We start from the raw sequence: 72,089 nt of genomic DNA on the forward strand, positions 1-72,089 counted from the left end.
GATTTTTTTTTTTTTTCTATGTATACTGTATATACAACATATTGCAGTATGTTCCACATCTGTAAGGGTGTTCTGAGGTGCACATGGATCCCTACACAGTGCTAGTCAGGGTGTGGATTTCCTGCTCAATCACTTCTGATTGATATTGTGAAAAGAGTGAGTGTTTCTGAGACATGGTAGAAGGAAAAAACTTTATGGACTTGTGTTGGGTAGTAAAATTGAAATATCTGTGATGTACTGTGAAAATTTATGGATTGGTGTTTGAATACCATCCAGCATTAAAGATAGGGAATGTTCAACATCGATCCTCCATTCTATTTGGAGCAGCAGCACTTAATTAACTTGTGAAAGTCTAATTGTTTTAGACATTGTGTGCCGTTTTGTAATTTGCAAATGGAAAAAAAAGAAAGAAAAACACAAATGACGGGACGGCACGGTGGTGCAGTAGTGTTGTCTCACAGCAAGAAGGTCCAGGGTTTGAATCTGGCCTGGGCTGTTCTCTGTGGAGTTAGCATGTTCCCCCGTGTCCTCCGGGTACCCCAGTTTCCTCCCACAGTCCAAAGACATGCAGGTAGGCTCACTGGAGACTCTAAATTGCCCATAGGTATGAGTGTGTAAGTGAACGGTGAGTGTGCCCTGTGATAGATTGGCGGCCTGTCCAGGGTGTATTCCTGCCTCTCGCCCAGTGCACACTGGTATAGGCTCCAGCACCTCCCCCAACCCTGCCCAGGGTAAGTGGGTATAGGTGATGGATGGATGGACAAATGACAGGAAAAATTTAACTAATTCGTTAAGGTGAACTACAGTTAAGTTTTGATTTGCATGGACATGGTGTTCAGTAAATGTTACAGAAAAAACAACACAACAAACAAAAACAACAGTAACCTTTCAAGCCTTTGATAATTATGTTAGGAAACCCAGGAAACGCTCATACTGTGCATTTGAAGTAGCGGGACATTCACATAACTGTTGTAGTGGAGAGGTATGTCTAAATTAAACAATGATTAATTAATTAATGTTCCTGCTGCTGTTATGAAATTGAGACTGCGAGATGTATCTGCACTGCAAGTACTACATATTTCACTACAAACCATCAAAGGCTAGTTTCTCAACATGGGAATAGTTTCATATATCACAGGGGCTTCATGATTTTTCAGCAGAAGACTGATAAAATGACCACCCTCTAGGCTGAGGAACCACCTCATTAAAATGGGTGGTGTTTGACAACTTTACACAACACCCACTTGTGCTACAATGATGTGGCTCTTAAATACAACAGTATACGCTTGTACATGGAACCATCTGTGGTCTGTGGACAATATATGATTGTAAACAAAACATTCCTAAAAGCGGAGAATATATATACTGTTTGGGGACCCACTATTACAATAATTCTTAAGAATTCTTAATTGGCATATTGATAATAATATATGCATAAAGGACTATTAATTGGCTGTTTGGTAATTCTTTTGCACATCTCAGGTTACATTTAGATTTTAAAACCAAAGGTCCAGATTAAAAAAAACAGTAGTGCATGGTTCTGATTCACCCACATGTCAGCGTGGTACAGTAGGGGAGAGCTGCTAAAATTGGAACAATTTTTGGGTTTTGTTCATTTACTCAGAACAAATTTACTCAGAACAACTCTGACATGTTATTAGTCATAGCCGTTTCAATTACATTCATAACTTAATTGAGTCGGATACAATTACAAAGTGCTGCAACTGTATGTGTCGTACTTTTGGCTACGGGACTATTTGTGGGCTCTGAAAAAAAACTAAAAACAATTATGATAGGGCTATCTCATCCATAGTCAACGTCGACTTTGATGAAGAAGAGGCAGATAAGATTTTTTTTCACGCCTCATCATTCTCTTTCCCCCTCCAATCGTCTCCTCCCCTACTTTCCTCCACATACTTCCGGGTAGGAGACGAGTGGTAGTGGGGTAGTGGAGGAAAACAGACGAGGAGTGAAAACCAATGGGACGCACCCCTAAAAACTTTTCAAATCTCAAATCGGTCCCATTTCTCTACCCCATTCTGAGAGAAAACTTCAAGTCCCAGCGTACCATGCGTCTCTTACGCTGAATGTGTAATTTGTATTCAAGGCAGCTGCTTTGACTGTTTGTAGGAGGAGAAAAGGCTTCAGTCTATGACTGCGTTACATGGCAGGAGGATCTCGACTGAAAGAAAGAAAAGACGTGAACGAACGGACTAAGAAAGGGAAAAAGGAAGACTGGAATAATTTTGAACCAAGGGGACTAAGCAAACTAATAGGCTACTGGCTGCAAGAAAAAGGTCTGGTAACATCTGCTTTCCATGAAGACTTAGCAAATAGCTATAGATATAGTTCCTGAACCAAAAAATAATATATTCCCGGTTTGTCAACACTGGCAAGAAAAGGGAAATCGAGCATTGATGGGATATAGACTTGAGTATTTCCCACATAAAGTGCAAAAACAAAGCTTCAGTCGGCTATGCTAAATTATTGGAGCAACACGGACTGTGGCTTGTTGGCTAACCGCAGATTGCAACTAATTGCATTTTGTAGAAATGCGTGTAAATAGTTGAGACCCAAGCTAGCCAACCAGTTTGCCAATGTTATATGCAACCACATAGCAAGCGAGCAAGCAAGCTAAGTACAAATGGGTGAGGTTTTGTCATACAAAAATGTTCTCGTGCAGATTTTACAATGTATTGCGGCTTTCGCAGTATTGTGTTCAGTTTGCTAGCTCGCTGTGTGTTCTGCGTTTACGACTATTTAACAACAACGTTTATTATCGTTAAATCGATACGGCACAATCCTGTCATCTTCATTTAAAAAATCTTAACGTCAAAGAACAATACATATTACATTTCTGATTGAGCATTTGAGGAATCGGAGCTAGCTTGCTATAACCTAATATACCTAGCTAATAACCAAATATGAGTGATTTATGGAGAATTCAACACCATCTGAATTATGACGAGCTGTGGATGTATTCGTTGCAAATGACCTTATCGCTCCAGGCTTTACAGGAAGATAACATTTTCATCATACGCATCCATTCATGAGCTGGCTAGTGTAGTATCTGAAGGGGAACATGAGCGAGGCAGTGTTGTAGGCGGGGAAGGAGACCCTTTCTTTTTCAGGTTATGGCTTTTTCCCGTGCAGGACGGATGTGAATTGTTTGCCACATAGGGAGGGAGAGAGATCAGTGAAGAGAGGCAGAAAGGGGACGGAAGCCATGGCAAGAAAGAGCTCACGATCGCGTGTGTGTTTGTATGTGTGTGTGGGGTGGGGTGTGGTGAATAATCAGGATGAATAACCCATGGAAGTAGCCTACTTGAGGTTGTCTTCCAAATAGGCGGCGGCGAGTGTCCACCGCACGGCTGTTTCCTTGCTTGCTAGCAGAGAGAATCGCAACCGGCCTGCCTATTCTTCTATACCATGTATATACAATTTATGCCAGGGCATTCTCCGAAAACAATAATTTAGCGAGACTTTCGCCTGAATTCGGTATATTTTGACGATACATTATCTTTGTTTCTTACAGAGAAGCGGGCATTTTCTGACATCGGTTCCTGGTGTTGAAGTTCACCATTGCAATATGAGCATTCGGCTACGGAGAAACCGGCGTAAAGGGGGCTCCGAAAACTGCGGTCTGTACCAGTGCTAAAATCGCCAATGCACTCGCCGAATCGGACATCAAGCCATTTGAAGCCGTCACACCACACATTGCATGGTCTCGAGAATATGACAGCAGCACCACAACTATCTGGCTTTCCCGCAGCCGTGACCCATCTCCGGAAATAAAGATCTTAACTTCCGATGATAAGATCCCTGACTGTTTTAGCTAAGTGCTATAGTGTTGGGTTTGTCGCCAAGGGAACTTTTTCAGCATTTGGATTTGGGTGTCCGCTACAGAGCAGGTGGCCACCAGGGCACAGGTTATGGAATTAAAATCAATAAAAAGTGATTAAACTAACGGAACACGTGTACCAGCGAGTTCCCTGCGCATTGGACACCGTCGTCTTCAAAAAATAAAAAATAAAAATACTGCAATGACTGAAGGCAGTCTCGCTCCATTAATCTGACACGGAGGGGGACCCTAGCTGCATCCTGGCATAGACAGCGTATTACGCACCAGGACGCGTCGGACCTACAACCAGCAACCTTGAATGAATGTCTGCAGCCAGCGTGAGAGGCGGCTGCGGGTCCGTGGTTTGAAATAAGAGCCAGGGCCTGCGCTTGAGAGGTTTAGGGCCCAGGCGGAGGAATGAGGCGAGCCTTATGAGGGATCTCCAGAACGGCAGGTCTTCACTATGGCGCAAACCAGTTTGCTGCAGGGGAAACGGTTTTACTGCAGGGAGTGGGTCTTCCACAAGCTTCAACACTGCTTGCTGGAGAAGACCAACGGCCTCACCGCCCTGAGCAGCAGTGGCGGCACCCCCGGTGCGGCCCCGCCCCCAGGCCCCGGAGCCTCGGGCAAGGGGGCGGCGACCTGGGGTGTGCTTTTGGTGGGGGGGCCCGGCAGCGGCAAGACGGCACTCTGCACAGAGCTGCTTTGGCCCAGTTCCCCCCAGGGAGCCCACAGGGGCCTGCACCGCCAGAGCCTGGCCTTCCACTTCTGCCGGGCCGACGACTCGGACACCCTCTGCGTCAGTGGCTTCGTCCGGGGGCTGGTGGCCCAGCTGTGTCGCAGTGGGCTGGTGCCCGGGTACGAGGAGAAGGTGCGGGACCCTGCCGTGCAGAGCGCCCTGCAGCCTGGGGAGTGTGAAAGGGACCCTGCCGAGGCTTTCAAGAGGTACGTTTAGACCCCCCCTTGCTTATTTTGTTTTTAATTTTTTTTTACTGTCCACACACTTCCCTGCACCCCCTCTTTCCCCTGGGGATGCTCTGCTCATTGATGTGATGTTTTTGTTGTTGTATTCCCCGCTGTGAGGTGTGTTTATGATCCCCCCCCATTCCCTGAGTAGGGCTTGTGGTTGGAGAACTGCCTCTTGCTGTAAAATTCAGGTTCCAGCAGGTTTCAGGCTTTGAAGTTGTCCGCCACGCCCTTTTTTGACCTTTATTCATTTTCACACATCTCATATGCCCTGTTTCACATGTGTCTGATGTGACGTGCAGTTGTGATGTAGCCCCCCACCTCCCTTTGAGTGTAACATGCCCGAGCCCAACATTTTAAGATGTAAGTGCATTCCGGTCAGTTTCAACTGGGGGATGAATCTAAATTTGGTTCATGAGTTGAAAAGAAATTGCCCTTTTACATTCAGTGAGGATTTCTTTTGAACAGATGGATTGCCTTTCAGTTCATTTCCTCAGCTGGCCGAATCGAAATGGAATGATCGTCCACAGTGTTGCACGCAGAGTTCTAGAGAGTGAGGAGATTAAGGGGCTGAGGCACAGTGGTGACATCATCACCTCTCACAAGACCCCAGATCTGTTTCGGTATGCAGAGATGACCTTAAGAGAGAGGTCTGGCCCTAGGGTCTCAAACTCCAGTCCTGCAGGGCTCTTGCATCTGCTGGTTTTTCGGTGCCTTTCAGCACTTGAGTGCTTCACTTAAGTAATTGATTGGCTTGAGAGGTCCACAAATCTTGTTTTCCAAGGCCTAAATTGGCTGCTGATTGAAAGGAAGACTCAGAAACTTGCAGATGCTGCAGCCCTTCAGTATTGGAGTTAAACCTGCAGACACTGTGGTCCTCCTGGCCTGGAGTTAAACCTGCAGACACTGTGGTCCTCCTGGCCTGGAGTTAAACCTGCAGACACTGTGGTCCTCCTGGCCTGGAGTTAAATCTGCAGACACTGTGGTCCTCCTGGCCTGGAGTTAAATCTGCAGACACTGCGGCCCTCCTGGCCTGGAGTTAAATCTGCAGACACTGCGGCCCTCCTAGTCTGGAGTTAAACCCGCAGTCCCGGTGGCCCTCCAGGAACGGAGTCAAATCTGCAGACACTGCGGCCCCCCAGGATGGGATTTGCACCCGTTGTTGCCTTTTTAATTTTAGTTGTATAGCACTTTTTACCGACTCCATCACTAAAACACTTTACAAAGAAAAAGTAAATTTAGCCAATAACCAGGCCCAACCCCCCCCCCCCCCCCCCCGGTAGGCTTGGTTTAGTAGATGTGTAGGGAGGCTCATGATGGAACGATTTAGACTCTCACTGCTACTTGTTGGCGTGTCGTTCTGCACATAACACAATCAAGACTGTGACTTGCTCCTCTTCCTGGGCGGCTGCCTCCATAGAAGTTGTGGTCCTGCTGTGTGTGGGGGAGGGGGGGGGGGTGCACGAATGGGTAGCAGTTTCTCACGTGGTGTGTTCTGGCTTTGATCGTGAGTGTGTGGAATGCAACATGGAACATGGGATGCCTCAGTGTTTGGTCGCCACCCGCTGCTTAATGTGCCGTTTCAACTTTTTTTTCCTTTTTTATTTTATTATTACTCGAGGGAGAAAGTAATGTCAAATATCCCCGCGCAGTTAGTCTTTTGTAAAGCCGTCAGCCCCTGAGCCCCATTGATTTTATTGTTATTCTTTATGTTTTCCAAAGGAGCATGAGGGTCATTCAGAAAGCCAGCAAAGTGAATAATGTTTCTCAGAACCTGTCTGTAGACCCGCACAGGTAAACGGCAGTGTTCAGTTTTCAGGTGCAGACAATAGCAGTTGTGGCAGCAATGTATTGGACACAATGCACACAGCCAAGGGAGTGTAGAGTTCCACTTTTGAATTCACCATCGGAAGTATTGAAGGACCAGCTGTTAGGTTGACCTAACTAATGCTACTTATTAGTTCTCTAACCCTTAATATGCCTTACCCTTTGGCTCTGCTGTCCTCTCAAGTCTCCCCGTGAAGATCACACACCTCCATGTCTGCTCTCCACAACACAAGGAGAACAATTTGTCAACACCGGCGGTAACGGCTACTGAGCCTAGGCCAAACAAAAATATTTGCTTTCTCCCCCAAGGCCTGGGTTCACTCTCCATGCGTTAAATGGTGGGAGATCCCTGTGAGACAAGAGGCAGACGGTTGGCTTATCAGCAGACGATCAGGGCTTCTGTTCTTGAGGAAAATATTTGTGTTTGACGGAATCCTTTATCGCTATCTCAGGTGTTAAGTCCTCGTGGGCGCCGCGTTGCGCATTATCTTCGTGCCGATGTTGGTATTCTCTGAGATTGCAAAGTTTTGATGGAGATTGGGAACGCGGGATGGAAAGGGGTCTGTTAACCGGCCCCTTGAATACAAAAACGCGATTCTAACAAGTCTCCTTTGCCAAAGTCTTGTTTATGGCATTAAGAATTGCCTCCAGCCCGTGAGAAGTTTAGCTTGCTCTTTTTACAGATGCAATTGTCAAACTGTCAATTTTGTAAAACAGGGTTGATCAGTCAGGTCCAGGTATGGGCGGGCTTTACATTTTTACAGGAAGTGTCCACCAAAACCATGAATGCGGTGTATTGCAGGTCATCCAGGGGCCAGACACAGTCCACCGGACATAGCCTACTTTTTTCCCCTCATCAAACCAAAAAAAGTATTGTTCACATCAGAAAATTGGACCAGGTTTGCACCTGCACACCTCCTTCTAGTGAAAGAATGAATAAGCAATAGCTGTGCACTTTTAAGAAGCCTTCTACTTTGTTTGCACAGTATGAAATGCATATTATTCATGAAGTGTTTTATTAACGGTACATTGAAAAGGAACAACCATGCTTCAGACTTCTCTGCAGAGATTTTCTCTGTCCTTCTAGCTGTGGAACCTGGTCACGTTCTGGGGACAGGACAGATGTACCGTCACATAGCAACCAGTGGAGCTCAACCAATCACAAGAATGCTGGTTGTATCCAGTGAAACAATACAATGGTAATTGGTAAATACTTTCTGACTATACTTAAAATATGCAGGTAGTAGCTATAGTCAGAAGATGTCCACTAATTGTGTTCTATTTGTTATTACCAAAATATTCTGTTATTTGTTGAGCTTATTTCTGGTTGCTATGTGAGGACATTTCTCTCCTGGCCTATTATATTATCCCTAGTTACATTGACACAACCACATTTTGTGTCGGGAAGAACAAACAAATGAACTGAAGACAGAAAATGACCTGATATGCTTTGAAAGCCCAGTCCTTGTAGAGCATCAGACTGTGTACTGCGTTCATTTTTTTCCAATCACCACTTGTGCATTTACCTGTCATCCATGACTCGCTACGACTTTGTCATTTTTAAAATGTCGGCCTCATCCAAAACTAGTTTACAGCACCTCTGTTAGTCATTGCTTGTGAAATTGTTAGAGGGGCTTGGAGAACCGCGGCCGTGTCATCTTGTTTCACTGACAGTAAAACAGTGTGGTTTTTGCCACAGCACTACAGAGGGAAAAAGATTATTCACAGTTATGGGCTTCCCTCTGGCATTTCATATAGGCCTAACCAAAACATGCTGCAGGGTCCTTGTGTGTCACCTCTTTTGTATTATACTGAAAGCTTTTACCTACAATAAGGCTGTTAACTGAATTGGAAAAATGGTGAAATAACCTGAGAAAATGTCTGGCTCTCATGATTGCTGCGAGGATGAAGTGCTTTGAACTGTACGATTTTATGTAATGACCTAGCCATCGGTGTTGCGTGACACTGGTTAGGCTATGAAATAAAGGGATTTTTGACTACCTGCGCCTTTCGTCACCAAACATACCTGGACAGAAGGGTGATTTGAGGGGCCTGTGGAAAATTAGTCGGTGAGAATTCAACAGCGGCCCTAAACCCGGTTAGATTGGGCTCCAAGTACAGTTCCCTGTCCCAAGGCTGTTATTCTATCTGAGAGCAGGCCTTGGGGAACTTCTGAAGTAAACACGCATTGTTTGTCCTCAAGTGTCCTTCTGTCAGAACTTAGAAGCTTAAATAAATAACTGAAATACAAATTCAAAAGTACTTCAAGTGTTCAAGTTTCGTCTAGGTAGCGAGAGAACATGGGACCTTGTTTTGTATGCTTGCAGTACAATGCTTGTTGGAGCCGTTTGGAGGGGGAGGTGGGGGGGGTCGTGAGAGTGCACACGAGGCAGATGGAAGTTCAGCCTGGCACAGAACAGCACAGCGTGGCCTTCATCTGGAGCACAGCTGCAGAAGATCAGCAGCCAGATTGAAGCGTCTTTTTAAAACTTTTCCTGTGGCATGTGAGATGCTGAGCGGTTCGGTGACTCTGCGTCGTCACCAGGGCCCGTCTGCGTTGGAAGGGCAATGTGGGGAAAAAAAAAAAATTAATAATACAGAGAGTAGGAGGGAAGGAGAGAACAGTCAAGCGAAGTCCAGGGGTGCCAGGGTGTGGCGGAGGGAGGGTGTGGCGGGGGGGGGGAGTGGTGAGCTGCTAATAATTCGGAGTGGTAATATCAGAGGCTGCGGGTGGGATTTCTGGAGGGGAGGGTGGTCAGGCCTCTCGCTGTGGTGGGTCTGTCCCGTCGGCGGATTTGGGCCCCGTGCGGTCGTCCGCACTCCGGCACAGGCAGGCCGGACGGCCGATACTAAGGCCGTTTGTTTGCGTCGTCGTGGGTGGGCGTCCTGGAGATTCACAGGATTTTTGGCGTTCTGCGCCGCGAGACCCGTGGCCCCTGAATCTTCACCTCTCTGCGCCGCACGACTTCCTGTCTCTTCTAGTTGCCGCACAGATGCAGAAATGGGGTTAGTGCCCCCCCCCCCCCCCCCGCTTACGGGGCACGTGTTCAAGTTCGGGGCGGCCCGGGGTCAGCTTGCAGTGAAACTGAGGAGGGAAGGCAGTCTGCGCGCCGGTGGGGGGGGGGGGGGGGGGGGGGGGGGGGGGTGTTGGGGGGTTTGTCGGAGGGGTGAGATTTCAGATTTATCTAAAAGTAAACACGCCGCTATGTGGCCGGCCAAGGCTGCATACCACAGTGGAGACTGTGAATGTCGCTGCTTTTAAATGGCAGCTTGGAGGCCCGGGGGGTCCAAAGGAGATTTCTCTGCCTGGAATCCTGAACAGTCCCACCGATTTAGCCCCTCTGCTCTTATTCAGCGACATGAAATTAACCTGAAGTTCATTTCTGTTTTATTTGCTGCTTTTGTGAAATATAGGCTGCTTGTCGTTATGTTTCAACTCGGAGTAGACTGATTTATCTGCTGAAAGAAGGAGATTACGAAAGGCGGCGTGTCTTTTCCTTAGTTGTCTAATTCGAATAGTGTAATGGTGTAGGCTAATCCCAGTTTTTACGCTTATGATATTCGGTGGACTTTTCCGTCTGTTTACCAGCCATTTGTAAAATGTAGGCCTATGCAGTGAATACAAGTTTGTGTGTTGTGTGTGGCTTGTATGTCTATACATGTGTATTTATATCTGTCCTCTGTTTTCAAAGATGGAATAGTCTGCTGGCTTGCTTGGTGTACGATGCCAAAGTTCTTACCAGTCTTACCAGGTCACAGTAAATTGAAGTCAGTCTGTTTGCCCCGCTTTCTGAGGGCTGCAGCTGTAATCTGTGCTTTTTTCTAAGTGAAATAATGAGCTTATCGCTGCTCTGTTGGGACCCGCGCCTCCTCTCCCTGGGTCACCGCAGTCTGGCGAGGCTTCGCTTACAGCCCTCAGACTGTGGAGAAAATGCTTTTGTGTCGAGCTGTGAAGTGTGGGCCGAGCAGACTTTGTGCCTGGGAAGATCTTGATTTAAAAATAAATAAATACGTTTGTGCAGTTAGCGAAAAATTCCGCCATGCTAGTGGAGGCATGTGGACTTGGGAAACCATGGTATTTTGAGCGTTAGGACTAACTATTTCAACTTAAACTATCCCCCCCCCCCCCCCCCCCCCGCAGTGATTCAGGGCGACAGTCATTTTCATCATACTTCTGTTTTGATCTTTTAGCAGAAAGATTCAATTCAAAAACTTCTTTAGCACAGTAGATTTTCGTTTACACACCTTAGCACGTCCTAGCCCACAGGCCACATCAGTTTTGTTTTTACGTTGAATGGACTTTGAATGGTGCCGACCATGTGACTCTGATCCCGTATACAAAGCCTTGTGTGTGGCCAGGGCTTCAATTCCTTTCCATGACTCTTTTTCTGTGCTGTGATCCCATCTCTGTCTGTGACCCTCTCTGCATTTCTCCCAGTCTGAATAAGTGGGACAAAATGCATTTTTGAGGACAGACTGTCCACTCTCTTTTAGAAATTGTATAAATTAAAAAAGCATGCGTGTAATATAAAAATAATGCATTGGAATGCAAACTCGCGCCGTGCAAGTGAAATGCATCTACTGCAGCTGCATTGGAATCTGAGCGTTTTCTATGCATGGAAAATAGCACACGGGAATGTTGTTTTAACATCTAGTTTCGTAGCGTCTTGGGTGGGGTGGGGGGGCTGGGCAAGGGGTTGCATTTGACTTACTGGTGGAGGGGAGGGGGGGGAGTGGGTGAAATTGAAACCCTCTGTCTTGTCTGGGCAGTGGGGGGGGGGTGGGGGGGGGGGCAGGTCAGGGGGTTCTGAATTTGAGCGATGAGAGAGAAGTGAATCAGCAGAAATCACCTGCCCCAGCGAGGTGAGGTGGAGATCACTCTTCCCCAAACGGATCTGACTACATAATCCACTGAGCTGCCTCTCTATCAATACCGCGCAGTCCAGGGAGGGGGGGGGGGCAAGTTTGGAGGGGGGCACACTTTTGCTTGTGCTTGCAGAAACATTCTCTATAACGCACCTTTTAACGCCTGAGTTAGACCAGGGGTGCAGTGCGTAGGCTGCGCCCATGCTAGTGGATTAGAGCTGACAGGAAGTGGGTGCCACACAGCGTCCGCTAGGCATCCGCCACGGGTCCACTACGGGTCCGCTACGGGTCCACTACGGGTCCACTACGGGTCCACTACGGGTCCACTACGGGTCCACTACGGATGTTACACTCCTGGTGTAAATGGGGAATCCGCCAGCTCCTCTTGGCTTCATACTAAAAAAACCAGCAAAAGTATTATTTCGCGCTATTCAGATTCAGGTGGGGTAAGGGGAGGGTGGGGGGCGGCAGAGAGTGTTACAGATCTCCTCCTAATGATCCTGCTTCTACCCCATGTCCTAACACCTGTCCCCTTATCATCCCAAATCTATACCCTACCGGGGCCATGCTGCTAATAAACCACTGCCTGAAAACTGCTCTGCTGTAGTTACCAGGGGAGCTCTGCAGCGCAGTGTGGGGCAGCGTATTCAGAAGTGGGGCTAAATAGGAACGAGGACTGTGTGGTGGTGATGCTTTTTAGCAGTGCTTGTGTTGTGGGGCAGAGGACCCAGCAGTGCAATTTAGAGATTTAGCCCAGACACTTTTTAGCTAGAGCCACTTGCAGTAGGTGCATTAATAAAAATAAATAAAATCCACCAGCAGAGCTGAATTCAAGCTGAATTAAAATCAGTGCCAATGCAGAGATACGGACAGTAAACAGAGGGTGGACGGACAGGCATTTGCCAGGCTTGGGTTCTTGCGTGACGGGGCACGAGGGTATCGGGGACGTGGAACCCGTCCCGTGGAACCTGCTCTAAACGCACGGGGCACAGGCATGGCTCCCGGACCTCGCGCGCGGCGTCTTTATGAAGCCTCACGCTGAATAAGCCCCTCTCTCTGCCAGCGTGCGTTCCCCTGAACAGGCCTCCACGGCAGCCTGACAGATGGCCACGCGCTCCATACATTTTAACCTCTTTTTCTAAAGCGCATATGATGATAAAAGATTTTCTGTGTGCCAAGCAAAGACACAGATGCTGCTTGTTCTTTTTTTTTTTTCTCTCTTTCTTTTCCAGGCAAGAAAACAAGTGGCATATCATTGTGTGGGTTTCATCAGTGTTTAACCTTTTAAAACTGACTTAAAGGGTTTTTAGAAGAATTCTCCCTGTTTTAAATAAACACCCATTAACCTCCAAAACTGCATACAGTACAGACATGATTCAACGCTTGAAACAAAGAGCCCATTTGTAACAAAATGGCCAAATACCCTGGTCCTACGGATCACTCAGTTAACATACAGGACATATTTATTCTGAAGTTTTTTTGTGTTTTTTTTTTTTTTTTTTTTAAATTCAGTTTTTTTTTTTAATGTACTTCTGATACTGGACAAAGGCAGATTTCCTCTTCCAGTTGTACCCCAGGATTTCTTCGACACCAGTCAAAAAGTTTGAAGCCGATTGAACGAAACTAGTAAAATTAGAAAGGTTTTACCCAAGGTGGGCCCAAGTGTCCCCAAAGCCTCTCCAAATGACACCAAACCTCCAAATTGGAACACTGTGAAAATCTTTTGATGCCCAGCCATCTTTCTTTTCCAGAATTGAATTCTATCAAGGGAGGTACCCTCTGCAACGGCACAAACCACATTCCCTCTTTTTAGTGTCTTTTTCGACAGATTCTATACACAAAACATATTCCCAAAGGTTGACTATCACTCACACATTAACAGTCAAACTACTTATGTTTTCCCTTTCTGTGCCCTCTGACCTACTTGTGCTCAACTGTCAGGGGTAGGGTAAAGGAGGGGGAACCAGCTGTAAGTAGCCCCCAGGCACTACTAAAGATAGTGACAGGAATTGTTACATATAGGTAACCATTCTTGAAGCACAATATTTAGTAAACGTGCTGCTTCAACAACTTCAAAACTAATCAGTGTTTGCAGAAATGAACGGTAGTGGGTCAAATACACAGGCCTACATTTGCACACACATCATACAACATTAGTTAAAGCACATATTTACGACTGGCACATATGGAAGCCAAATAAACATACTGAGAATAATCGCAATAATAAAATGCCCTACTTTGTGAGCCTAAAACCTGGAAGATAACGGAAATGCTAATACAAATGAAATTGTATAACGTAGTAACACAACTAATGGTAGCATACGTAAACAGCTAATATTAGCGGTTTAGACTCACACGTCCTGAAGAGGATCCAAGCCGTCTTTGTATGCTGCCGTTTCTACTGAGTTAAAACTCTCCTGTCCAGGGTGACGGTCACAATCACTTTCACTAACTGTCACTCTCCAATTCCTTCAGTACTTCATCCAAAGTCTTCCTCTTAAGCATGCTTGCCATGATTTGGCTTCTGCAGACATTTGCCAATGAACAAAGCCCTTCTAAACAATGGTGCGTGCGCAAAGTGGTAGCTACCTAGTGCATTCAGAAAAACTGTCCTCCAAGTGGCTGGTTATGCAGTAGAATATCTGAGCAATTATTTCAGCTAGAATGAAGCCATAACTGATTTTGAAAGCTGCAGAAATGATCCTGAAGAATATTAGAGTGTCAGGTGACTGCAACATATAGCAGGGTTTCCAGCAAAGGCTAGAGTTATGATGGGTTGATTTTTCCAGTAGGAGCGTGCTTTTTCAGCACAAGAATGTCGGATTGCGATCAGTTTTTCACTGATTGTAAGGTTTATTTAGAAAGATGTCACTTTTAACATTTGAAATTGAAAAGGCATTCAGCTCAATGGAAAATAATGAATCGACTTTTCCTAGCCTTCGTTCAAAGAGTGGATTCATTTGTTTTGGCTTCGGGAGGAATTTGTTTACATAAATCTCAGTAGAGGAGGAGTAGCGGCCGTTGTCTTGACGTGGACATTTTTTGGATAATGAAATATCGTAATCATCATCCTGGGGTGTCAATTTCAGCACTCCTTTGTGAGGGGGCACTGCCTTGCTATTTTCTTTTTTCTGTTCGAGACAGGTTTTTTTGCATTAAAGTCTGAAGAATCTAAGCTTTACAACGGTATATGGGTTATAGTGCTGCTCCTTGAATCAATGACCGATAAAAGCAATAATTCAAGACAATGTTATCGTTAGACACCAGCATCTAATTTCATGGCCATTGGGCTTTAAGGGTTCAAGTGATGGAGCAGGCTTTAAAAAGGAAAAAGAAAATGTGTTTTGATGCCTGAAACATCTGTAGAATGCTTATTAGAATGTGCATATCTGAATGTACAGTGTCTGAATCTGTGCCTTTTTAACCAGAAAAAATGACTACCAGCCTATAGACACTGTTGACCAGGCAGGGGGGGGTCCATTTCTTTAGCACTGTGATTTCATGAATGCATCTGTCAATCTGTCACAAAATGCAATAAAACATGTTTTATATTTTGTTTTTTGTTTTTTAAATTTCCTTTTAATGGTCGCTTCATTTGCTCAAATGTTTTCTGAATATCAATGGGCAACGTCAAGGAGAAAATACTGCATAGAATGCATTTTACACGCATTTTCAAACACTGTATCCAGGTTGTATGTAATACTCCTCTGATGCATCAATCACAGCAGTAATTCTTGTTTAACACGTTCCAAAGCATGTACTGTTTGCAGACATTCAAAGAAGCTCCTCATAGCCTGTTAGAGGGTAGTTTGCATAGTTTAAATTCTTTCACTTGATTGCGTTTTTAATGGCATGTATTGATTTAATCAGTCCTGATGGGAGTGCTTTGCTCTGGGGTAGAACAGCACAGGTTTTAAACCTAGCCTCACCTGGCTGGCCACACTACCACCTGTGCTCAAATTAATTTCTCATACTGACAGCTCATCCAGTGTTTGACAGCTGGTTGCATGCTCCCCTGTTGATAGCTGGTGTGGAGGAAGCAGTAGGTATTATTTTGTGATTGTGCAGACGAGGCTGGTGTTGTCAGTCAGTCGTACCTTTGGCCGTCACTGAGGGTCTGTGGGGCTTTGCTGGGACTGTAGCTTTACCAGAAAAAGGGTTTGTTTTCTCTGTAGCAGAGCTCATTTCTCATCCGTTTGGCTCCGCCTGGATGAAGGTAGCTGTGCACAGTCTGCCTGTCAGAATCTGGTGCCTAATGTACGCTTCCCCCAAACCCCCACCCTACCCCCACTGCAACCCCATACCCCCGCTGGTCTTTTCAGCCTGAGACGCTGTAATCTGATTTATTGCTTTTGATTGAACGTAATTTGAATGCGGTCGATTTTCGAGGGGGAAGAATGTGGCTTTTGAGTTTTGTTTTTTTTTCTCTGACAAGGACACAGAGACATATGTTAGCTTCTCTCTTGCCTGCCATTGAGCATGCAATGGAGGGTTACCGTGGCAGCCTGGCAAATGGCACAATGGTTCTCCAGAAACCGCTGTGTTACTGCCTGTAGCTCCACCCCGGACAGCGAGAGAGATGGAGAGTCAGAGAGACAGAGAGACGGAGAGAGAGAGCAGTTGCTGGAACCTTCCCACCAGCTGATCATGCCGCATAATGGTTGAGCACTCAGACTGATGACTTGGCAGAACGTGTGGAGAAAGGCCAGTGTAAGTGCATCCCCTGCATCCCCATGCACTGTCAACCCCCCTATTTCTGGTTGTATCACGATTGTGATGTGTTGAATCCTTGGATATAGTGCTGAAAGGTCAAATTAGGCACTTTAGCTAGCCTAGATAGCAAGCTAACTAATAGTTTGCCTTCTAGCTTGTCTCTAGGTTTTAATGAAAAAAATGCTAGGTTTATGCATTCATCAACCTATCTGGCTAATGTTATCTGTGTAATTCAAGAGTTTCGCTACCAAGTTGAGTCCTTTCTACCAAGCAGAGCTTCTCCACTGAGCAGAGCTTCTCTGTTAAACAGTTTCTCTACTAAGCAAAGTTTCCCAACAAAGCACTGTTTCTCTTACCAGGGCTCCTGGCTAAAATTTTGACTGAGGCGCCAGTGGCTCTTAAACTTTTTCAGGAAATTATTTTGGCCATAATTCTTGACTTGGGTCAAAATCATTTCCTGATAAGGTTTTTGAACAAGTTACAGAATGATTTATTGCTGAATGAAGCTGTCACTGTTGCCATATAGTGTTAAATGCACTAGCATAGCATTGAACACTATACTGAAACAGTGCCAGAAAAGGCATTCAATGGGACTCCCACTCCCATTATGACTATGGCAGAGTCACTCATATTTGGCGGCTAAGCTTAAATATTCAGTAACCAATGGAATCTTTTAGTCACATGTGCAACCATTTTACATGCCATCTGCAGCCCTGCTTAGCAGGTTGTCTACATGCAAAAAATGCAGCTAAACCAAGTATAGATTTATTACTTGCGCTTTAGTGTTCTGATTCAAGGGGAAGAGGGCAGGGGTCTAGCGGGAGGTCACTGGGGTCACGAGTTCAATGCCCTGACATTATGCTGACTGAACCCTGCTGGATTCCAAAGCCGTTTTAGAGGGAGCGCATGCAGTATGTGCGCCTTTTTGAAATTTACCGGTCCTGCATGCTTGTTCGCATTCGTTAATTCATGCATTTATCATTTCTGATCCACATCAAATATCGAACAGGGAACTGCTTGCCAAGTGTGTGTTTGGATTTACTGGATATAGACAGTGGCTGTTGGAAATTGGCACCGTGGTGCATTAGCACTAGTTGCACAGGTGAATTACAAGACTGAGAACATAAACATCTGAGCATTATTGTTTTAATTTATGTGGTTATGTGTTTATTTTTGTGGATTGTTGCCAGTGAGAAACATGGATATCTGAATGGCGGTTAGCTCCTGTGGGATATCTCTGTTATCATTAGAGTCTCTGTGGTCTTCACAGCAGGCCTTGGATCTCTCTCTCTCTCTCTCTCTCTCTCTCTCTCTCTCTCTCACTCTCTCACTCTCTCTCTACACCCCACTCCTCTCTTGTTTACTTCTTGTGATGTCGCGGCTTGCTTTGGGCTAACGTGTAATCTGCTGCAGAGTCCAATGCAGGTGAAAAACCCCTTACTTGTACTTGTACTTCTGAGGATTCTCGTTTTTTGTTTTGGACCATTCTGTAGAATCATTTGCTTGCTTTATGAGGTTTATGAGTGCTTTGTTGTCTTTGCACTGATTTAAGTGCATGGATGTAAAAACACACAATATATTTAAATAGAAAATTTTTGAATGTGACCTGTGCAGCATTTTCTGCAATCACAGCCGCGCAACTTTCCGTAATTGCCAAAGAAACGTGCGATTGGCTCAGCTCTTTTAGCTAGTGCCAGCGATCTCACCCTTTCTCATCAGTGCGTATTAACTTCCCTTTTTGTGCTGTGGTTGGGGAAAAGATCATCCTGGAACCATGGGATGTGACTGTAATTGGAGGGCCACACAGGGACATTAACTCTGCAGTACACTGGGCAAGAGTTTTGCAGTCAGATGTCATAACGCGTGATTAATTTACCTGCGATGGGTTCTCTCACCTGAGTGTGCTGGTTTTTTGGGTAAGTGAGTCCTCGACCACGTGCTAAATGTGCCGTTTTTGGTTCTTGTTTTTTGTTTTTCAGGCGGGTGTGCTTTTGACCCCGTGACCCCAAGCAGTTGTGTCCTTGAGCCCACGCTAAATGTTTTGATCTGTTTTTTTTTTGGGTAGGTGTGTCCTCGTTCCTCTGCTGAACCTGAAGGCTCCGTCCCAGGCCCTCTTCGTCCTGGTGGACTCGATCGACGAGGGCTGCCAGCTGGGCGACGGCGAGCAGCGGTCGGCGGGGTCCTCCAGGAGCATCGCCGAGCTCCTGGCCTCTCACCATGAGTTCCTGCCCCCCTGGCTCCTCCTCATCTGCTCCGCCCGGCGGCAGAACAAGGCCGTCACCAAGCTGTTCACAGGTAAGGACACACACCTGCCCCGACTAGCATGCCCCAACGGTGCTCTCCGCACGCACTCGGACTTGCACTCGCCCTCACCCTCATGGTTTCTAGGACCGTGTCCGCACACTCTGGGAAAAGTCTTTCGGTTTTAGAAGAACATTTAATCCCAGACTTTGATCCCATCTATTGTTGGGAGATTTTTGACCATCATCCAGAACAGTTTTTTTTTACAAGCTGAGACCTCAGGAAACATGAAACATGATCTTGAATCGAATGTTCAACTCATAGTATTAAGGCTTTGATCACAGTTGAATGTGCTGAATTTGGGGCATTTTCAGGTGTACTGAAGCAAGTTAATGTTGCTTTATTAGTCTGTACTACATGAGATATAGCCTACTGTATTAGGCTTTTTCTGTAGACTGTAGTTTATTGTAGTTTTTAGTTAGATGGCAGGAATAGAGTGTAGCATAGTTTAGCATAGCCTAGTGCTCAGGCTTTTTAAAGCCAGAAATGATTGAAATTGATCTTGTGTGTATCATAGTGTAGCTTAGCCTAGCGCTTGTGCTATTTAAAGCTAGTAATGGTGGAAGCTGATCTATGTTGGAGGCAGTGAGAAAGTGTAGCATAGCGTAGCCCAGCGCTCATGCTTTTTAATGCTGGGATTGACTGAGACTGATCTAGGGTGAAGGGGGTATAGTTTGTGACGTAGTGTAGCGTAGCCTAGCGCTCATGCTATTTAAAGCTGGTAATGATGGAGGATGATCTAGACTGAAGGGTTGAATTAGCCTAATTTTTGTTTGTTGCAACGTTCCTACAATCTGCTGCTAGCTGGAGAAAAAAAAAACTACATGCTGTTTACATAATAATAATGTTTACCATAAAAAGATCTCTACATGAAACCGAGAAATATATTCCTTTGTTTCATGTAATGATATTTTTATAGATTAAAGGAGGAATTCATAATTTTCACAGTGGTATTTTGTTTTCCTTTGGGAAAAGATGAATAGAAAAAAGAAAAGATAAAGCAAACGAAGCCGGCAGCCCACTGCATATGTGACGCATGGGAGGGGGCAGGGTAGCTACAGCCACAGTGAGTCAGTCACAGCACTGAGGCTGGAGTCTGCGTCTGAGCCCCAAGTAGGAGTCAAAACCAGCTAACTAGCGCGCTCTGTGTAGCCTCTACCCATCCTGAGTCTTTGAAGATCCAAAGACTACTTGTCGACCTGAAGTTAAAAGTTCAATGCATTTCTCACTACTTGAGCCCCCTTGAGAATGGGTCTGTTTTTGCGTGGGGGTTCTACAGTTTTTTGCACTTCTGCCTGGTGTCCACATCTTTGCGTTGAGCCCCATTGGCATGCACTCATCGGACTGCATGCCACTGTGGTAATGTCCATGAGGGGGAGATTGGGAGGCTTGGCACATTTTTGGATTGGTGTATTGGAATATGTTTGTCACTTTTTGGCAAGTGGGAAATACTGAAGTCTTTCCACAGCAGCCCAACAAATTTTCCGTTTCAAGTCTTCAAGTCCTTTTGTCTCTCAACATCATTGTTCTATTTTCTATCTGATAAATGCTTCAGAATTGCTTTCAGCCCCAGATATTCCATTAGTAGCCTGTGGAGTGATTTCAGTACTGCCTTTTCTCAAGTAGACTATGAAACCAAAGCTCACCCTGTTCATATTTGACCAGTCTACTAGCCTGTAGTTCAGAGGACGTGAGAAACTAGGGCTATTGAGCTTGTTAGTTGTATATGTATGTGATCAGCAGTAGTCTTTTAAGTAAAACATATTTTTTGCAAGATAAGAACTTGCTTGATAATTATGTGTAAATCTGAAAGCCATCAGCTTGTGAATTGGATCGTAAGCTAGTACCCTGTGACTCATAAACACTGTGATGAAATGTAAACTAGCAACACGCCCTATATAAACACTAGGGAGAAAGCAAACGTTATTATTTGAATTTCAGAGTCATTGGTTTATAGCGAGTTTACGCCATCCGCACAAACTGTCGAGTTCTTCGGCCTGGCTTTCTTTCGCTGCTGCGATCCGCGACGACAATTCAGGCAGTTCACGTTGCTGGCAGTCGGTTTTGAGGTCATTGCGGTAAGAGCGATCTTCCTGAGCGCGACAGCGCTGTAAACGGCTGCTGTCTCTTGTGTGTTCTTTGATGGACACTTCTCGTCTCCCCGCCTTTTTTTCCCATGTCCCCTCTCTGATTACAAACCAGCCTTCCTCGTCACTCCTGTCAGCGGTAAATGTCAACCGTCACGAAATGGGGAAATTAATTTCTTCTGTCTGCGGCTTGTAGGAATTTAACATGCTGTGAAGTTGTGTGAGCATCATAGCCGCTCCATCCGTTACTGCTATGCAGCTAAACTAAAAAAAAAAGGAAGGATTTTAGAGTTTTCCACTGCTACAAGACTGCAGGCTGACCCAGATTTTTAACCCTGCAGGTTGTGCTCTCATAAACCGAGGCTAAGAAGTAGAGTTTACTTCATAAACTTGTGTAAATGCATATGTGCATATTCCCGCAGGGACACCAGAGCATTTAACACATAAACAGCTAGCCTATACAGAATTTGGTGGTTGGCATCGTGGTAATATTTATAAAATAAATGTAATTGTCTTGAGTATTTGTAAGTGAAACCTAAAAATATGTATTTCAATAAAAATGAGCTTTGAGTACAAATGCAGTCTCTTTCAGCCTGGTCTAGGACCTGTGGATCTTTAGCCATTTCTGTGCTGCGGGTTCTGTGCTGTGGACTTTTAATGCTTTTTTGTTTTTTGTTTTTTAAGTATAGCTCTTAGCCGTGACAGTATGTTTTATTCCATCATTGGTTTTTACAACATTTTGTTTCAATTATTTTACTGCATCAATTGTTTGTGTTTATGGGCTGCTCAGTGTTCATTAAATCTTACTGCAGATCCCTTCAGCTCTTTCCTGAGGGCCAGATTTGACTTCAGAAACTCTTGTCGGCTACGTTCCACATTTCTAGGTGAACATAAGAAATGTGTGTGTGAGATGAACAGGGTGGACACATCCTTAAAGACCCACCTCATCAGACAGCGTCTTGGCCCCCTTCCTGTTTCTACCCTCTAGCGCTCTTATTGAATGAAATTACTTTGTGATTATTCTAGAGAGCTGTTTATATGGATGTTGGTTGTATGAATCTATAGCTGATGTTATGGTTCTAGTTTGGCATAGGCTAACTTAAACTTTAGGGTTTTAGAGGGGTTGAATATTAATTTGCTGGTCTGATTGGCTGTAACGTCCTTTAGGGAGGGAGGGGGCTCGGGTGTCAGTGGTGACTCTGTTTGATCGGATGCCTGGAGTCTGTCTGTTCCAGCACCAGCCTCTTGTCCAGTGACATCACTGCCTGGTGAACTCAGTAATGGCAGCCTTTTAACCGCCCTCCCATCAGATGTGCCTTGTCATTGGTCAATTTGTTGCTAGGCTTCTATAGACACTGGGTACATTTTTGTGGTCACTTTTAGGGGGGAAAATGTAGCTGGTGGGAGGATAGGAGGCTGGGGGGGTTGGTAAAAAGACTCTAAATTTAGTGACAAAGTGAATTGGCAACATTGGGTGGGTTATGGAGTGAAAGGAAGTTGCTGGATGCACGTCTTGCAAGGATGAGCATGCATGCATCCTTCGGAATGTGCAAAGGGCTACAACAGGTACCCCTACAAAAGGGCAAGCAGGTGTGATGGTTGGCTGTTTGGCATTTTAGAAGGCAGAACTAATGTATTTTTTAATTCCAAGCAAATAACTTAATAAATAACATTTAGATAAGACAACTTTAAGACCATAAACGTGTTGTCATTTTTTAATGCTGAGGTGATGAGATATTGTTGGATCCTATAGCCTAGATATGGAAGAATTACTTCAGCTGAAAATAAAATTCATGATTATAGTCTATCTTTACACATACATAAGCAGTAGCCTACATTGTGTCGGCTGTAGCATAGCAGAATACTTTAATCCTTTTCGTGGCCATTTTATTTTTAATGCTCAGATTAGTTTTTTACACCAGGTCAGTCAGAAACACTAGTCTAATTTTTTAAAAAGTGTTATAAAAAAAAACACTGTGAGAGTTTTTCCCCAGAACGCAGAACTAGACAATCAAATGAGGAAAAACTAAAACAGGGTAATTATCCATCAGAAGGCAGGCGTTAGCCGGAAACACGTTGTGCACAGGCAGCGCTGGTGTTCAGTCACGCTGTGTGAAAAGGCAGACTGCCTCACGTGTCAGTGAACCATCCTGGCCCGGGCCAAGGCGTAAACCACCCCCCCGCCACCCCCGTGTGTAGCTTTCTAACTGCTGAACCACGAGGGCCATAGAGGAGCTCCGTACGGGACACGGGTTCGAGATTCGACCTTTGACCAGGAGGTTATTCAACGGTCACATTCTCAAACTGTGCTAGAAAACGAGAGGGGGGAAAAACTCAAGACCGTTTTATTTGTTTTTCCTGAATATAGGGAGGCTATTGTAAGCACTGTCACGGCTCATTAAAAGTGGATCTACAGTGCAAAAAAATGCAACGATTAAATAAAAGTTCCAAATGAAAAATGGTAAAGGAAAAATTGATGTGTTAATATTCAGTGGTCTGGGTGAAGTTGTGACTCTAGCGGAATAAACGCCGCCCTTGTTGCCGCCTGTTTTGGTTTCTGCAGAGGGGGAACCACTTCGGGAGGTTTCCATGCCCCTGTGCACAGCTTCTGCAGGGGAGGAAAGCGGACTCCTCTATGTTTCCACTAGCCGCTCCGTTGTAGCTGGGTAAATAATCTGCTGGCTGCTTGCGGGGATGGTTCAGTGGGTTTGGAAAGGCTGGGAGAGAACTAGTTTATGAGGTAAAAGCAGTTTGTGTTGGCTGCAGTTCGCCTCTCCGCTACCTCTAACCCCGCTGTGTACATAGAACACAACACCGTTCACCTTTCGACAGAGATTCACACCAGGACATAGATATGTGCTCACTTTTTCTAAAAACATGAATAAAAATTACGGAAACCTGTGAAAAAGGCTGAAGGATTTGTAACACGCGGGGGGGGGACTGCTTACCCACAGCTGCTTCTGTGTGTTTCCGTGGGGTCTCTACACAAGGCATGTGGTTCAAAGGTTGTTTTGTTTTTTTTGGTTGTTGTTTTTTTTCCCCCCCGCCTTTGTGGATTTTCTTTGTGGCCTTTCATGAGGGAAGAGCGAGGGAAAACGCTGAGGCAGCGATCCGAGTTTTCAACAGCCTGAAAGCGGTGCCAATTTGACCGGGCCTCTGGCAGAGTTAGAGGTGGCGAGGAGTGGAGGCGCTAAGGCAAGCAGAGGTTTGCGAACGCGACAAGTCAAACGAAAAGGACTTCTCTCTCTCTCTCTCTCTCTAACATGACGCGGGTTTACTGTGGAACTCTCTGGACATTGTGCTACGCCCCGTTGGCTGCTGCTCTGCTTCCAAAATGTGTTCTCCAGCTGGAGGAAGTGTGTGTGTCCCCCCTCCCCCTTAATGGACTGTGCAAAACCACATCTGTTTACCACCAGCTAATTTACATCCTGGAGCTTAGTAGTTAATGTTTATGAAAAAAAAAAACAATAAAAAAAAAAAAAAAAGTCAGTCATGTATCCTTTTGTAAGTGACTTTGGCAGAAATGTGTATCTGAGCTGTTTGCTGAAAATATCTTGTTAGAAACTTCTATAAATGTCTTTGTGCAGAAAAAGAATGCAGCTGCGATTAGGTAAAACCTAACGACTGACCGAACCTGGAGGAATAGCCTATGCTAATTACACCATTACGAATGCACACCATTGTTTTTACAGCGGCTGCACTTTGTCGTGCAGCAGTAGGTGCGAGCGCTATATTTGCCATTGTGACCTCTTTCACAGACCGAAAAAAGAAAACGCACGGTCGCATGTGAAGTGATGGCTGTTGGGGGTAGCACGGCGTAGGAATCGTTAGCGGCCGTTATTTACTTGCTTAGCAGAAGCCCGTATCCAGGCCTACTCGCTCGCCTTTTACGCAATAAGAATTTTAGCAGCGGGAGAGTTTTACTGGAGCTGCTCAGGTAGCTTTCTGTCTGCTCAAACATGCATCCCTACCCTGGATTTCAACCTGAGACCCCTCAGTTAATAACCTACTTCCATAACCATTATACGACACTGCTGACCTGTTATCCGAGTCCTGTAATTATGTAACCATTAATATTCTCTTGCAGTATCAGGCTGCACTATAGTGCACTGGAGTATTTGTTGTGCACTGGAGTGTTGGCAAACATGATCATTTCTCTTGTGGCAGTGCAAATGTTAATTTTTATTTGTCCTGTTTCTGCAAGCCACTGTTTTCTGGTCAGAACAATTGGGATTATTTTTCTGTAAATATCTTGCCCAGCGGTTTGCTATATGTGAGAAATGGAGATTGCAGGGCTGAAATAGAGGTAAACAGTCACAGCTAATTAGCATAGCTGAACTGAGTCTGGCTACGCCTCTTCTCCAGTAGTGCAGAACCCTGATGGCTGTGAGTAGAAACTGTAATTAAGGCAGAAATATAAAAATTTTTCTGCCAGGATGGGTGTGGCTGGGCTGGGTTGGAAGGATAAAGGCAGCAGCAGGTTACTGCAAATGTGTTGCATTATTTCTCCTCTTCCTTTAAATAAATACCACCCCCCCCCCCCCCCCCCATGTGTATGAACACATGAGCGTTAAGACCCTACTGCTGTTCCACACTGGGCACTGAGACCCCTCTGCTGTTCCACTGTGAGCACTGAGACCCCTCTGCTGTTCCACTGTGAGCACTGAGACCCCTCTGCTGTTCCACTGTGAGCACTGAGACCCCTCTTCTGTTCCACTGTGAGCACTGAGACCCATCTTCTGTTCCACTGTGAGCACTGAGACCCCTCTGCTGTTCCACTGTTAGCACTGAGACCCCTCTGCTGTTCTACTGTGAGCACTGAGACCCCTCTTCTGTTCCACTGTGAGCACTGAGACCCCTCTGCTATTCCACTGTTAGCACTGAAACCCCTCTGCTGTTCCACTGTGAGCACTGAGACCCCTCTGCTGTTCCACTGTGAGCACTGAGACCCCTCTGCTGTTCTACTGTGAGCACTGAGACCCCTCTTCTGTTCCACTGTGAGCACTGAGACCCCTCTTCTGTTCCACTGTGAGCACTGAGACCCCTCTGCTGTTCCAAACTGGGCACTGAGACCCCTCTGCTCTTTTTCAACGAGCACTGAAACCCCTCTGCCTCTCTGGCATGCCTTACACACCCTCTGCCTCTTATTTATGCTGTGTCCATCACCCAGAAGATACCCTAAAAATTCAGAAACAACTTTGGAGTTCCAGGGGTGTGTGTGTGTGCTGGGTCACCCCGTAGCAGCCCCCATCAGGCGCGGTAGCGGGCAGCCCCGTGAATGGGTCCTTTCAGAGAGCCACGGCAGGTGACAGCGCAGATTTAGCACAGCTGATCGCTAACAGACACAGAGGGCTCATTTCAGTGGCGCGCTAGTGGCTCCCAAACGGGGGGGAGGGCACCTCCCAGCCAGCCCCCTGGCCCCTCCCGGCCCCCTGGCCCCCTGGCCCCCAGCCTTTGGCAAAAGGTCAGAGCATTCCTGACATATTCATCTTGACCACTGTTTCTTTTTTCCTTTCTCCCCACTCCCTATTTCCCTTAGTTTTTTTTTTTTTTGCTGTGGGACAGATTTCACCAGCAACTGTAACACCCTGGCTTGCTGTCTGTCAGTATAAACACAGGCCAAACAGTAATGCAAACGTTTATTTCCTCCTGTGCGAAAGGGGGGGGGGGGGATTTTTCTGTCAGCCACCTGTGCCGTCATGAGACGGCCGTCATTATGAAGAGGCCCAGCAGTGACTTCACTTGTGCAGATTCAGAGCTTGAATTGTTTTTATTTTTATTTTGGGGGGGGGGGGGGGGGGGGGGGGGGGGGGGGGGAGGAGGCGGAGGCGGAGGCGGAGGCGGAGGCGGAGGCGGAGGCGGGGGCAGGCATTTTTCCAATAGCGGCCTGGCAGGCTGCTCGGTTTTTTTGTGTGGAGTTAATTCTGGGGTCGTGGGTATAGGAGAGCCTGCCGCTGAGAGAAGGTCACCCTGGGGGATGGAGTTTACTTTCACGTTTCCTGTTTCCTGTGAGAGAAGCCAGGCCTGAGACTAGCACTGTACATTCCGACATTTTCTTCTGCTTGTGTCACATTTCCTGTGTTCTCTACTAAGTTCTTTAAAAATTTTTACTGTTCATAAGTTCGCAGTCAATTTAAATATGACAAATAAAAACAAATTCCAGCCCCCTCCCCCGTTTTTTTTTTTTTTTTTTTTGCACAACCACACCCCGAAATTCAATGGTGTCTGTGTCACACTACATTACAATTACAGTCACTTAGCAGACATTCTTATGCAGAGCTGCGTACAGTAGTGGATAACATACGTGTTAGTCTCAGAATACAAAAATGTATGAACACTTAGGTGTAGGTTTCATTTCAGCTTTGGGGGAGACACACTAATGGATTGCCTAGTCTCCTGCAGTCACATGTCAGGTTTCACAAGCATACTACAGCTAGTCTCGGGACCAATTCGTATGAAAATATTGGGGGTGACACACCTCCCCCTCGAACATACGGGTATGTATGAACATACTGCTGTGCTGAGGGGAATTATCTTGATATCGGTGTATCCTGCCTCTTCCCTGGGGCACATTTGTTCTGTGCCCCCCCCCCCCCCCCCCCCCCCCCCCCCCCCCCCCGCTCGCTGCCCAGTTCGGTCTCTGTCCCCATGGCAACCGGGTTCGAGGACCCGTGTTCTTAATCTGGCATGCCAAAGTTGACTCGTGCCAGTCAACCCGTGTCCGAGCATGATCGTTACGGTTACAGATGACTGGCTTGTTTTTTTTGTCTCTGTCCTAAACACCTGGAGTCCAGAGACAGACCTGTAAACAGGACTGAAGATCAGCACTGAGCGAAGAAACTCACTTTATCTGAAAAACAAGGCAACGTTATAACACTTTCAAGCTTTCACACTATTCCCCCACACAACAAAGGTGTGATTTAGACCTTAATATGTGTAACTATGCATTTTCCTTAAATGGTGGCAGGGGAAGAAGGGATGAAGGAGATATTTGAAATGATGAGTGAAGAAACTCACTTTATATAAGAAATATGCCAACATTGTGTGCTTTAATGGTGTCAAGCTTTCACGCATTTTACCCCTTTGGTCTCTTACAACCGAGGAGTGATTTAGCTCCCAGTATATGTCACTATTTATTTTCCTTAAATGGAGGGAGGGGAAGGAGGGAGGGCAGAGGGGATATTTGTAAAGAAATGAAGCCTGTCACATCTAGTGCTAATTAAAGTGCGTTATATGCAGCGTAGTGTGATTGATGGGAAGAATAAACAGCAGCCGAACCCTTACCTTAGCCTCGGAGCTCGTTTGAGTAATGTCAGAGGGGAGAGAAGGAAAGCGTTTTAACGAGGGGGTGGTGTCAGTGCTGCTCGGAATAACCCACCGCATGCCACAAATAACTTTGCAAGTACCTAACACTGGACCGGAGCTCTGAACACAGAGGGCCAAGGATATATCCTGATTCCACAGAGCTCTGGGAATGCCGTAAATAATGACGGGAGTATGAGGTTTCCCACAAAAGCAAAAATAGGCAGAACTACAATATTCTGTCTCTGATGCACTGATTACACCAATCATCGCGTTTCGCTCGGGAGAGTAAGTCGGCGGTTGGCAACTTGCTGTAGCTCCTCCTCTAACAGGGTTCTTGAAACCTCAATCTCCCATCACTGGTCCGAGGAGGAGAGAACGTTTTAGACCAGTGCCAAATACTAGGGCCCTGCAGAGACAATTATAGGAGAAATTGGTATCGCTGTGGTTGAGGCTGTTAAAATCTCAGATAAACACCATTCTGCAGGTTGGTAGCAGCTGCAGTACATGTTCACTGGGCTTCCTTATTGGCTAATAAAGAGCTGTTGTCGTGACTAGAGCAGGGGCGTGTGTGTGGGTGGGTTGGGAGGGACGTTTACAGCGGTGTTCTAGAACCCCCTTGCGAAAAAAAAAATTCCCTCTCCCTGGCTTTGTTCCCAGGAGCAGATGGGAAAATTCTTTACAAATTGTGTCCAGAGGGGGGGTCGACAGGAGGTCAGAAATACAAAATTTTGCCAAAAATAAATATGTAGAACCTGAGCAAGGGCAGATTCTTTGGAGACTCTTTGGAGATCTTTTGACAGAGTTGGTGCAGGTTATGTGTAGTTTTTACAGGGTTGTTACAGGTAATGTGGGATTTTTTGACAGGAGTGGTGGAGGTTATGGGGAATTTTTGATAGGGTTGGTGTAGGTTATGGGTAGTTTTGACACGGTTGTTACAGGTAATGTGGGATTTTTTGACAGGAGTGGTGGAGGTTATGGGGAATTTTTGATAGGGTTGGTGTAGGTTATGGGTAGTTTTGACACGGTTGTTACAGGTAATGTGGGATTTTTTGACAGGAGTGGTGGAGGTTATGAGGTATGTTTGACAGGGTTGGTTGAGGTTATGAGGCATTTTTGACAGGGCTGGTGCAGGTTATGGGGTAGTTTTTGTGAGGGACGATGCAGCTTATGGGTCCTTTTGACAGGGTTTGTGCGGGTTAGAGGTATTTTTGATAGGGTTGGTGCTGGTTATGGGTATTTGGACAGGGTTGGTGCAGGTTATGGGTATTTGGACAGGGTTGGTGCTGGTTATGGGTATTTGGACAGGATTTGGTGCAGGTTATGGGTATTTGGACAGGATTTGGTGCAGGTTATGGGTATTTGGACAGGGTTGGTGCTGGTTATGGGTATTTCTGACAGGGTTGGTGCAGGTTATTGGTATTTTGACAGGATTGGTGCTGGTTATGGGTATTTGGACAGGATTGGTGCAGGTTATGAGGTATGTTTGACAGGGCTGGTGCTGGTTATGGGTATTTTGACAGGGTTGGTGCTGGTTATTGGTATTTTGACAGGATTGGTGCTGGTTATGGGTATTTGGACAGGATTGGTGCAGGTTATGAGGTATGTTTGACAGGGTTGGTGCAGGTTGTGGGTATTTTTCACTGGGCTGGGGCAGGTTATGGGTGTTTTTGACAGGGTTGGTGCAGGTTATGGGTATTTTTCACTGGGCTGGGGCAGGTTATGGGTATTTTTGACAGGTGTAGCTGTGCATTAGGGAGAAGCCGTGCCACCACCATGATACCCTGCAGTCAGTCACACGGGCTCCTCTGCAGCTCAGGTGTGCGCTGCGGTGATTGAACCTGGCCGGATACCTTACACACAGGTGCAAGTGGGCGGGGGCTTCTCCGAACGAGCGGCCTCTTTCTTCCCGGGCCGACGAACAGCGCCGTTTCGCACGCGTCCTTCCTGATGGATGTGACTTTGCTGGGTGTGATATTTCATACCCGGGGTGAAACACACTGGAGAATGTGGGGGATATTAGACGGTAGACTGAACTTAATATGGTGCATTGTCTGAAATGTATTAAAAGGATTTTTTTTTTTTTTTAAACCAGAACAAGCTCAAGGTTTCATAGTCCTACTCCCACTGAGTACTGATAGTGTGGAGGGGGTGGGGGGGAAAGAGAAGAAAGGGAGATGGATAGATAAAGGGGGGAAGGAGAGAGTTACTATTGCTGTTATCTTAATTGTCATTACAATGCAACCGTTATAACAAATATAGACGCGTTTTCAAAATGTGTTGCAAAATAGTTCATGCAAATAAAACATTTAAATTGAATTGAACTGAATGAGGCAGAGATAGAGGTATGATATAGAAAAATAAAGATATGGCATAGAAATAGAAAAATAAAGATATGGCAAGTGAAAGATCAAAGAGAGAGAGAGATGGAAAGAGAGAGCGAGGGTATTCACGAGTGTTTATCACCACATTGCGCCGAGAGCTTCCTCTGCAGTAGCAGGTATCTGGCTGTGGCGCTGAGGCAGTGTTTGCGCCGAATATAAACATGTCAGCTGATATCGCTCAGGCAGGCCGGAGGTTCCTTCCGCTCCCCGCCGCAGCTGGTATTTAAGAGAGGGGCGAGTCCAGGCATGGCCGCCTGCCTTTACCTCCCGGCCGTCACGCCGCCAGTTCAAAGCGCTCGCAATCGCTTGTCTCCGCGCGAGGAGTCGGGTACGTTGCGCCGCGCGTCGTACGCAATTAATATCGGAAAATAACCGCTCTTTCCCTGAAATGTCTGTGCCTACAGCGCCCTTTTTTAAAAAAGAAAAATGTATATAATATTTTTTTCCTCATACCATTATTTTTTTTTTCTACCATACGTATTCTGCGGCCTGGTTCTGTTCTTGGTTCTAGCACTAGTTAAATCAAGAACAGTGCCGTGACCACACCTCCCACTACTAGACACCTTTACCATATGTAAGACTGGTAACTCAGTCACACCATTAAGCAAATTAAATGATGTTTCTCACCCAAACTATTAGAAAGTGGACAAATGAGTGGAGGGGCAATGGAGTTGGCAAATGAAATGCTTTTTTAAATTAAAATAGCGAGCCAATAGGGGCGGGCAGTGGTCAGTGTAAATCCCGCCTCTGAACATAAAAAAGACACACTGATTAGTTTAAAACTGTTTTTTCCCCCTTCATGTTCACAAATGGTTCTAGCCAACCAAATTGAACACCAAGGTGATGTTGACTGGGACTGGGTCTTAAAATCGCACACCAAGCTTTTCTGTTGCAATTTCGGTTCCCTTTTTAAATGAAAGGTCCAGCAGCTTCACTCGACAGGACATTTACATTTACGTTACATTCATTTGGCAGACGCTTTTATCCAAAGCGACGTACAAAAGTGCATTTTCATGATCGTGGACAACTGCTGAACACGGGTTCAGTAAGGTACAATTACTTATTTTGTACAGCTATTTCTAGCCGAGAACAATGAACACTATCCTGGTCTTAACATCTGCAAAGCCAACTAGGCAGAAGAATAAGCTACAGTATTAGGACAAATACAAATTACCAAGAAGTGCAGGGATGGGGCAACATGTAACAAGTGACAGGAAAAAGGGTATATTTTTTATTTTATTTTTTTCAGGACATATCTCGCGTATCTTGTAATCCCTAAAAAGGGTCGGTTTGCGCAAAGGAGCTGAAAAGCCGCAGGGTTAACCTGGTTAAAAGCAGGTGATTCTGCTTCTTTCCCTACCACAGTGGGTGAGTGGGGGGGGGCAGGGGTCGGTCAGTAAAATACGGCAGGGCACCCCCCCCCCCCCAGTGCCATTAGAGCCCTGTGCATATTAGCTTAGGTGCCTCCATTTTGAGACCGGTAAAATGTGGGCCCGTGCTGTGACAGAATTGAATTTTCGTCTCTTTTTTTCTTAATTTTGTTTTGCGCTCTGGAAAAGCAGATCTGAGCTTTCGAGTTGAAGTGAGCAGGGACTACTGCAGCTGCGGTCGCAGTTCTACTCGCGTTGCCTTCCCGTTCCGCTCACACTTCCCATGGCTTTTTCGCGTGCGGCGCGGCGCCATGCACCCGATGGTAGCTCTTTGTTTTTTGTTTTTTTTTGTTTTTTTTTGTTTTTTTACTTTCTGAAAGGTTGTCCTTAAAGGGGCAGGGGACGTAAACGGAGTGAAGAGCCGGGGGGGGCAGGATTGCACTGTCTCATCGCGCCTGAGGCCGAACTCTTTGTTACTGAGATGAAGGCTCACTTCTGCTGTGATGAAGGTTCGAGAACGTTGGGGAAACCGCCCACTTGCGCTCGGTTCAGTTCGGTTTAAACTTCCGTTAGTCTTGGTGAGTCACTTAGCCTGGCTGCTCAAAGGCACAACATTCCCAGCTTATGAACGACACATTGAACGACATTTAGACAATTGCAACAAATGGACCTAGTTCCAAAAGGCATGCCAGGGACACCCAGCAGGGGAGTTCACATTGCAGAATTTCCAGCCCACGAGTTTCTGGGACCCTATCACCTTTCTTCCTGCGAAAAAAATCTACCACTTTTGTTCAGCCAGCCAATGGGTTAGCACTTTCTTGGCAGCTGAATTCTGTATTTCCTGTGGTACATCTTCATGAATCCTTTATTGTTTTTGATGAAATTGACTGTCGTGATGTTGCACTTGGGTTCTTTCATTCGAAATCAGCAGCACACTTGGGCGCTTTGAAAAAATATGCCGGCCTCACCAGTCCATTCATTCTCGATGGCTTGGTCTGATGCCGTATCTGGTTGAAATGCGTTACATTACATTACATTACATTACAGGCATTTGGCAGACGCTCTTATCCAGAGCGATGTACAACAAAGTGTATAACCATAACCAGGAACAAGTATGACGAAACCCCTAGAGAGAAGTACCGGTCCAAGTACAGGGAACAACCGCATAGTTCAACTTGGACCCTGATGGTTAAACTGATTAACACTAACAACGAGAACGGCAACAACGCAATCTATGGAAAAATAAAAATACATAAAAATGCAAGTAGTCGTTAAGACAGGCGCAGGCGCAGGAGTGCAGTGGCTTTCTTGCGACTTTCAGGTTCCTTGCCGAAAGGTCCAGCCCACCTCACATTTGCTCCTCCCTCTGATGTGGCCTTGAAATTCCCAGCTCACGTCCCATTGGCTCTTCCTGGTTCAGCCTTGAAATGCCCAACCCTCTTCCCATTGGCTGCTCCCTCCGGTTGGACCCTCCCCTCTCCCACAGGCTGAGTGCAGCTGAGATGCTCTGTCTGCGGTATTAAGCGGCACCGGGAGCGTTGGGTCATTGACACTGCAAATTCCTGCACTCTGCCGGGATTAGCCGGAAAAATGTGCTCCGAGGCGAAAGTGCTGACGCAGCCCTGCGCGGCGCCCCGGCTGCAGCGGCTCTCGGGCCGCGGACCCATCAGCCGGCGAGAACCGCGCAGCCCCTGCAGCCGACAGACAACTGGGTCAAACCATTATCTGCAATATCCAGAAAGCGCAACAAACATATAAGAGAAGATACCCCGTTTTCAAAGGAATAACTAGGTTTTTTTTTTTTCCTTTCTTGGTTATGCAGTTTTTCATCAAAAAAACTTTTCTCTTATAATCATATAAAAATACTTTATATTTAATCCTTCAGAGCATGAAGTATAATTTAGTTCTGATTGCTTAAAGTTTCACCAGTATCCAGAAATAGTCTTCTTTCATGTGGCAGTTTTGGCTTCCCTGAAAATTCCCAGGGATCCACAGAAGACTTTGGAATGCATGTTTCATCCAAGTCTGGTAGTGACAACCATTCATTTGTTGTTTTAATAGAATGTAGTTAGTTGCCTCGTTGAGGATTAGGAAGGGATTTTTGTTGTCAGACGGCATTGTGGTCCCATCTGGAAATCTTCTGCCCTGATGTTGTTCGTGACAGATGAAAAACACCTACCTGCGGCAGAATCATCCGAGATATGATCAGATTATCCTCCACACAAGGGAAGATTTAGGCTTGCAAAAAAACCCAAACTGACTGAAGAGAGCTCAAAGCCAAAGGCCCCCAAACAATAGAGATGATTTGAGTTGCACAGAGATAAACACTCATTTTAATCATCAACCATCTCACCAGCATGAGATAATTTGCCCAGAAATAAATGAGCAGCTCCCCGATGAATTGCCTTTTACCTGTTGCTGTTTTGTTTTTGGAAGATGGATTAGATTTGTCCAAAGTCCTCCTGACACATTCACTGTTCCATTCTGAAATATTAACACCGTAAGTTCTCTTCTTTGTAATGTTTCTTAAGTGTTGGTCTTAAATTGTACCACCAAACAAGGGGACACAGAGGGATGGGGGGGAGGCGGCAGCGGGAGTTGTTTATACACTAATTTGTGCCATGGTTGGAGCCAGCACCTGGGTGTTCTGGAAACTACCGCTCTCTAGAAACAAAAAACCACGCGACACAGCTGGGGTTCGCCGCTCAGTAAATAGTTTGAGAGATCTCCCGCTTCCTCTCTTGGTGTCGTTGGCATTGTCCGTCTTTGTGGGCACTGTTGTTTTTAATCAGTAGGAGAAGGAAAGAGCCGCAGGGGGACAGCTCACTTCCTGCCCAGGCCCTGGTTGGGGTTTGAGGAATTACGTGGACAGCGTCTCCACAGGAGGGTGTGGGCGTTTTGTAAATGTGTGCGATGCGTGCGCTGGCCCTGTCCCGGGATCCTGAGGCGCAGGAACAGTTTCCTGTGGAGAATGTGGACAGCAGGCATGGGGGAAGGGGACGGGTAATTCCCAACATCTGGAGCCTAATTGCCTCGGACAGCGCCGGAGGACCCTGTGGTTAATTTGGAGAGCAGAAGTCCGTGTATACACACACACACACACACACAAGCTTTCTCATGCACGTACATACTCACACATATCCTCTTACGTTTGCGCGCACTCAAAGTGCTTTTTACTGTGACGAGGGGAAAAGTGACCTCGGACACCACCTGGGTGTAGCACCCACCTGGGCCATTTTGCACCAGAACGCTCACCACACATCAGCTGGAAATGGTGGAGGTGGAGAGCGAGAGAGCGATTTTGTTTTTTGTTTTTTTTTACAATTAAACCGATTAAACCAACCGCAGGTTGTCAAAGCCAGGTTGGGAATTTGGACAGGACACCGGGAAACCCCCTACTCTTTGCAATGAGTGTCATGGGATGAACTACAATTGCTTAGCTTCAGCCACTCAGCCAGAGCAGGATACACGGTGGTATGACTGGTGGTGGTATGGTAGTATGTCATGTTCTTTGATGAACCTGATCCTGGTCAGTCTTGGGGGAGCGGGGAGGGGGGCTATGCGAGGTTATAGGAGTATCCCCCTCCTGAAACCGCTCAAATCTGGCTGTGCCGTAAAACCATCTTTCTTTGCTCCTGTAAAACCCTAATGTGTCTGCCAATCTGTCTGTCTGCCTGTCTGCCATAAACATTATTTTCCCCTGTACTGTTGGGCCGTAAGAATCTAGCACATGCTAGCCGCTAATATAAAATCTTAACACGCACCCTTACTGTGGCCTGAAAAAGTATTTAATTACCGGTAATGAACTATAGTGTGAACACCTTTTAAGATTGTTTTTAAACATGAGGTGTTCTGGTGGGTTCATATTGCATCAAGGGCATTTGTTGGGTCTGCCTCATTTTTATGTGGGTTACAGCGGTAAGGATAACACTTCCTACTTAGATTATCAAGATGAAAGGATCGCAGCATCGACCGTCATCTCTTAAGACCATCAATTATTCCTCCCCCCCCCATGCCCCCAATGTTTAAGAGAAACATCAATGCGGCCGCTATTGGGGTCACTGGGGACGGCGTCTCAGGCAGTTTAAATCCCTTCAAAGCACCCTCCCTCTGCAAAGGGCTGAACCAGGCCGGCCTCCCGCTCGGGAAAATTAAGGCTTGACCCGATGATGTACTCCAGGGACTTGACTCTTAAAGCCCTTCCCCCTGATAAAAGCGTGAATAATTTTGAAAATGATAGTAGGAGGTGGGGGTAAGGAGAGGTAGCTGGAGAAGGAATATCACTGCTCTCAGCCCTGCTATTGAAACAGGCAGAGAGAATGGGCTGTGTGATCATGGCAAACTTGCAGAGATATCCTTACATGCCCCCCCCCCAAATACCTCTTCATCAGAGGCAAGTAATTCCCCAAATTCACTGCACAAATATATAAAATAAAAACCCTTCTGGGTGAAGAGGTTGCAGTAATGGAGCTGGAGTCTTAGTACGTTTCTGCCTGCCTCTGAGAGGACAGGGCAAGGGCTAACAGTGTCTGCTGTTTGTAATGAGCTCATTGTTAATATTACAAAGTTTCTTAAATTGCTAATGTTCTTTTATTTCATATGATTATTATGTATATGGGAGGGGGTGGAAGGGTTGCTGTCTGTTTTTCCCCCACTTTCTTGATTAGGGACTTGTTCATTTCATTTGTGTGCCTTGATGTTTTTGTAACACAAGCTCACTTCTCATGCAAATTAAATGTATTTGAGTATGTAGAGAAAGATAGAAAGATTCAATACTGGAAGAGATATGCAGAGGGAGGGAGGGCAGAAGAGGGATAGGAAGATAGCCTAAATAGAGACTGAGAGATGGAGTGAGAGATAGACAAAGCTGGAGGGGGGGAGACAGGAGGGAGGGAGAGATGGAGGGGCAGATAGATGTAAAGAGGGAGAGAGGTGTTGGGCGGATCACATTGCTGCAGCGTTAATGAAATGAAACCGTACTTTTTTAATCATTTTTTTCCCCTTGTCCTTCCTCTCACAGGATTTCGCAAGATCAGCCTGGATGACCTGCGGAAAGCCTACATCGTCAAGGACGTCCAGCAGTACATCCTGCATCGCCTGGACCAGGAGGAGGCGCTACGGCAACACCTCACCAAGGAGACGGCCGAGATGCTGAACCAGCTGCACATCAAGAGCAGCGGCTGTTTCCTGTACCTGGAGCGCGTGCTGGACGGTGTGGTGGACAGCTTCATCATGCTGCGCGAAATCCGCGACATCCCCGGCACGCTCAATGGCCTCTACCTCTGGCTCTGCCAGCGCCTCTTCGTCCGCAAGCAGTTCACCAAGGTGCAGCCCATCCTCAACGCCATCTTAGCCGCCCGCCGACCCCTGACCGTCAAAGAGCTGTACCACGCCGTGTGGACCAAGAACATGGCGCTCACCATGGAGGAGTTCCAGAAGAAGATGGACATCCTGTCCAAGCTGCTGGTGGAGGGTCTCGGTGGCACGCGGATCCTGTTCCACTACAGCTTTGCGGAATGGCTGCTGGACGTGAAGCACTGCACGCAGAAGTACCTGTGCAACGCCGCCGAGGGCCACCGCATGATGGCCATGAGCTACACCTGCAGGGCCAAGGAGCTGCAGCCGCGCGAGGTGCAGGAGTTCGCCTTCCACCTCATCAACTCCAACCTGCAGATCGAGCCCTCCAATCTGGCGCTCTGGATGGTGTGGAACGGCACCCCGGCCCAGGACTCCCTCAGCACCTCCATCCCCAAGGAGCAGGAGGTGCTGCAGCTGCTGGTGAAGGCCGGGGCGCACGTGAGCGGCAGCGAGGGGGAGCGGGCCTCCTGCGCCGTCCAGCAGGCCCTGGAGCGGGAGGACTCCATCCGCACCCTGCTGGATAACGGCGCCTCCGTCAACCAGAGCGACTCGGGAGGGCGCACCCTGCTGGCCAACGCTGCGTACAGCGGCAACCTGGACGTGGTCAACCTGCTGGTGTCGCGCTGCGCCGACCTGGAGCTGGAGGACAGCCACGGGCAGACGGCGCTGACGCTAGCGGCCAGGCAGGGCCACACCAAGGTGGTGAACTGCCTGATCGGGCGAGGGGCGGACATCGACCACACCGACCACGACGGCTGGACGGCTCTCCGCTCGGCGGCCTGGGGCGGCCACTCGGAGGTGGTTTCGGCGCTGCTCTACGCCGGCGCCAAGGTGGACTGCGCCGACGCGGACAGTCGGACCGCGCTCAGGGCGGCGGCCTGGGGGGGCCACGAGGACATCGTGCTCAACCTGCTCCAGCACGGCGCCGAGGTCAACAAGGCCGACAACGAGGGGAGGACGGCGCTCATCGCGGCCGCCTACATGGGCCACCGCGAGATCGTGGAGCACCTGCTGGACCACGGCGCCGAGGTCAACCACGAGGACGTGGACGGCCGCACCGCGCTCTCCGTGGCGGCGCTCTGCGTCCCCGCCAGCAAGGGCCACGCCTCGGTGGTCAGCCTCCTGATCGACCGGGGCGCCGAGGTGGACCACTGTGACAAGGACTGCATGACCCCGCTCCTGGTGGCCGCGTACGAGGGCCACGTGGATGTGGTCGACCTGCTTTTGGAGGGCGGGGCCGACGTGGACCACACGGACAACAACGGGCGCACCCCCCTCCTGGCGGCCGCCTCCATGGGCCACGCCTCGACCGTCAACGCCCTGCTGTTCTGGGGCGCGGCGGTGGACAGCATCGACGGGGAGGGCAGGACGGTGCTGAGTATCGCCTCTGCCCAGGGAAACGTGGAGGTGGTGCGCACCCTGCTGGACAGGGGGCTGGATGAGAACCACCGGGACGACGCCGGCTGGACCCCCTTGCACATGGCCGCCTTCGAGGGGCACCGGCTGGTGTGCGACGCGCTCATCGAGCAGGGCGCCCGCTGCACCGAGGTCGACAACGACGGCCGCGTCCCACTCATCCTCGCCGCCCAGGAGGGCCACTACGACTGCGCCCGGATCCTTCTGGAAAACAAGTCCAGCGTGGACCAGCGGGGGTACGACGGGAGGAACTCGTTGCGGGTCGCGGCGCTGGAGGGCCACCGGGACGTGGTGGAGCTTCTTCTCAGCCACGGCGCCGACCTGGACCACAAGGACGCCGACGGCAGGCCCACCCTCTACATCCTGGCGCTGGAGAACCAGCTGGCCATGGCCGAGTACTTCCTGGACAGCGGGGCGGACGCGGAGGCGCGGGATCCCGAGGGGAGGACGGCGCTCCACGTTTCGTGCTGGCAGGGGCACCTGGAGATGGTGCGGCTCCTGGTCGGCCGCCGCGCCGACGTCAACTCCTGCGACAACGAGAGGCGCTCCGCCCTGCAGTCGGCAGCCTGGCAGGGCCACGCCCACGTCGTTCAGCATCTGATCGACAGCGGCGCCCGGGTCGACCACACCTGCAACCAGGGCGCCACAGCGCTGGGCATCGCCGCCCAGGAGGGCCACCTGGACGTAGTGCGGATCCTTCTGGAACACGGCGCCGACCCCAACCACGCCGACCAGTTCGGCCGCACGGCCATGCGGGTGGCCGCCAAGGGGGGGCACGCCCACATCATCAAGCTCCTGGAGAAGTACGGGGCGTCCGTGGTCCTGAACGGGTGCAGCCCGTCCCCCGTCCACACCATGGACGAGCGGCAGCCCGTCGGTGCGGCGGGAAAGCTGCAGTCGCTCGCCGCCAAGTCCAACAGCTCCGGCAGCACCGGCGCCGCCAACAACGGGCCGGCCCACGCTTTCAGCTCGCCCTCTGAGTCGCCCGACTCCACGGTGGACCGCCACAAGTCCTCCCTCTCCAACACCTCCCTCAAGAGCTCAAAGAACTCCTCCCTGCGCACCACCTCCTCCACCGCCACGGCCCAGACCGTGCCCATGGACAGCTTCCACGGCCTCAGCTTCACCGAGCAGATCCAGCAGCACTCCCTCCCACGCAGCAGGAGCCGCCAGTCCGTCGTCTCCCCCACCTCCACCAGCCGCTCCCTCGGCCTGCAGCAGCCGCCCCCTCCTCCCGCCTCCCCGCCCTCTGCCGAATTTGAGTGGGGTCAGATAAAGCCCAGCCTGAGGTCCACCAAAACGGGCAAAACCGGACACGGGGTGTCCAATGGATCCTCCAGCAAGGGAGTAGGAGGAGGAGGAGGCTCCGGGGAGAGGAAGAAGCCCAAAAATGCAGGGTCGTCCTCACAGGGCCAGGTCCTGGAGTATGAGATGACCCAGTTCGACAAGAGGGTCGCGCTGGGCAAGCCGGTGCTGGGACAGGGCATTGGCGTCGGGGGGCTGAAGGACCCTCCCTGCAAGCTGGCGGGCCAGTCCTCAGCAGCCCACCAGCAGTTCCTCATTCAACAGCAAGTGTGCGCCGAGAAGAAAAGGAATGGCATCATGACCAACCCCAACTACCACCTGCAGGGTAACCAGGTGTTCCTGGGGAGAGTGTCTGTGCCCAGAACTGTGCAGGACAGGGGGCACCAGGACGTGCTTGAAGGCTACCCCATTGGCGAGACAGAACTGAGCCTCAAGCAGGCCCTCAAGCTGCAGATTGAAGGATCAGACCCCACCTTTAACTACAAGAAGGAGACGCCATTATAGCTGGTGAGTTCCTTCAGGCAATGTAATGTGATCCCATCCCTCCCGTCCCAACTCATAGCTCCTCCCCCTAGCCACTCCCATCCACCTCTTAACACCTCTCCCACACCCCTAGCTTCTTCCATAGTTCCTCCCCCCAAGCCGCTCCCTCCGCATCTCATAGTACTGCCCCCAAACAACCCCACCTCCCTTTTTGGTCTCATTGTTTTGGGGCGGAGGTTGGAGAGTGAACTTGCAGGGTGCTTTGAGCTGTTTGTAGAAAGCAGTGAGGGATTTTCTTTCGCTCAAAACTCTCGCGTGTCGTGTGGCAAAGCTAATCTACGGGTCAAAGCCCCCCAAACTCTGCCTGTGGTGGGAAAAACAGGCCCTGCATGACCTTTCCATTCAATCTGGAGGAAGTACAGTAAGCCATTTATAAATGCTACGTCTGCAATCACATCAGTCTCAGACTTAACCATTGGCTTTCCAACGCCCTGAGGTGAAAATCATGTTTCACTGTTATGCGTGATTGGAACAAAGCAGGCATCATGTTTCATTTATTATGGCCAGTGGGCGGTGTAGCGAGCGATGTGCCATGCCAGTGCACAGGCAGGCTTTTGTTAGTTCGGCATTGAATGTCTTAATGAAATGTTGTTAATGAAACGTGACACGACCCATGCACGTTTCCAAATTACAAAAGAAGCTTTTGTCAGGAGGGCGGGGAAGAAATTGGTAACAATTTAGGCACTTCAGTTATTATTCAACCCTAAACAAAGACACGTTGAGTGTTAATAAAGGAGTCGTTTTTGACAGTTTAAAACAGGACTTTGTTTTCTGAAGGAAGAAAACGGCAGCGATTGAATCTGATGTGAACGTCACGTAGCTGCACGAAGCGGACGAGGTTAACCTGGCAATACACAAACGCACTAACGCTTGCCTGTCAGGCCGTCGTACCGTCTGTCAGGCACTTCTGTCACCAGGAACTCCGAAGCATTCATTACGCCATAAATCAGCTCCAGCTGAAGAATTTAAATTGTTAAAAACGCAAGGAGACCGATGACTTTATCGCCGGGTGTTGTCTTACGGTCATAAGTCATCCAGAGTTTAATGTTTGAGACTCCCTTTCCCAAGGAAGATGGGGGCAGGGGGGGGGGTCATTTAATGACTCAGAAAAACAATTAAACATTAAGCGCAGTACCAGCTAAATGGCCTGTAATGTCATCCAACAAAGCAAACAGAAAATAGGTCAATACAGTAATGGAGCTGCACAGGATGCATTTGTTTATCCTAAATCGAGTAGTTTAACCATTATAGATTGTACATTTTGGTTTTCTGTTAAATATGGTTGCTGTAGACTACCTCTTCTATAGTTTCACCTTCCTATCTATTTCCGTCCTATTTTACTCTTTACAACCGAGACCAAAAGTAACGTGTATATTTTTATTGTTATAATTTCTATACTTAATTCAGCCTTCTTGGCAGTGGTAGTTTTTTGTTTTTTTATCCTGCTATAACGTGTGTTGTGAGCTGCGTTTCTTTCATGATCAGCTGCTCCTGTGATTTAATGCAGGCATTCTGACCTGAGGGTCCCTTTTGGGTACAAATCCTGCTGCATTCTTTCATTTGACAATAGCACTGTGGTCCAGGTGCAGGAACGCAGGCATAGGGGAGTGACACACACACACCCTTGTCTCGTCCAGGGTGGGTTTTTGTTTTAGGACCTAGGCACTATTGTCACTCTCAATTAGGCCACTGTTGGCAAAAGCTGGAGGCTCTGACCACCTTGTTTCTTTAGGAAAGATTAATGCCATGGCAGTAAGAGCAGTTTACAGTGTGTTCGTTTGGCAGACTGCTTTCTCCAAAGCTACTTGAAAGGCCGTCATGACAACCAACACCCAAGTGCAAAATTAAGAGGCAGCGACAATCCTTAGAAGAGGGTAGACGAAACACTAGATATTTAGCACGTAGCTGAGTACAGACCCTGCCACTGCGGGCATGTGTTACATTGCACTCTTAAGTACTATAGACTTACCAGAGGGTCAACTCTCACATTCTTTCCATGCCCTGTTTTGCTTAACTGCAGGAGGCATTATTTAGTGACCAGTTTTGGAAGCTGTGTAGTAACTTATGACAAGGTGATGAACGTTTTACCTTTAATGGAAGAGAAACAGTACTTTCAATGTTAATAATATCGAGTGCAGGGGCCTCCTGGTGGCTCACGCAGCAAAGACGCTTGTTGCGAAAGCAACATATGAGCGACTGGGAGTCCCAGCGGCCCAGCCCATTGCCGGCTATGGCCAGAGGTGGCAACAGTTGGATGTGTGAACCGAGAATATGCTGACCACCTCCGATGATGTGGGCAGTATGTAATTGGTGGTGCACCTGGAAAAGAAGCGAGAATAGGCGTCACGTGAATCGGAGGAGTCGTGTGTCTGCCCTCTCCTCCTGAAGAGTCGGCAGGAAGGGTTGCAGCGGGAGTTCAGTTGGATTTCGGGTTGGGAATAATCGGGGATAAAATCAGAGGTAAAATATTGATTTTAAAAAAGAATGTGTTGTGCACCATCTGTGCATGTCTGTGATATTATAATAAAACCAGAGGGGGAGCAGCTATATTTTGTGTTGCCAGGAGTCCCTCGCCATCCCAAAACTCCACACCCCAGACTGACCTTCCATATCTTTGTTTCCATTTTCCAGGTGTCCATCATCCAGACATTGGGAAGAAGAATGTGCCAAAGCAAGCTCCTTTTGTCCACGTCATTTAGCGACCCTGTTTCCACACACGTTCCCGCCTGGAACCTTTGGAACGTGCCCGATGCCTGGGGGAAAAATGTGGCCAGCGCACAGGAAGTCCCTCCCCACAGACTGATACTGCAGTGTGCCTACATCTGTGATGGCCTTTTCTCTCTGTCCTGCACGCTACCCTTTTATTTAATAATTCATATTTAATATGCAGAGTATGCACTTTTTTGGGGAATTAAAGTTTTGTTTTCATTTCCTCACATTTTTATTTTGTTTGTTTTCTAACAAACAACTTGTTATTTTATGTAAATGTTACAATGTTTAAGTTTTTTGTTTGCTTTGTTTTTAATGTGTATTAATTGTCCTGCCTGCTCTTGTTTGGGACAATCTATGAAGAGCAACGCCGCCACATCTTCATGTTAAATATCAAGATATTGTATGACATGGGGTACCTCTACCCGCATCGATGCTCTGCCTTCCTCCGACACCCCAAAACTCTGTGTTAAGCTGGAAACACAGATCGTTTCAGTGTTCTGAACATCTCGTGTGTGATATGTTAATTGCAATGCTAAGTTACAATGTGGGTATAATCAAAGCATATTTATTATGGAAAAAGCCACTTTTTTGTTTGTATTCTATGTTAAACCATGGTGCTCATAAGTTGACTGCAGTTCAGTTGGATTCCTCCCATGAGTGTGCTTGCATCATTTGTTTGTTTTGTGCATCTGAGTATGAGTATTACTGGAGTGTTTGAGAGAGAATGGGGCGTGTTAATTCAATGTTGAAAGGTGGCGTGCATTCATTTAGTCCCTTGTGGGACCTTCCTTTATCACATGTATGTGCTAAAGTTTTTTTTTTTGTTGTTGTTGTTTAAATGGCAAAAAAAGAATAACATGGACTGCAGAGTTTGGTGCTAAATGCGAAAGTTCTCAGAGTCGAAAGCGCGATGTTTGTTTCCCCTCCTTCCACAGTACAGGACTTGTGCGCTGCAATTCAAGGAAGGAACTGCTTGCCCCCCTCTTCCCCAGTACTGTCGTCAGACTATGTGGACAGCACATTTTTGTGGCCTATGCCACAAGCTTCTCTCCCTCTTACTTCACCCCCATAAAAAAAGGTTTTAGAATAGCTGATTCTGCCTGACATTGTCTAAATCATTGCTTTAAATGTTTCACATGTTGAGGCAGCTCAGCGGGAAAACATTGGTTTTTCAAGAGCAGCGGTTCCATAGTCCACGGAAGTGGCTCCCCATTGAGGGGGTGAGGTGGGGGTGATTGGGAGGGGTATTCGTTGGAGAAACAGCGCATCTGTTCCTTGCTGGACTGGAGATGGGAATGTGAGCATTTGTGTCCCTTTTTTCCCCCCAAATTCATTGAATTTTTTTTTTTTTTTTTTTTGTTTTAATAAATGTGCTGGCCTTTCATGTTAACACTGTTCCACTGTTGTCCAAAGAGAGAGAGAAGGTAGTCGAGTGGAACAGAGAGATAATGTATGCATAGCTACATTTAATTAAGGCCAAACGAGGCATTCTCTTTGAGAAAGGATGTGAACTGAAGGGATTTTTTAAATTTAGTTTTTTATTCTCTTATGTTTATTCCTCCTTTTTTATTTTATGCACTAGCAAGGAAGCAGAAGTGAAATGGAAAGTGCTAAGGGCTCTTTGAAGACCTGTTCTGGACAGTATTCACCCATCTTAAGACATTTTGTTCACTCAGCTTTTTTTTTTCCCATTTTGCTAAGAAAGTGTCTGTTTTATCCTGTCATGTTTCAGAATTTCAGTTAAACCATTAGTTGTAAATAGCTTACAGTGTACATTGAACTGCTCAATTTAAATTCTTATTTCTTGTATTATACTGAGCTGAAATTCCTGATGTATATTAAAGTGCTTAATAAATATATTTGCTTTACTGCGGGAATAATGACAAATGTTCTTATTCCATTATTGTAGCCCTCTGAGTTTGGATTTTTTTAAATCGCATTGCGCTTACATCAGGTAGATTGCTGCTGTTTTGTGTTAAGATACTGTATATACAACAAATCACTATGAGAGAGAGGGAGAGACATTGAGTATAAAACTCTAAGCATTTCCGGAACTAGATGGTCAAATTTTAAGAGATCTTAAGACTGGGAATCAGCACTTTACTCTAACAGCAGCGGTAGTGCTGCGGGAAATGCCTGGTTACACATTTGGTCCTATAGTCTGAGGAGTTTGTTAAATATGACATTCATAGTTTGTTTGCATGACATTAGACCTTCCTTCACTGAGTCAACACGATTGGTTAGAAAACATAGGTCACTTTCTGAAAAGTGGGCAGGGTTTGTGACTCTGAACTGTACATCTTTTGCCCCACTTATAGAGATTCTGCTTCCAACACGACTAAGTGCATTTACGCTTCCCAGAAAGTGGCATGTGCAGCAGTAGTTGATACGACCTCAGTTCAGCAACCAGCTGTTGAGTTGATAAGATGGCATCTGAAGTCCAAAACCACAGGATGAAAAGAAGTTTTGTGCACTGGAGAGATGATCCCCTTCTCTTTGGTCAAGTCCCATATGTGAGAAGAACAGCAGTTTGTGCACAAGCATAACTGTGTACAGCCTCCATTTCAAGGGAACAACAAGGGAGCAAAAGAACGGTTCAATGACCACCAGCGGAAAAATCTGCACTGTGACTCGTTCCTTTTTAACCACATGCCAAGTGTCAAAGAAGAGGTCCATTTTTAGCATGGAAGCTTCTAGAAGGAAAGGCCTAAAAGGACACAAGGAAGCAAAAATTGGCCAAAAAACCAGATGTCAAAATTGGACTGACTTTCTGAAACTACTGAGCACTAATCATGAGAAGGGAGGGTAAGACTGCCTTCATATGACTGGCAAATAATTCATAGATATTTATTCATATAAAACGGCAACAAAACTAAATGTTTCAGCACAAAGTTGCCTTCATCTGGGTGGGAGTCAACAGTAACCACTTGGGTTTTTTATATAAATGTAGGACTTTAATCTTATCTTGCATTCAGAGGGAATTAAATGGACATAAGCTATCAACAGTGGAACAGTGTGTAGCGATCCGTTTGTTAGAATGTTCTCTTTTCTGCAAATCATTAAATGCACTCACCAATGAATCATGCAAAACAAAAAAAAACATGCAATCCCAAGTAAGGTCGTATTTTGAATGGGTCAGAGAACTGGTACCCGATAAGTGGTATCCTCAACATCAAGGTTACGGTCAATAGCATTTTGATTAACTCAATTCAAGAAATTACTAACTAAATGTTAGTTCATGAATTGGTAAAAATCCTCATGGAATATTATGAGCATTTTTAAAAATAATTCATTTTCAGTTCATTTCAGTTCACTGAGTGGAATTGGCCGCAACTCGAAATGGCTCGAAATAACCACTGCCTGTTCTAATTTTCAGAGAATGTGTACAGGAAAGAAGCTACCCATGAGGTAGGCTGCACATATCAAAACTTTCTGATGACAGGTGGTCGTGTTTATGTTCTTATATAGCCTATGCTGACAGGAGACCTTCCTTTCAAAATGGGCTCAGTTCTGATCTGCATTGCTCATTTTTTTTGCATGGTGGACACTCCTGCTGTCCTTTTAAATAACAGTGAAATTGGAAATCCTCCCCCATAGCTTAATAAAAGGAGGACAGTCATAAAGACCCCCCCCCCCCCCCCCCCCCCCCCCCCCCACTCAACACACTCCAATACATAGGGGGGTGCAAAATAGGACCTCTCCCAATTTGCTGTCACTTTGACAGCACTCAACACCCACAGTTGATTTGTCTGATGCCTTTTTATTAAATGTTGTATTTTATGGCTGTTCTGCAAAAAATGTGAAATTCTGTGTGTTGTGCTGGCAGCACTTCCAAGCTGCTTGTGGTAACTTTTGGCCAAAAAAAAAAAAAGTCTAAAACCAAAACTTGCCAAACTAAATAATACTTTTCTCCCCTCATAAACTTTAAAATTTCCCACAAACTAAATACAGCATTTGTTACATTCACTCAGTACACATGCAGTTGTTTCAATGCACCGAAAAACCTTTTAATGCCATATATTAAAATGTATCAATCAGGTTTGTTTCACAGGAAATTAATAATCTCATTAAGAGGGTTGCGAGATCAGAAAATTTTTACCAGCACTTTTGCTTGGTATATTGAAACAAAATGTTTCTTGCACGGATGTAATGTTCCTTATTTTAGTACAAGTTTTCTCCATGCAAGTGGGCTCTCCTGAAAGTGGAGTTAAAGATTATATTTCTTATTTAAACATTCAGTGGGCCCAGAACTGGCTGCTCGATAGTGCAAACAAGGACATAATCCATATGCTCCTAGCAACCACTGAGCAGCTTTGATCTCTTCCCTTGCCACAGCAGTGATGGGTTCCTACGCCCAGTCCTTCAGCTCTCCAGGACTTCATAGCGATCTATTCCCTGAAATCTATCCCCGGGACATCCAAAGACTCAATGAGATAAATGCACTTCACTACAAACAAGAAACATTAAATATGCTTTCTCAACAAATTCGACTTCTGCTCCTTTGCGCTTCTACTTGTTAATCATGACTGAACACATTGCAATGGGGGGATAAAAAACGTCTCGGCCATTTGAAAGTATGCTAAGGGCTCCTCGGCAGTTCAAGCACTGTTCTAGTGCATGGTCTAGTGTCCCCCTCGGTCTAGTATCTGTTCATGTTAAGGCACTGTTCCAGTGTGTGGATGAGCCCCACGGACTGGTATTATTTAAGGCACTGTTCCAGTGTGTGGATGGGGCCCACAGTCTGCCTGGTATCAAATCTGGACTGTGCCAGTGCCAACTGAGATCAGTAGTCCTGCAGGGTGAATGCGCAACTGGCTCTAGCATTGTCCCATAATGGGAGGGTTTCAGTTGGCCACCCAATCTCCATTCAAATGAATTCCTACAGGGACATGCAACAAGACTGAACTTATACCAGACTCATGAATTTACAGCGCCAACCTGCGAACCCGCTAACCTACCTGCCAGATAAAAACTTTAATTATGTATAATGTAGGTCTTAATTATTTATTAAAATGTATATCTTTACTGTAAAAGTGTTAAGGTTTTTTGCTATTATTAATATTCATTGACATTTGTTTTAATTTTGGCCTTTCTCATTTAATTCAGCTGGTAATAGTAGTAATATCTTTGATTAGTTCTTGGAATAATCCATGTGTAAATGTTAATACTTCTGGGATTCCAAAAATGAAAATTATGAAACTCTCTTTTCTGCATTCTGTACAGATATGACAAATGAAACAATGAGTGATCTCAACAGATATTTCAGTAAAAAAAAATGTAAAGCAATACCCTTTTTTCAAGCCTCTAGCTTTCTGATGGCAAAGGTGGGTCATTTTGGCTTTGTGAAAATGACTCAATGCAGTCCTGTTAATGTGCAAACCTGCTGTCAGCAAGGTCAACTCTTTCTGAAAAAGGACCTGACAGGAATGTCTGTGCTATGCTTCGTCTGCCCTTGCACATTTATGTTTTGTCTTCTTGCTTCAGCTTGGCCACACTAATCTCCAACAATGGCACATTTTAGAAGATTTCTGTTATTTTATTTAGTCTGAGGGACACATGTGGAGGTATTTTTTACCACTATACATACTCTTGCATGGTCTTTGAGACGCGAACATTTTGAAAATGATATTGTCAGTATGATACAACAGAACATGGAGTATATTCTACAGTTAAAATTTTTTTTTAGTTGTAAAAAATGGTAGCATAAATTGCACGTGTATAATGTGTATGTATATTATTTGTGTTAGCTCAGATTAATTCAACCATAGCTAGTGTTGAGTCAGTGAAATTGCCATGGTGCAGAAACTAAACCAATTAATAAATGTAACTGCAAGAGCAATAAGATTTATCATCTTTACTTTTAACAATAAAACCACCATGAGGCCGGACACTTTATCTGTGAGCTGGATGACTCCGAAATGTATGCCATCCTGTCATGCTATGGCTTGGCGGGGTGGCATGTCCTGTACCTATACAGCACAGTTTGGCACTTTTCAGGATTTCCTACGGAAATAACCACAATGGCCATAGACTCTGAGGCCTTAAGAACATTAACATCTGAACCTTCTGACCACAAGTAAACACACATAATTCAGATACAACTTCACATGTCCACACATTAAAGCCCCAAACTTGGGTTATTTAGCAATTTCGCCTTCTTATTCCTGTCAATTACATCACGACAAATGCTCCAGTCCCACAATCAATAATTCTCCTCACTGGACATTAAGCTGTATCTGCTCATAACAATATCTCATCAAAATTATAAGATCAATCTTGGTTTTGTGCAGAAGCTAGATGGCTTGCTAATAAAAAATTGTCCAAAAAATATTAAACGTTGCTTTTGCAGCATTATAATATTTGTGCGAAGCTCATTTATATTTCATTTAAATGCATTCTGTATTGTCACATTCAAACCCTACATATCATCCGTCCATGACTCAGGTAGCTACGTGACTAAAAGGTAGGCCATAAAACTTCGGACTGAATACCAGTTACATAGCTACATTTGTTTCATTCATACAGCTCGCTGGCTACTCAGCTACACACCTTCATTAAACCGGCTGCATGGCTAGCTAGCTTGCTAACTTTAGCTCATGAAACTAACATTACTGGCCGGCAAACTAGTAGCTACCTAGTCATTCTTTGGATGTTTTATCACAACAGCGCACTAGCAGGCAACCTTCTATGCTGATAACATAATTAAAACAGAACAATAGCTAGGTAGCCTATGACATTATCCATAGTTAAAAGTTAACTACAGGAAAGCAGCTAGCTTTTATAAGTGTCCACTCACTACGAATAAGAAAAATGGGGCAATAAAGAGGGGAGAAAAAACATTTTGACTGAGTTTAATGGTAGCTAGCTTGATAACGGTTCAGAGTGAGTATCATGTTAGTGATGAAGATGCCACCGAAATGAACCACTAACATCTGTGTTCGCATTCAGTCCAGTAGTTAGGCTATGGAGCTACCGGGTTTCCTACCCAACCCTATTCATGACTCAGACAGCTACATGACTACAAGCTAAAACATGACTACAAGGGCCTAAAACCTCAGACTACTGTTGCAGGCTGTGCCCAGCCAGGGGCTTGTTCTGTGGGTCAGCGTCTGGGTACTATTGGAGTCCTTTTGTTACACGAAATGATCAAAATCCTCAAGACTGCTGGCAAGAACAATGACAGTCAATTTGACCGTTCATGGCCATTTAAGCAATTAAGTAAGTGTTTAGAACTTTATTTCCTTATTCAATATCCATACTCAAATTATATCAGAATGTTCAATACATGTGTAGCATTTCTACTGTAACTTTTTAACTAGGCTACTGTAGCTACCTTGCAAATGCCACATTTATAAATAACTGTTTGCTATTTACCAACATTCAAACAATTAGTAGGTTTATCATGTATATAGTAACCCATTAAAAACACTTACCGCAATCCATTAAAAAAAAATAAGACACACACTTTCATTTATTTGTAATTCATGTCAAAGGAAACTTCCAAAATCTCTGAAACGACACTGGAGGCAGCTTATGGTGGAGAAATGAACACCCATTACTCTGGCAACAGCTCTACAGGACATTCCTGCAGTCAGCATGACAATTGCATGATCTCTTAACTCTTGAGGCATCTGTGACATTGTGTTGAACAACAAAAAACTCCACATTGTAGGGTGGCCTTTTATTGACCCCATCATAAGGAACACCTGTGTAGTGATCATGGCTTTTAATCAGCATCTTGATATGCCACACCAGTGCAGGAGGTGGATTATCTTGACAAATGAGACATGCTAGCTAACAGTGATATAAACAAATATTTTGGCAAAATTTGAGAGAAATAATATATTTGTGCACATAGAATAAATATTTGAGGTATTATTTAAATGCATTAAAAATGGCTGCAAAAATATAAGTGTTGCGTTTATATTTTTGTTCAGTATAAGTATATGCATGTTTCTCTAGATTTGGTTCAAATTTATATGCATTATTTTTATCCTTTACTCATAACAAACACAGTACAAAAACAACTGATATCTCACCAAAAACACGTTTTCAATGTAAGAAAATTCCAAGTTACCAGGCATACAAAGCACTGTCTATAAGTCATTCATTAAAATAAAACAAAATGTAGGCTTGCCATTAAAAGTCTTGATATCAAAATGAGTTATAAGATACAACTAACAATATTGGCTCTCTTAGCTCACACAAATTAAAGAAGAAATTAAAGAAGCCTATTCCTAAATTATTTAATATTTTTTCATCTTACTATATAAAGAGAATGTCCATCCATCCATTATCATTCTATACTCACTTCTCCTAGTCGGTGCTGGAGCCTATCCCAGCATGCATTTAGAATGCACCCCAGACAGGTAACCAATCTATCACAGGGCACACACACCATTCACTCATCACACACTCAACACACTCATACCTATGGGCAATTTAGAGCCTCCATTTGGCCTGCCTGCATGTGGGAGGAAACCGGAGTACCAGGAGGAAACATGCAAACTCCACACAGAAAGGCCTAAGGATTCAAACCCAGGATCTTCTTGCTGTGAGGTGACAGTGCTACCCACTGCACCACCATGTCGCCCAAAGTGAACAGTTGATAAAAACTTTCACTCCAGAAAGGATGGTAGTTTGCTAATTGTTATTCTTACAAAATGTACAACTTCTTGTATATTTGCAACTTAAAATGAATACTGATTGTACAACAGATACTGAAGATAGATAGATAGATGAATTTATGGATCAAATTTATAGCAGCATATAACATTCACATTTACAAACATTTATACCATTTTAAAAAAATAAAAATATTTAGGCCTATTAAATAAATATTGAACATTACAAACCTATCTACCTAAAGACATATCTTTGTTGATACTTGGCCTCAGGTTGATATCAGGCAGGCCTAAATTTTTGCCAGTTTTAACGAATGACTTATATACAGTGCTGTGTATGTGTGAGTGACTTGGCATTTTGAAGATTGCTTTTGTTGAGCTTAAATATGCAGAGGCTGCTGTTGTAAAACTTAATAATCGTAAAATTGTAGGCAATATTCACAGTTTCACACAATGTACCGAAATAAGACAATGATTTACTGTGGAAAAGGTTAGAATTTGAATGCCCTTGATGGAAAATGCACCTTGTTGCCAACAGAGGTGGCAAATTAACTTCAAATAAGTGTTAAATGCATGCCTTGCTGCATTTCTTATTAGATTGGGAGCTTGCACAGCTCGTCTGAATTACGAGTTGGCAGAGATCATTTATTGTCATGGAGAGCAGCATCAGAATGCAGAAGATCCAGCTGAACCTAACTCAAAAAGAACTAAAGAAAGTAATAGCCTACGTGTTTAGATTCTGTACCCAAACGACATGGTTAAAGCAAAAATAGATTTGTTTTCATAGCTTGAGGAAACTGAGCCGTAAATCAACAGCCCCACATTAACTTAAGTGTTTCAAAAATTGCAAAACCACTTTTCGAAGACGGGCAGTTTTCCCACCAGCTGCCCCCTATTCAAATAACCTTGCTATTTTTATTGAATGCAACAAATGGCTGTACAGTTTGTAATAAGAGTAGAAATGATTTGTTAGTAGTCTACCTGCCATATTTGACCTCAATTTTAAAAAGTTATTATAAAAGGTATGCAATCCAAAAAAGTTGTTTTAAAAGGTATGCAATCCTACATATTTTATACATTACTTTGTTCTTACACCTTTGCTTATGCATTTCAATTTTTCAATTACGGGGCCATTAGCATTAAGTAGCTGCACTCAGGAATGACCCTATCCTCTACAAATCCTCAGCAAAGAACAACGTTTGGAAGATTTTTTTGTCTTAAATCATATAACAATCCCTAAATTCCACACAACTATAATTTAATCCCTTCATTAAATGAAAGTACTTCCAATTATGATAGTAGTGACTACGTTTAATCCCATGGTTAGGCTACCTCATTTAGGCCACCAATTTGTCTCTCCTTGTTTTCAGTCCTCCGTCAACTAGAGGTCAAAATAACTTTTTTGTCAAGCCCCTTCTCAACCAGTTATCCCAGTTACACCACTTCAATAATTTAAGTTTATGAAGTAATTGCCACTAATTAAGCACAGATGATGATTAACAGTTATGTTTGCAAGTGATGTGTTAAATTAAATTTGATTACTTATGACCGTGGACATGCGGCAGTATTTGCAATAATGCAAATAATGTTGTACAGGGGCATGGTAGGTTTTGTTAGAAGCAGTGGGAAATGCCCACATTAAAAATGAGAGCAGTTATATAATATTTGACTTGCAAAAAAAGTGAATTAAAAATATCTTGATTCAACTAATTAACTAATTGTGGTCTTCAATCAAGACTAAGTGGAATCAGATGTCTTATCCCGCATTCACACAGCGAGAAACTCGGTTGACCTGTTGCCGGAAGCCCATTCATTCTCTATGTAGCTGAGTGATAGCCAGCTACCCGAGCAACTGGGCAATTGAGTAACCAAAGTTGCCCAAAAAATGTTGCCCATGGTTTACCTTTTTGCAGGCATTGCGATTTGATACCATTAAGCTAATAAACGTTTAGTGAGGAAAAATGGAGGAACAACTTATCTTTATGGTACAATCACACCCAGTGTTATGCAAAGTTTTTAAAAAATAGTGCAGGGACATGCTTCTAAAAAATTGTGCTTGGACAGCAGTTTCAACTTGCTAACGAGCTAGTTAGCGAGAGAGATAGAGAGATATATAGCTAGAGAGATATCAGTAACAAATAATATTGTCCAATGTCCTGACATAACGATAGAAACTAAAGGAGATGATATGTGGCTATATGGCAAATATACGTCTTGATGAAGTCGTTGTTTCACTTATACAGTAACATGTAGCTGCACAAGACCACTAAGAGGATACATCTTGCCCCTCCTTCAGCCTAGTACACTTAAGCAACCCATGAACTGGGTTAGTGCTGTGCTAAAACAAAAACCTGCAGCCACACTGGCCCTTTTGGGATTCAGACTGGATACCCCTGCTTTATATGGATGCGTTTTTCTTTTTTCTGCAAAGATCCTGGTCCTGGGGAGCCAAAGAGACCAATTATCTGCCCGTCTTCGAAAAGTGGTTTTGTAATTTTTGAAACACTTAAGTTAATGTGGGGCCATTGATTTATATCATTTGTGAAAACGTTTGATTTTGTGTTCCAGTGATGAAAGATATCTGACATATACGATTATTCAGATTAATAATATCACAGTATCTGCAACTCTATCACGGAAAAGTGCACATTTAGCTATTCATTTTAATGACGGTGACTTGTCTGTAGATTGTGACTTGTCTGTAGATCATCAGAAGAATGTAGGAGTTTTACAGTGGAACAGCTGGGTCTCCTTATGATTCCATTTTGCTTAAAAGGACAACGTCCACTTTTGTTCTCCATCTAAAAAAACATTAAAAGAAACAGTAGAAAATGCAATCTTGTTAATTTTTCCAAAATGGCATCACAATTTACAGTTACTAAGACAGATGAGGAAAAAAATAACTTGGAGACATTAAAATTCATAAAGTTACTTGAGCAAGCCTAAATTGTGTTGTAATAAAAACTGTTAGCATTTTTCTTAAAAAAAAAATAAAAAAACATTTTCCATGCCATAGTAGCATTGTAGCAGCTTATCAGCGACAGAAAGTGGAGTTACTAACGTATCTGTTCAGCTGTTAGCATTTGAACTTGATGTGGAGAGCTGTTTTCATTTCAGCCTGTAGGAATGTTGGCACTTAGTCTCCCTCACTCCAAAAAGCTTCAGGGACAGTAACTGCTGGAGGTTGAACTTAGGACTCCCCCACCAAAAACGAGTCCAAGGGCAAGATGAAAACCTCACAACTAAAGTTAATGCGCAACGTAATGTGGTAGTCCAAAAATGTGGCTGCTTATAATTTTGTGAGATTCAAGACAATTTTTTTTTTAAATGCTAAAACAAGTGACAATAATAGTTGACAATGGCAAAAGAGAGTTGAAATTTAAATAATTGGGGATAGCTCTGTATCAGCCTGACATATTGACTGTATCTGTTTATAATGGTTTGCAGTATGTAGTGCCTTTCTTGACAGAATAAAAGCCTTTTTTTACATTTCTGTTCATACACAGCTGTTTCACTGCAAAGCAATAAGCCTATGCTATTGAACAATGCTGTGCATTCACTTTTAGGCTTATGAAAATTGCATACATACAGACTGGAAAAAGAAGCAAATTGGCCTTCCCTGCTCTCTATGTTTAAGTACGTAATAATGATCACGGTCTGTTTTGATGCATCTGAGATTTAGGCTGCTTGAGAGAATTTTTATTGAAATGCACTCCACTGATCTTCTCAGAGAACAGCGCATTTAATATGAAATGAAGCTCATGTAGTAGGGCTGCCCCCTGAAAGTCGACGATTCGAAACATCTGTCAGAGACTCAGTTAACTGGGATTCTTTGAGTCGAGCAGTCGGTTTTTTTTTTTTAGACAGTCAATGTGCATTACAATACTGGAATGCATCATTATAGAATCTCACAAAAATGGACAGTGGTTATATTACAATATTGAATAAAATAAAATAAAGGGAATTATAAATTTAGTCTTGTAACCTGTGCGTTCTAGAAAATTCCATGTGACAACATGCGTGGTAAACTGGAGGGAGAAGCCGAAACCTGAAGAACACTGCATAACTTATAAGAAAATAAGACCACTCCCATTAAATAATTCATTTTATAGGCCTATTATTTATTTTGTTGTGTAGGAAAAGCCTGAATACACATGCTTGCTTCTTCATCTTAAATAATTATAGGCTAATCCTAATTTGTGTTTAATTAGATTATTTATTTAGACTCTTACACTTGTTTAGATTCATTGGTTATTTTTTAGGCCATGTTTAAAAGGAAATAGCCTAATAGAATATTCTTTTTAAGACGAGAGGTCAGTTATTACTTCAAAGCGGACAATGCCGTGAATTTATTTAAACCATTTGCATTTATTTTCATCTAAAAGAAGTCAAATCTTAAATGGTTTAATTTGTTAATTTATTATTTTACACGTTGATTTAATTTATATATTACTTTTTTTGTATTTAAGATAAATAAAAAAGTGTCTCGTTGAAGATGAGACGTCAATTATTTCAAGGCTAACAATACCGTTTATTTAAACTGTTGTTTACAAACGCATTATTTTCAACTAAAATAATTCATCTTAAATTGCTTCATTTGTTAATTTATTCTTTCACATGTTTGTTTAGATGTATAGGCCTATATTAGGCTTCTTATATTTAAAGAGAAATAAAGAAGTAGCCTAGGCCCCTATCCTGTTGAAGAAGATATGTCAGTTATTTCAAAGTGGACAATGCCGTGAATGTATTTAAACTGTTTCATTGTTTGTTCATTTTTAATGTTTAAAGCAAAATAAAGAAGTTATAAGAGCTAGGTTTAACGAGAAATACCTGTGTAGCCTACTGTCTCATTATTCCGACATACGATTCCGACAAATCTGCACGCAGGCTAATGCATTGTCGGCAATTAAAATCAGCCATCTGGTCTCATATGCAGTTTTCTTAACGGATTTATTGATTTTAAATGCTCAAAAAACTGTTCATATGACTCTGTTGCACTTGACTATGTTAACGTGGTCTAAATCAGCACTGAGACGCATGCCAATGTACTATTTTGTCAGAAAGTCTTATAGACCTTTATATATATTAAACGAATCTTCAAATCGTCATATTGAACTGCCGAATCCGATTCAACTAAGAAAATTCTGAGTCAGGCACAGCCCTATCATGTAGTAGGGTGCATTATATTACTCTTAAAAAAAAACAAAGAGAGTCATTTGGTTCAAATATCGAATTATATCAATCGTTTTTTTTTTTCTTAGATTCTGGTTCTAAATTCTGTCCAGTTTTGAACTTGAAGGGATTGCCCAGCTTGCTCCTAGACTACAGAGCTCACTGTAGCAGATGCTTTTTGTTTGTTTTGTGACCGTTCACACGAGACAGAGTGAAGGCCCTTTTTTTGTTTTAGACCTTGCCTTTCAGAAGGCGTGTTCATGGCCATGCTGTAGCATGAGTCTGAAGTACCCACAGCCCTGAGGGAATATAAACCTCCACTGAGGCCTAAATGGTAAGAGGACTGCTTTTAATGCACCGAATAACAAGCTGTGGTCTGAATCGCGACATGGGATTCCACACAGTCATTTTCTATCCTTTATATCATACGTGGGAGAAATATCTGTCTGAAATATATCCTCTAAGACACCAGTAAAATAATGCAGAAATTTGGACTTACTTGCTCTAAAGGAAAAAAATCTTGGTGATCTCTTTTCATCATGATTCTAAGCAAATTTCTTCCTTCATTTCATTGTATTTGTTAGTGACATGTTCTTATTAAAATTCATAGGGATTAATGATGGGTGTTTTCAAATTTTGGTGCCATGTGAAAATATAGTTTTGCTTTTAAACGTAAGATGATAAGGTAGTACTGGAGTTCATGCCCTTTGGAGGTCTAGGTAACCTCTGCTCTGTTTTTATCTGTGTAGCCCTATCTGCTCTGGCAGCACTGTGAATGCACAACAGGAGACCGGGCAGACAGCTGTCCTGATTGGTTGTTAAGATTCAGGCGCAGTGAAATTTGAAGTGACTGATTTCAGAGCCTGGGACTGTCGGAGAGACAGTTTTAGCCATTTTAATTTGTTGGGATGTGAAGGAAATTTAACCAAATATGAACAAAAGTTTTCTTACAACAAACTTAGATACTGCACCTTTAAAGAGTATTTCAAATTTTAAAAATTTGGCATAAATATTACTGAAGCATACTACATATTTTGTCCACCACAAAATTCCTAAAATTAAATCAACTCTTTATAGTGTTTTTGATGGGATTGATGACTTGTGTGAGGTGGTAGTACGAGGCTGAGACAGGTTACTGTGCCAGGGATAGATAGTCAACATCAAAATCAAAACTATTTAAAATAGAGGGTGAACAAAACAGGGCATGACTAAAGCTTTGCTAGCCAATAGTTAGCCACACACACACATGCACACATTCCTTGCTGACCCGTTGTAATCCGGCTGTATGTTAACTACCATCCAAATGACTGACCAGCTTTTTGTCTGAATGACCTTGGGGTGGCTGGGGTCACCTCTATTCAGCACAATCAGTGCATGACATTCTGCCTGAGTGCACCCGAGACCTGTATCTCCACCCCCTCCCAACGCCGAGCTGCCCCCCTGTTCATTAACACTACATATTCCAGGTCGCAGCCTCTACCTCTTTACACAAAACCCCTATCTGTAGCGCTTCGGGCCACCCCATGAATTGCAGTCCATTGAGGGAGGTGGAGTGTGTGTGTGTGTGTGTGGGGGTGGGGGGCTGATGATTTGGTTATTCTCCCAGAGGCCAGACATAAATCTGTGAACAGGGAGCCGGGCTGTGAGCGGGGGTCTCCACTGGTCATGGGGTCGAGGTCAAGCTCCACCCCACACCACCCAACCCCCCTCCTGTCACAGGTTCTTGTTCTAGCCCAACACTAAAAGCACCGAATTTAAACTAATAAAGGTACTGACTAAAGACCTTCAATAGCTGACTACTTTAATCTGATGTTTTGGTGGCAAACTACAACAAAAGCAGTTGAGGCAGAAGGTTATGATACATGTAGCCTCCCACATAGCACTGCTCATTTGGCTGTTCATCCATTCCGAATAAGAGTCCACATCCTCAATCTGTGTACACATCTGCGGGAATGACCATCACCTCCTGTCTGCTGGGTCCCTGGACGCTGGGGGCCAATCCAAGCCTGCCGCTTCCTCTTTACATCACAGTGACTCCCCCAAACCATTACTGCTGGCGAGGACCTTCTTTAACCACCCCCCGACCCCCTCCATTATTCTCCTGCTAAAGGAGGACATACAAGGTGAACACAACCAACAGAATTTGTGAGTGATTTTCATCAGCAGTTGTTGCTCATCTCCCTGACTGTCTGAGCAGCAGTCTGGGCAGAGTTCAGCAGATTACCATATAAATGAAACTCCGGACGAGAGCCCTGGACCTAATCTCTCCCCGGCACGCGCCTCTGATGTGCGGTAATGACCTGGTGATGGGGAGTTTCCGCACCCGGAATGTACAGTAACCTCTTTTATCCACACGCATCTGTTCCTCTGAAATGTCCTGTTCCACAAATAACCCCGCAAAGCTTGAACACGGGCAGCAGTATGATATCTTAAATGGATTCTGGTATATACAGTCATAACTTCAAGCTTCAACTCGTGCATCAGCGTGATATCTTAAATGGATTCTGGTATATACAGTCATAACTTGAAGTATGTGGCATATTACATGACATTGTAGTCATTTATAGCAGATGCTCTTATACAGAGAATCTTAAAACTTAAAAGAACATATGTGCTTAAGAAATATGAGCTTCAGCTAGACCTGGAAAAAACAATTCCCACACCAGCAAGTGCAACATCAGTAAACCAATGTATTCAAGTTAACCCCTTAGCGCACAAGCCAAATCTGGCCAATCCTTGCCCATTTAGGGGGTACCCTATTTAAAGCTTTATAACTCCAGATGTGAACACCACAGAAATGTGAAAAATGGCTTAAATGAAGCAAGACATTTGTACCATTTACAATACTAGCTTAGATTACTTTATATTCATGATTTTGGAAGAAATAAAGTGCCACAAATGCAACTGTCTAGGCAAAAAATCCATAATGAATTTGCTCTTTTTTAGTTCGCAATGAAATACTGAGAGATTGCATATATACAGCAAGTTAAACTATACATGTCCTGGATCAAAAACTTCTTGACCACATGTTCATAAAATCTAAGGGTGGATATGTAGAACTACTAAAGATCTATGAAGCAAAAACTAAGCAGTGTACCCACCATCTCCAAATCTACCCTAATGTCTAAATTATGCATTGCTGTAAATCACAACATATTCACGTATTTCACTACAAATCAACTGTTTTTACTCAAGAAACTCACTGTTGCATTATTTTCAAGTGGGAATTACAAGCTTTCCATCAGTACAGTGGTATAAAATAGCTAGGGGTCCAGAAACATATCCAAAATCCCTCCAAAAAGGAATATAATGCTTTTTGTCCATTGTAAAGCATATAAATGAGCCCCTTATGAAGGTTTAAGATGAAACATTGATTTTAAAATAATGCAAAAAATATTGTCACAATGCTGTACAGTACCTAAATGTGTAATAATTAACTCTTGTGTGTATTTATATTCTCTGTAGTCTTGTATGTTTTCTTGTATGGGGATGGGACGACATGAAAACAATTTTCAACCGTCCACCACGTTGTGGCAATGTTCAAACACTCTCCTCATCACTGTTGGATGCATCACAAAAACTACTAGACTACCAACGAACGCTTACATTACAGTGTGAAATATCCTCATTATAAAATACCACTAACCTATTTAAATACACTCAAAATAACGTATATACCCAAAATATTTTGAGCAGTAATACTTACATAACAATGATGAAATCGTATCTGTTTTCAGTAGATAGAGACAGAGACAGTAAATCAATGATAGGCTATAGTTATATCCGCTTCTGTCTTACACCAGAAAACGATGCCAGCTTGGTCTATCAGCAAACATATGGCTTAGCTATGCCCAGAAGTCCTCAATGATAATAGTATTTTCCAAGAAATCGACGAAATCGTTGACAACGTTTCGTTAGGTGCAGCGTCTTTTACAGAGTGAATGCCTAAGTGAATGTGATCATAACAACACTTTTGATTACGCTGACCTATAAAACGCTATTCCAAAAGCAAAATTAGACATGTTATACATCGTTAGAAAGCTTATACTCTCACCTACTGAATAAATGAATTGTCAATCAAGCCAGACTGTACTAAAAAAGGAGACAACGCCGTAAACAACACGTGCGGTATTACGCACAGCTATTTTGGAAGGTACCCAGGCATCCTTAATGTGCGTATATTTCACAAACGGATTGTACAAGACAATATATGACCACTCAGTCTCAAAAGGGATATCTCTATGTGTAAAACCAACAGTAAGGTTGTATATTTATTCAATATTTAGTCCTAGATATTGACTGTAGAATGACATGGTATCTTTTTCAAAAACTTTTTCTCGTTTATTTAGTTATTCAGTGAGCAGCATTTTCACTGCTGTATTGGCATATCTTAGGGCAGGGGTGGCCAACCCTGGTCCTGGGGAGCCGCAGGGTCTGCTGGTTTTTGTTTTCACCTTAAATACAACGACCACTTAGACAAAAGAAACCAGGTGAGGTGAGTTAACTGTGTAATCAACTGCTTTAATTGATCAATTAAGTGCAGAGTAAAAACAAAAGCCAGCAGACCCTGCGGCTCTCCAGGACCAGGGTTGGCCACCCCTGTCTTAGGGCTATTGTCGGGTTTATATTGTTGCTATGACGGAATACGATTTTTGAGTGGTGAAAGTATATTTTTATGAATGCCAAAATAGACAATATTGCCCATTATGTCATGGGTGGGGGGTGTAGTTGCAGATGAGACTGCAGGGAGGGGGTGTGTGCTAAATGAACGACCAGAGCGATGGCACTGCGAAACTGCGTATTCGGCATAGTTGTCGTGTATCGTCTACTAATGAAACTAAAACAACGCGTTTCTGTTTTTAACTCATACTTTGGTTGCAGTAGCACTTAATGTCTGAGTTTAGTAATCTCGGCACGCCGACGTGCCGCCCACTAGGGGCGTAGGGGTTAAAGTTACAATCTCGAAGATTTCCGTTTCGTTCTCTTTGGCGGTACCAATGGCGAGAAGCGGTAATTGCAGGTGTGTTTTTGGACCTCACTTCCCATAGATCCAACCGGAACCAACCAGTGTCGCCTGTGTGACGTCAGTCAGTTGGCACCTGGGCCACGCCAACTATAACACTTACTATTTACTGAATAAAAAATGGTTGTTATACAAGTAACGTTATGTACATACTCATTCATTGTCTAACATTAGGCTAACTTAAGCTGTCTTTACACTGCTGAGCCGGGTTAAAATGTTGTAGCAGACCTGGGGTAGAATTAGTGATGATCAATTTCCACACACGTTCTTCATCCACCTTTTGCCCGGTATGAACATCTTTACACTACAGAGACAAATTCGTGGGATTCGATGTGTCTCGTGCATGAATTATTGTTGTGTGATATATTTGAAACAACTGCCTTGCAAAATTTATCCCTGGTCTTTCTGGTTTTGCAAGCTAAACTGTTCGAGGATAAAGCTGAACTGGGTGTTGAATTAGCAATCAAAGAAAGAATAATAAAACAAAAACAAAGAAGATTTCATCAAAAAGGGCATCAAGGCTGAAGGAACATATAAGTAATATGTCTCCGTGCACCCAATAAAAAAAAATAACGTAATAAAAGAATAACAACGCTAATCCATACTGCCGTATTCTTTCATTTAGTTTTCTCCGGCTTGACATCTTTACACAGAAATCAGACCCGGCTCTGCTCCACCTATACCACGGCTTATATATTGATGAACTTGATGGCAATGTAAATAACGGTAACGGTAAGGCCAGTTCAGATCAATGATTCGCAACGAGACGAAACGGTTTTAGAAAGTTGCGGAGAAAATTGCAGCGGTGTGAACTGGTTAGTTGCAGAGCGTCTGAAGCCGTTGCCTGGGGTTTCAAAAGACCCACCTTGTCAAATCGCCAAGTGCAGTTTTAGAACGTTTACAATCAGACGTCTTGGAATTTTGCAAGTTGCATCCAGTCTCGTTGCAAATAATTGATCTGAACTGGCCTTTAATTAGCTACATTGCAACGTTGTCATAAAATTCCCGACCATGAAAACTGCCTGACTTGTTTACATTTTGTACAGATGTGGGTACAGTGTAAATCCATCATTGTTTCCGTCACAGCACTTTCGACTCAAGTAATATCGGAAAAATCCTAAAAATTCTTCTTACGGTGAAGAGTGCCTGACCGGCAACCGTAGAAATGTGTTAACACAGCGGAAAAATTAGGCTATATCTAGAAATACCATCTTTGGGGAACAAACGCTACTGTTGAGGGTCATGGCACTCTTCACTGTAAGAAGAAATTTCAGGATATTTTCGATATTGCTTGTGTCTAAAGTGCTGCAACGGAAACAACGATAGATTTACTCAGGAGCCACATCTGTCCAAAATGTAAACAAGTCAGGCAGTTTTCACGGTCTGGAAAAATTTTATGACAACGTTGCAACAAGGTAGCATTGCATTCGAGAGACGGCTTGCGAGGTCGGTACCGGTCAGTAGCGTCAGCTAGAGTTTTTTCTAATTGTTAGCTGACATTAGATTGTGTTAATTACATTAGCTAGCTAGCTAATGCAACGTTACCTGATATGAGAGATGGATACTGTGTGCAACGTTGTCTAAACTAATGTTGCCTTTCTTGACATGGTCCGGTAGCTAGCGTTAGCTGTGCAAATAGCTATGTAATTTAGTAACGTTAAAATGTCATCAAATGTAATATGAAATCTACATAAACAAATAATATGACCCCTCATGTTACATAAAAACTTTTTAGGGTTCCATAACGCCACCGCCCCCTCCCCCCCTTCTTTGTTATTGTAACGATAGCACACACCTGAAAAAACAGTACGCCGCTCACACACAAGTGAGTTGAAGAGCTAGCCTGTTGCCTTAGCTCCATCTACCCTCTCTGGCGGACCAACCACTCATGGGTGATGGAAAACGCGTCCCTAACTATGCGCCGCTTGTGATTTTTTCCCGGGAATGTCGCCACAGACACCCAGTTCTTTAATCATAAATTATTATAATAATATTAATATAAATTAATATAATAATAGGCTCAATCACCATTGTGTTACCTAATTTGGCGATAGATAGTGACTTAACAGACATTTATTTTAATGAAAATCTTTGAGATTATTACTTTAACTTGCACCAACCCAGAATTGTGATAGAAATCATGGATCCATGCAGCTTGCACATCACAAACATGTGTGCTGTACCCTGGGGATGACACAACGTGGCTTTCAACGTTGGGCTTTTCACAAATAAATATTTAAATGTAGACTTTTTCATAGATGTGTAAATAGTAGCTGTTACTACAGGGCTATTACTTCCTGTTTTATCTTCTTCAGAGAGCTCTATTGTTTAATATGATGCAAAGTGTTTTAACCAAGAAAGATTTGAACATTTCAAATGGTTGATTCCCAATTTAAGATTTCACAAAGCCACATATGCTTGCATCTCTACTCATGGTCTGTGTTGTTCCCCCAATAATCTTAAAAAAAAATCATTTTTAATATGTAGTAAAATTAAAAAAGAAGGTAAAATCTGCTGCGTTGAAGCATGCTGGTTGGTGAACACACAGTTTGTAACCAAGCAGCTTGTTTGCGAAGCATCATTCCATTGTAGCATTGCGCACTCTGGAACTGAGATTGACATTCAGGGTTTGGACTTTCGACAGACCCGAGCTAGGCTGGAATAGAGACTGTGCCACACCCCTGTCATCACAAAATTACAAAGCTGGGACTGACAGTGGCTTTTCCGTCCTTCTGAACAGTTTAGGGTCTACCTCAGGGGGAGTCCAATTTCAGCAACGACTTTGTAATTTTGCGGATGGGGCTACATCTTTATTTAGTACCGTTCTAAATTTACACATGTAATAAACTTAACGCGTACAATATGAAGCCTGGTGCCATTTGTTGGCATATGTGCATTGCTCAGCCATTTCAATTGATGTGGATTCATGTGAGGTTTGAATGAAGCAACAGGGTTGCTGTGCTTATAAATGATTTAGGTTGGTATGTTGTGTTTGAGATTCTAAAAAACTTAATTCATAAAGCCTAACAGTTCAAAGGGTTACATTCGGTAGCCTGGTTCCGGATGTCCATAAAAATAAACATTGATGATTGTTGTTGGCTACTATGAAATGACCCTACGCCTTTAAACCTTTAACACTTTTGCACATTTAAATAAGGTATTTTGCACTTGTAGAATAGACACAGCGCATTTAGGGGACCTGTCTCAGCTTGTCAACTAAAGAGAGAGACTGGGTTTCTTTGATGACTGCTGTGAACCTGTCATGTGGCCCTTTGGGTGCACGGAGACAAACAAATAAAAACTGCTTCCCTGAAATCACACAATCCAGCTAGACCTTTGGCACAGTATTTACTGAAAGCATTAGCCCAAGGAACAATTCAGCATTCTCTTTCGCAGAGGTGCGCAGGACAAGCATCCAAGGGTAATGCGCTGGTATTTGTAGCTGCCGTGCTCATTGTAACATGAAAGGCCTGAATCCTTTGGCTGAGCAGAGAATGTGTCCTTGAAGCAGCCGCTCCGGGCTCCCTCTGTGCATTTACAAATGGCTTTGACCTTTCAGCACTTGCAAAAGTGATGAGCATTTCCTCCCACATATAATCTTTCTGATACATATGCACATAGTGAGGTCCATAATGTTGGGGACAAAGACATATTTTTTCTTGATTTGGTCTGTACTCCAAAATTTTAGAATTGTAATGAAACAATTCCAATGTGGTTATAGTGCACATTCTTTTATAGAAGGGTATGTTGACACATTTTGGTTTCACCATGTAGAAATGACTGCACTTTTTTATAAAAGGTTCCCTCATTTCAGAGTATCATAATGTTTGGGACAAATGGCATCACAGGTGTTTCTGATTACTCTTGTGTGTTCAATTGCTTCCTTAATGCAGGTATAAGAGAGCTTTCAGTTTTGAAAAGCCATTATGAACAATCAGTCAGAGATATAGGCCAAAGCTTGGGCTAACCAAAACCAACTGTTTGGAACATCATTAATAAGAAAGATAGCCCTGGTGAGCTCAGAAATCACAAGGAGCATGGTACGCCAAGACTGATGAGCAAAGAATTATGACCATAATGAAGCAAAACCCCCAAACAGCTATGTATAAAAAGTGTAATTTCTATATGGTGAAACCAAAATGTCTAACCACATGAACTTTATATATTGTATATACACACAATGAGCACCATGATGTTTGGTACAAAAACATTTATTTTTATTTATTTATTTGGCAATGTACTCCCCAATTTCATATTTGTAATCAAACAATTGGTCTACATGTGGTTTAATATGGAGTTGGTCCACCTTTTGCTGCTATAACAACCTCTACTCTTCTGGGAAGGCTTTATACTGGATGTTGGAGCATTGCTGCAGGGATTTGCATCCATTCAGCCAAAAGAGCATTAGTGAGGTTGGGCACTGATTAGGTCTGGCTCGCAGTTGGCTTTCTAACTGATCCTAAAGGTGCTGGATGGGGTTGAGGTCAGGGCTCTGCAGGCTAATCAAGTTCTACCACACTGTTCTCAACAAAACCATTTCTATATGGACCTTTCTGTGTGCCCGGGGGCATTATAATGCTGAAACAGGAAAGGGCCTACCTCAAACAAATGGGGGAGCACAGAATTGTCTAGAATATGATTGTACACTGTAGCATTAAGATTTCTCTTCACTGGAATTACAGGGCCTAGCCCAAATCAAGCAAACAGCCTCAGAGCAAGCCACCAGAACAGCTTCAATGCAACTTGGCATAGATTCCACAAGTATCTGGAACTCTACTAGAGTTCCCTCATTTGGTGTTTTGATGATGGTGGTGGAGAGCGCTGTCTAACATGTCGATCCAAAATCTCCCATAGGTGTTCAATTGGGTTGAGAACTGATGACTGCGAAGGCCATAGCATATCATTCGCATTATGTTCATACTCATCAAACCATTCAATGACCCCTTCTGCCCTGTTGATGGGGGCATTGTCATCCTGGAAGAGACCACTCCCAGCAGGATAAAAATGTTTCATCAAAGGATAAAGGTAATCACTCAGAATAACTTTGTATTGATTTGCAGTGACCCTTCCCGCTAAGGGGACAAGTGAACCCAGTGTATGTATGTACTGTACCTATGTATGTACAGTATTTATTTTACAGTTGGTATTTATACAAGTATACAAGAACATACATTTTGCAAATATACAAGAACATACATTTTGTAAAATTAACTTACGGTTAATTAATTTAAATGTCATGAGGCCATTTTTGTTATTTAACACTTTGATTTGACACAAAGTTTGAATGACCACATTGTTTTCAGATGATTATATGAAAAAACACAGGGGAGGGTAGTGAGGTAATAGAGAGGGGACATTTCTGAGTTCAAGATTATATTTACAATGTTTTGTTATGTTAAGTCCAACTACATACAAATTTTGAATGGCAGCCACTGTTTGGAATTTGGAAATTTATTCTACCCAAAAAAAGAAAAAAGAAAAGTTTTTGTGTAAAAAGAAATGGTTAGCATCACATGATGAGTGAACCCCACATTTTGTGTTTAATTATTACTTCAGTTGATAATGTGCAGGTTCAGGGTTAGGGTGAGTTTTGGTGAGGATTTAGGTTTGGGGTGACTTTTCTTTAAATAACCTAGTTGTTTAGCATTTTCTGTAATTGAAATATAGTCTAGTATGCAGATGCAAACTGCATGTTTCCATTATCTGCATTCCAGCTGCATAAATTCACGCCCATGGAAATGCTGCCACAGAAAAAGTATGTCAGCCAACCCCAACTTTATACAGATATTTTCCTGAAATGGCTGGTGGAAAAAATGAATTCCAGAAAAAGTGAATTGCCAAAAATCTGTTTTAAGTTCTTTAGGATTCTCCCCCACGGATACAATAAAACCAGAAGAGGAAATGTAGTAAGCCAGCTGTTTTGAGAGAGGTGAAACCATGGATTCACACATGCAATCACACATGCACACACACACACACACACATACACACACACCATCTGCACTCCCCATCCCTTCCCCCCTCCTAGGTCATTAACTGGTGCTGGCTTGTTCCTGGTTTCCATGGAAATGTCACCATAACATGACGGCACAAGGGTGACACCCCTAAGTCTGATTTCAGGTACAGGATTTACAAAACTATTTTTTCTACAGATGATATCAACAACTTGCTGTTCTTTCATTGACCCCTTTTCACAAATGTACAGTCCATTCGTATTAATGCTGGTCAGATGGCCAGAATCAGGAACTATCGCCACTTTGTATGTTTTAGGAATATTTCAGTCTCATTGGCAAACTAAATTAAGTGTTACAAACTGTTAAGTTAAACAGTATGCCTAGTACATACTCTGAGGATTCAGTAGTTAGGAAGCTGATTGGGACACAGCCAAGGTCTCTAAAAATTTCTGCAGCTATAGAATCTATTATGACATCATAGTGCACATAGCAATGCCGCACCACTCCACAAGGGCTGGTATATATCCTGGTCTTTGTTCCAATCATTATTCTGTCATTCTTTCATGAATTTGCAGTATGATGTAGCTATAGCTCATGACCTTATAAAAAGATCAATAGAGGCCAATTAATTCATTAAGAGCAGCAGTTGGCATACAATTCCTAAACAGAAATGGCTTTTGTACACCCCTGGGAGTAGGGGAGTGTGAAGGAGTAAATGATAAATCTCACCCAATTGACACCTTTGTCATTTGACACTGTATATGAAGGAGGAGCCTACAACCCTTGTCCTGGGTGGCTGCAGGGTTCTGCTGGTTTTCCTTGTTTAAAATTTGATGAGACCAAAGAAAACAGACTAACAACTTCTTTCATTGACAAATTTATTGCTGAGTAATAGCATGCTCCAGCAGATCCTGTGGCTCTCCAGGACTAGGGTTGGGGACCCCAGGTATGATGCAGAGTTAACATTGACATCATGGAGCTTCCTTTAAATAAGGCATATAATTGGATGGTCAAGGCAAAAATAAACACAATGAATAAAAACAAAGAAATAGCAAAGAGAGCGGATGAACTCTGGAGAACATTTAATTGGCTCCATCGCTCCTCAGCGCAGGCAGCTGTTTCATTAGAGGGCCATCAGAGTGTACGCCAGATAATGGAAGTCTGGGAGCCACATCTCCATCACAGCAATGCGACAACAAACACATTGGAACTTTTTTCCTGCCTACCCATGATAGTATTTAACAGCCTCTTTAATGCTGATGATGAATCCTGGCCCGACTTAGGGAATCTGTCATAATATTATAATGGCTACTGTAAATTATTGCAAGGTAATAGTAATAATGTATTTTATTTATGTAGCGCTTGTCATTTTACGGTAAAAAAAATCTCAATGTGCTTTACTTGGGCAATTTGGTTAAGTATCCTGATTTTAAAAGCCCATATTACAGAAAAATATGAGGTGTGTGTAATAGTACAATTAACATAAAATCTCACAAAAACCATGGATGATTCAGAAACGGGGAAATGCTGCAAGACACAAAAGACACAAGGCAAGACACAAAAGACACAAGGTTAATAATGCAGTTTGATGCCAAAACAAAATGCCTTGTAGAGTGTGTCCTGAAGTCGACGTCAAGGAATGTAAGGTAGCTGTCTGGTTTATTGGATCTTCATGACAATTGGGCAATTGGGGTGACTGGAATTAATGGGTCCCCTTACTGATGAATTGGTGAGGGGCAGTTATCAGTGGTACCACTGCTCCTGCTACAAGACTTCCCATTACTATTCCAACTGTAACCCTATGGCTTCTAATACTATATCCACATTGCGTTGTTGGTACTGTAGTACTGCTATTACTGCCACAAGTTACTTGAAAAAATTTAGGAAACAGTGGGTAGCATTGCTTTGGAATACAGCTTGTTTAATTTGTCTGGGCTAAGATGGGCAATATTGTTTCATGCAACTTGGTACAATTGTGATATCAATCATTTTAATGGCAGGCCTAGATTTGAATGAATGACTTATAAATAGTGCTTTGTATGTGTGAGTAACTTTGTATGTGTGAGCATTTTTGTACGTTGAAAACATGTTTTTCATCAGATATAATTTATTTTTGTACTCTGCCTGTTATGAGTTAGTGATAATAGTAATTAATATAAATATAGGCTGAGAGACATGCATACACATACATGCATGCAAACACATGAGAAACATGTGTGGATTCAAGCATTTTTCCTTTACCATGAATGACAAATAAATGACTTTCCTGTAAAGATTATACAGATACAAAATAAATAGTTTATATGTTTTATTTTTAGGCAGTGTAATGAGTGAGAGATTTTCATGAGTCTGAGGGGGGCTCCAACCAAGCCTGCCAGTCATCCATTTCTGTAGGGAACCCTGAAAAGTGCCAAACTCTCAGTGCGGTAGGCATGGAGCATTTCGCCCCGCCAAGGCATAACTTGGCTGGATGGCATACCGGCCATCCAAATAGAGGGTATGAGAATGAGTGAGCAAAGGGGAGGGAAAAAGTTTTTAAAAAACTCATCCATTATCAAAAAGCCACGAGGATAGTGAATCTGGACTTTTTAAATCCCTTATTCCATTACTGGAGATAGTGATCTTGCTGTTGAATGAGAACTCATTTTACTGACCTTGTTATGGTGATTCAGTACTCTTTTGTATTCCCAAACAAATGAGATCATGCATCGTAAGTATTTTTGTCTTTTTTGACTATTTGGTCATTTTCTTGAAACACAATAAAACAAATATATTCATTTGTTTTTGAAATTTGAAGGATTATTTTAGAAGATTCTAATTACTTGTTTTAATTGTGTATGTTTGTAGGGTTATTTTTGAAATACTTTGATGAAAAAGATTTATTATTGTATCCAAGATTCTCTTGCACACTAGTGTGATTTCCATGCACAAACTTGTTACATATTTCAGAATCCATCTTCCTCAGTTTCACATACATGCATAAAAAATTTCTCTTTTCCTGTGATAATGTTTTGCGTCTTCACCTATTACCCTCCAGCTCCTCAGTGTGAGACCATTACTGTACATTGTGAAGTCACTACTCTCCAGTGTGAGGTCACTATTCACCACCCCCTCAGGGTAAGGTCATTACTCTCCAGCCCTGAAGTGTGAGGTCATTACTCTCCACCCCCTCAGAGTGAGGTCACTACACTGTACCCCTTAAGCTGCGTTTCCACCGCAGGAACTCTCCCCAGGAACTAGGAACCTTTTGAGGAACTCAAAACGCATTTCCACTGCAGGGACCAGGGTCTAAATTAAGTTCCGGGGACATTATTTTACCCCCCAAAAAGTCCCTGCTCGGGGGGTAGTACTTTCCAAAAGTACAGGAACTTTGGGGGTGGGGCACAAGCGCTGAACATTTCTGATTGGTCGAGTACTCGCAGCATTTTATTTCAACCATCATTTTAAAAACCGATTTATTAATTTCATAATAAAAACTTGAATTCAAACTTTTATGTTATGCGGCGCAGTAGCCTACTTTTGGTTACAGCCTGCCAACGTTTTGGAACAGATGACAAATTAAGATTGAGGATTATAACGTGTGCTCTTCTGTTCCTTTCTTGCTTTAGCATTAAGTCTGTTTTATAAAATATTAAGCATTCGTGCTGCATGGGACAGCATATTACGTAGCAAAACATTCCAACAGTTTAATTCAGTTGCTGAATATTTTCATCCAGATTTTCTTTGTTAGCCCATTATAATTGACTCAAAACATTTGACACAGTTATGTGAGGTATTCGGTAGTTCTGTGTAATTTACATTGGGGATACAGTAAAAGCAAACTGGAGAAAATCACCTTCCGCACTTTTTGTCAGGGTAAAATAACAGGTTCATTCTAGTAATCATCCGTTTTGCTTTTTCAAACCAAAAAAAAGCCATAATTTTACTCTGCGATTCTTCAATTCCACAAAAAGACCAGGAAGACTAGACATGGACTTATGGCGCATGGTTCGCATCTGGAGGGCACACTTCAAGTATTTAGCTGCTCCGTTAGCAGTAACTTTGAACAAATCTAAAAGATGAAAGCAAATGGTGGCTGTACCACTGCAATATTAATTAAAATGTTCACACAAGTCCGAGTTATCATTCTATTTATTCTTGTCATTTTGCGATTATATGGAAATGACGATGAGAGTCAAATTAATCAATTCAATAGCAAATTGTTTACGACGTGTGCATGTTTTCTGCTATAAATGTTGTTACCACTTATTTGTGGAATGTGAATGCATTATGTCGCCTCGGATGTCAAGACATGAAAGTGAATGTTCGCATAAAAACATAAGGAA

The 72,089-nt window shown here is 44.0% G+C and overlaps 1 protein-coding gene across 1 annotated transcript; it reads left to right on the forward strand.

Moving 5' to 3' along the window:
- Positions 1 to 1,954: 1,954 nt before the first annotated feature.
- ankrd50 (ankyrin repeat domain 50) lies at positions 1,955 to 44,874 on the forward strand. The gene is made up of 5 exons (XM_035427214.1): positions 1,955 to 2,297; positions 3,536 to 4,786; positions 18,279 to 18,508; positions 36,678 to 40,243; positions 42,911 to 44,874. Exons 2-4 carry the CDS (start codon positions 4,305 to 4,307, stop codon positions 40,238 to 40,240), a joined length of 4,275 nt encoding a protein of 1,424 aa, XP_035283105.1. The 5' UTR covers positions 1,955 to 2,297; positions 3,536 to 4,304; the 3' UTR covers positions 40,241 to 40,243; positions 42,911 to 44,874.
- Positions 44,875 to 72,089: the final 27,215 nt, after the last annotated feature.

Source organism: Anguilla anguilla, chromosome 7 (genome assembly GCF_013347855.1).
Source record: "Anguilla anguilla isolate fAngAng1 chromosome 7, fAngAng1.pri, whole genome shotgun sequence".
Lineage (NCBI taxonomy): Eukaryota > Metazoa > Chordata > Actinopteri > Anguilliformes > Anguillidae > Anguilla > Anguilla anguilla.

Excerpts from the sequence above, each read along its gene's own strand:
- ankrd50 (XM_035427214.1), top strand. The coding sequence starts at position 4,305 with ATGGCGCAAACCAGTTTGCTGCAGGGGAAACGGTTTTACTGCAGGGAG. Across the intron at positions 4,787-18,278 it reads CCTGCCGAGGCTTTCAAGAG|GTGTGTCCTCGTTCCTCTGC; the intron begins GTACGTTTAGAC and ends TTTTTTGGGTAG. Across the intron at positions 18,509-36,677 it reads CGTCACCAAGCTGTTCACAG|GATTTCGCAAGATCAGCCTG; the intron begins GTAAGGACACAC and ends TTCCTCTCACAG.